The sequence below is a fragment of the Cydia strobilella genome, chromosome 1 (assembly GCF_947568885.1).
Source record: "Cydia strobilella chromosome 1, ilCydStro3.1, whole genome shotgun sequence".
NCBI classification, from domain to species: domain Eukaryota; kingdom Metazoa; phylum Arthropoda; class Insecta; order Lepidoptera; family Tortricidae; genus Cydia; species Cydia strobilella.
Window position 1 is genome coordinate 36,696,999 of NC_086041.1, and position 61,517 is coordinate 36,758,515.

General features: G+C 42.4%; 1 protein-coding gene across 1 annotated transcript; it reads left to right on the plus strand.

The window, feature by feature from the left end:
• The first annotated feature begins 230 nt into the window (after window positions 1-230).
• On the plus strand, window positions 231-17,585 carry LOC134743077 (protein borderless). The gene is made up of 11 exons (XM_063676415.1): window positions 231-288; window positions 820-1,008; window positions 9,564-9,789; window positions 10,581-10,859; window positions 11,172-11,362; window positions 11,794-12,012; window positions 14,420-14,652; window positions 15,005-15,207; window positions 15,523-15,660; window positions 16,454-16,615; window positions 17,317-17,585. Exons 2-11 carry the CDS (start codon window positions 829-831, stop codon window positions 17,583-17,585), a joined length of 2,100 nt encoding a protein of 699 aa, XP_063532485.1. The 5' UTR covers window positions 231-288; window positions 820-828.
• The last annotated feature ends 43,932 nt before the right edge of the window (window positions 17,586-61,517 follow it).

The window sequence follows — 61,517 nt, forward strand, 5'->3', positions numbered from 1 at the left end:
CAGCAGTCGCTCCGCGGGTCCACGCGGGTCGCGCCCGCACCCGGCGCGCCGTGGACAATGCTTGCACAACCACAACGCGGCGTGGGCGCGGGGCTTCCGCCGCCAGGGGCACATTTATTACACATTCCTAGACCTTATCTCGTTGCAATAAGATCTGCTCAGAGTCAGCTAAGTAGTCAACGTAATAGTTACATTACTCACTGCTTCAATCCGCAGGTTGATCTCGCGAGCCTAGCGGTCAGTCTGAACGAGCTCGTAGGCCTAGTCGGGCCCGCGGTCAGTGAGTCGGTAAGAAGTCTTAACAGCCTACATTTGAACAACTCGACTCAGTTCCAAGTAGTCTTTTTGAGTAGGTAATAGTGGAAGATTAACCTTTTGTTGGTGTACATGGTGGTCAATAATTGTGAGTTCAAACCTCGGTCGTCGCATCGCAACCAAAGCAGAAAAAATCTTTGTCGACAAAAATGCATAAAGATTGCATGACAAAAAATTTGGTCAGGATCTTTATCATAGACAGCTAGAGACAAGAGGTTAAATCAAAAGGACTTCCTAGACTAAAGATGTTATACCTACATTTATAAGAATCTAGTTTTTTTTTTAATTTCACAATATCTAATTTTTTATCAATACTTTTGTGTGACTTAAAGATAAACACACCTTGAAATATTTTACAATAACTTCGCATCTTCTCTAGAATGATTTTAGTTTTTACAGAAGATCGAATTTTTTAAAGCTCAAGTTTCGTGTGACTAGATTCCAAAAGAAATTGAGTCGAGTCTTAAAAATGTGGTCAAAAGCCTAAAGTGTTTACAACGCTAGGTCAGAGTGATGGTCCTGGTAGTGTTGTTGGCGGCGGTGGCGGTGGCGGTGACAGGCGCGCGCGCCGCGCTGCTGCCGCAGCAGCCGGAGCGCCTGCGCGCCACGGTCGGCGGGTTCGCCGTTATGAACTGCCACCTCGACTTCCCCTTCGGCAACGAGATCCCCTACCATCTGCAGTGGGACAAGGATGTAAGGATTTCATATTTTCTTTACATGAGGATTATTGCTCCCGAAAGTTTAGGTATATATACTTATAATGTGGATTTTTGGTTTGAGTAAGTAGGTCGCACCGTCGCACAGCTAAACTGTGGAATGAACGGTCGCCCGCGGTATTCCGGCACAGAATAGACCAGGAGCGGTATTTGACATGCGTTAAGTGACGTTTCGTGTTGAACTTCAGTTGAATGGAAGAAATCGTGTGTTGTCGAATAGGTAAATTTGACATTAGCAATACACAGTTAGGTGACAACGAAACCAAACCGAACCACGCCGAGTTCAGAGCCATTTTAAACCGTATAGTAGTAAGAAAACAAAGTTGATTTTTGTTGCATAATTTTTTCAATGAATGAGTTTTGGTTGTACCAAATGATACTTTCCACAGTTGATGAACAAATGATTCATTCCACTGTTGAAGCCGAAACTGACAGTTGTGCATCTCGAATAGGGCCCCTGCAAACCTTTAAGGAAAGAGCGTACTCCCATTTTAAAGGCCGGTAACACATTTGCAACCTCTCTGGTGTTGCAGGTGTCCATCGCCAATGGTAATTGCTTTCCATCGGGCGATTTCTCCTTTCGTTTGTCTCCTATATCACTCCTATGTGTACTCCTACTATATCATAAAAGAGTTGAATCGAAGCGTATTACTTATTATATTTGTTTCAGCAATCTCTCAAAAAAATGGGATATTTAAATATAAGAGTCCCGGCAAGCTCGGCCGAATTTCACCTTCTCATACAAACGGAGTCGTTCTCATTTTAAAACTACGTGTTGGATTGATTTGAAACTGGACATACAATGACATGAGGTATATCTGTAATTAGTTTATATACTTAGCTCCAGTTTATAAAACAAACGAAATAGAGCAAAAACAAGTTTTGTATGAAAAACTTAAATTCCCTGTATTTTTTTAACTATGACATCTGAAGCTAATTAAATAAACTAATTACAGACATAGATATATACCTACTTTATTCTATTGTAAGTACAAAAGTTTATTCTATGTTTGTATGGAGAACCGAGCTTGCCGGGGACCCTCGTAATCTTACCTACAATGTAAAAACCTAAAGTCCGTGACTGAAGATTGAAATTTTGACTATTAAGATATATGAGTAGTTGATGAGTAGGTACCATAATTTCGTCTGTAACTGTGAAGGTTAGTAAACAACACTCTCAAGCGGAAGGGCAAATTTGAGTCTCCGCTATGACCCTAATATTTTAGGCAACTGATGTTAGTAGAGGACACGTCTGCGGTCCTGCATGTTTAGTCATTCATATTAGGAGTGTTTTCCTTGTAAACACATTTAGATGAATCCTGGTATGGTAGGTAAGCACTAGGGTTGCCACCCATACTATGATATATAGTATCGTACACGTATCGTACTATATTTTAGTCACTTGTACCACAGATTATATAATACTATACTAGTACTTGTACTTGTACTTGTACTATACTAGTACTTGTACTTGTACTAGTGCTTGTACTATACTAGTACTTGTACTAGTGCTTGTACTATATTTAATTCGCCTCAAATCGGCCCTATTTTTTTTTCAAATTTCCCAGTAAATACTATTTTTTCAATATTTTGACAAAAATACTATATGTGTATAGAAAGCAGGTGGCAACCCTAGTAAGTACTTCATTTTCATAACATGTCCGGGTACGTGACTACGTACAGTCAGCAGGAGACAGCAGAAGTTGCTAAGCGGGCGAGGTCTTCAAAATGATCTTTACGCGAGTTTATTGTGACGAAAATAAGAGCGTGTCAAGGTAATTTTGAACACCTCGCCCGCCTAGCAACTTCTGCTGCTGTCTGTACGAGATTATAAAATGCTTCTTACTAAAGTTGTTACTGCTATTGCGATATTTATGTAGTTGTAGGTATAAAATGAAATGAATTCGGATTATTTATATATTATGTCTTCTTGACGAAGTAGATCGTAAAAGGTTTATCGTAACCTAGAAGTAAAAGCATTGTATTTGTATGTATTTTTCCACAAGCGGCGTAGTGAAAATTGTCATTCACATTCCCACGTCAAGGATCACATGCGCAGGACATTGCTATTCGAGACATCCCTAATATCTTCGCTTTAATCGTGTAAAACTCTGACCAATTACTATACGACATTACGACATTTCACGCCTTAATTAATTATTCAAGTAGCTTGGACAACTTGGTCTACACGTCCTGTTGTCCTGTTATCGTAATTGAAGCTATTAGGGGTCATTGACATTGCACTATAATGGTGAGTTATTATAGGATACAGTTGCTTTTTGGGGCCATATTACTTATTGTTAAAATTTGGAAGTCTCCATCTTTGGACAGTTAACAGCTATAGACAGCCATTAAGATTTTCGCAGATTTATGGGATAGTTTTCGAAATAGTCGCCAAAATAGATATTAATAATAACTAGTAGTTCGCCCCGAACTGAGAACTGCCGGTTAACCAAAAAGATATATCAATTGAATGCACCTACTTAGTCGGCAAAGGATCGAAAACCGCGTGTGATTTATAGATTTAAGTTGGATTTAAGTCACCGTAGAGATTAAAAGTGACCGACATACTCACTAAAATAGATCAGCAGAAGTGGAGATGGACTGTCCACATGTTGAGAGACAGGCGGGAAAAATGGAGCAAAATAGTAACAGATAGGTATCCAAGAGGTTGTACACGGGGCCAGAGGAGACCTCGAACAAGATGGGAGGATGAACTCAAACTCACAGCGGGCCCGAACTGGAGAAGAGTGGCCCACGACAGACCTCAATGGAAAGAGCTAGAGGAGGCCTTTGCCAAGCGGCACACTGAGCCACGGGACATACTCTAGCTCAGAATAAAAGGGCTAGATAGATAGATAGATAGAGATTAAAATAAACTGTAGGTAAGTATCTGCGGTAAGCCGTTATCTTTCAATGCAAATGTCGAATTAATTTATTACAAAATTATGTTTTTTTTATTTCGTTTTTATCTTGCTAATATAAAGAAACAATAAATGTCCTTAAAATAAAAATTACAAACTAATTTCTCGGGATATGATGTCAATAGTGGACTTATTAAGCATAAAAAAAATTATAATATAGTTTCTGTTATGTAGAAGGTTATATAGAATAGTTCTCAACCCCAAAATCATCCCGTAAGGGTGAAAAGGGGGTGGGAAAGGGCGTTAGGGGGGCAAAGGAGGTTGAAGTTTGTATGGAAAATCAGTAAAAAGCAGATTGTATAAAAGATGCCCCCAGATACGTACATATTTCAGACTTTTTTATAAATCACGCCCAACCCTTTAAATAAGGGATGGAAGATTGTCATAAGGCTTACAATAAGAAGTGAAATCTCACCAAAAACATTTTCATGTACCTAAAATGTTGCCAAGACGAAACCATAAGGCTCGCACTGTCAAAAAGTTATCAGATCTCTTGTAGAGCCAATAAACTTCTAACTCTACAAGTCCTAACTTTACAAACTCTACACCTTAGTCAAAATATGTGGCTTGGCCGTTTCCTTACTACTAGAAATATTGTATGATTAAATAATGAATAGTAAATAAATTTCATAATTCTTTATTGCAACCATAGTACAGTATAGATGTAAATTATAATAAGTATACAATGTCTCACATGGACCCACAATTTTTCACCTTACGCCCATGTGACGGTAGCGAAACGGCCTCTTAGCAACTTCTGCTGCTGATCTGTACCTAGGTATTTCCTCACGATGTTTTCTTTAACCTTTTCAACGCCGTGTCAAACACAAAAGCTGACATCCAGACGCACGTCACCGAAGAGTCAAAACTGAACTCCAGTTTAGAAGCTGTTTTTGAGACATTGAGCAACCCAGGATGTAAAAGAGCTAGCAGGATCAAACATGTGACGAATGCCAATTGAAGATACGGACGGAGCCGCGAGGCCCACGAGAGTCGAGACTCGTTAAGCAATCAAGCGGAGAGATGAGAGGTGCCGCACTTGCGGGCGCTCTCGTATTGTTTGTCCACAATGAGGACTCGCCCAGCGCCGCCATTGTGCCCCAAGGCCGCCACGCATGGCGCAGCCGACGACCTCTTCCTTTTTTAGGGCTCCGTTCAATGGTGCCAGTCAATCGTGTCCTTCATGTATGGTACTGTCGGTATGCTACTTTAAGTGAACTATAGTTTTGTATTTGTCCCGTTTTTTACCCTTTGGGTACGGAACCCTAAAAAACGCGTTCGGTCGGGATTTTAATAATCGGATTTGAAATTTTCGGAGATGAGATATAGAGGTAACCAAAATCACGGGACGATTCCTATTCTCACACGAGCACATGACACGAGCGGTTTAATGTAATCTAGGTTATAAATCCAATTGTACTGATTCATTTGATGAGACTAGCGCATTAGTCACGTACACAGCTCATTTGACCGCAAACGCGAGTCGAGTGTCAACCGCGTGAACCGCGGCACCTGCAGCCGCCCGGTGCGGTGCCGCCGGCCGCGGCCGCCGCAAGACGCCGCGGTACCTAGCTCTATTCTATTAGGTAAGGGGTACCTATACCTAGGCACAGGCAGAACAACCAGCGAATGCTGGTAAATGGAACTAGAGGGTAATGTAGAGCGACATTATGATAAAACTTATCACACATTCAAAATATTATCATCTTTGTGTTACCTACCTTACATAACTAAATCCTAAGAATTTTTGTCCGATGTTTCATTTGTCCGAAAGGCACAAATTTTCAAAAACACGCGTCATTTAATTTCATGTCACAATTAAATCTGACCTTCTAAAGACCACACCACAGTGACCTTTTCTAAAGTTTATAAAACGAACTGTATATTTAGGTAGTAGATAGTGTAGTACATGGTATAATACAAAATACATAGTTGAATGAATATAAGATTGGGATCTTATAATTATTCATTCAACCATCTTTGGTGGGCCAAAACCATTTCCATGTAAAATGTTGCCAAGACGAAACCATAAAAGGCTCGCACTGCCAAAAAGTTATCAGATCTCTTGTAGAGCCAAGCTTCTAACTCTACAAGCCCTAACTTCACAAACTCTACACCTTAGTCAAACTATGTGGCTTGGCCTTATTAAATTGAAGTCGCTAAATAATTAAAAAAAATTCTCTTACGTGGTTAAAGTTATATTAATTTATGCAACGATGCATTTAATAATAAAAGTTTTATCTAAAAATATTGAATACGTCTAATTTTATCGTTTCGACTCGTTTTCATAAATGTGGGCATTCTCATAGTAGGATGACAAAATCAAGTCAATTACGTGGATTTCTACTAAATATAATTAGTCTTTGCATTAAGTGAAAATAGTTATTGTATAAAACGATAACAAACCGATTTCTCAACTCAAAGTTTTTAAAATATTCGAATATCTCGTCAGAAAAAATCGAATATTCGAATCCCTGAAATTTTCGAATATTTGCAACCCCTACTGCTCCTACACTATACACTAGCTACTTTAGATTAGAAATTATTTTATTAAGATAGGGCTCTCAAGGTCTATTAACACAATGCTTATTAAAACATTATTTTGTTGCCTAAATAAAAAAAACCGGCCAAGTGCGAGTCGGACTCGCGCACCAAGGGTTCCGTACTTTTTAGTATTTGTTGTTATAGCGGCAACAGAAATACATCGTCTGTGAAAATTTCAACTGTCTAGCTATCACGGTTCATGAGATACAGCCTGGTGACAGACAGACATACGGACAGCGGAGTCTTAGTAATAGGGTCCCGTACGGAACCCTAAAAAATGGCTGGAAAGAACAGCATTAGGTCAAATTACATTTTGGCAAGGTAAGTTAACTTCAGACTAAAGTTCTTTGGAGCATCGAGAGGTTACGAAACAAATATGAAATGCACAAAAATAGAGTGGCATCTCAAGTGCGATTGACGGTTAGGTTAGCGACGGAATTATCTGCCGAAGATGTACGTAAGTGAATAATGAGCCCGCAGCGCTAACAGCCGTTCACAGCTCGTCATCCAATCGAGAGCAATTTGACGGCTGAAATCCAAAACCCGTGACACGCGTGACCTAGGCACTGGCACTGGGGCACTGGGCAGTGGGCACAGGCCTCCTGCGAGCTGCGTGCACGGGCACGCGGGCACTTAGCGCACGAGCACGAGGGCGGTGACGGTGAGCGGCACTTCCCTCACTTCCCTGTGCTATATATAGCGAGCAGCAGCAATCACAAGACAATGCGATCGTGTCTACCTTCTACCATCGTCAGCATCATATACCTATTACCTTATGGCAAAAGGACTTGTCCTTGTCAAATGATCAGCTAATTCTGTCAAAGGTCACTCTCGTCATCAGGCTTGTAATCTGTTGAGTTTACAACTTGCGTCGTTAAATTGAGTTAAGTTTATTTAAAACCGAATACTTCCTTTTTGCTCCAGCTAGAGGGCTCCCATTTGTATTCTTTGGGCTCCCATTTATGATCTACGAAGAATTCAGATGCAGTCTAGTCTAGGAACAATTTAAGTCAATTGAATCTTAGAGCATTTAATAACCGGAATCGCCTTTAAGTGCTTATATATCAGTTTTTTATTATTATTAAATTTTCTGCAGGAGTGATAAAAAGCTTTTTCCTAGCGCATTCAATTGCAGCTCTTTACGGAGCTGTTTTTCATATTTGCCTGCACCATCCCAACACAACACCTGCTGGAGTTGTTAAGATTTTTTGGCTGTTTTATTCTTCTCTTTTAATACACCTTTTTTTATCCTTCTCTTTTAATACACATTTGAGCCCATGAATAGCCGAGAGAACGGCACTGCAGGACGTATGGTGGTCTTACTTTGCTCATCGTCTATTACAAAATGCGACTTTTTGTACGAAGGAAATTGTATGATTTTCGACTTGGCCCAGAAATTATTAGCGCAAATTTTCGGTTACTTTAGCTATCCTTATTTTTGTACAAATCTATATACTATGTTTCTTTTTAGTTAATTTCACTTAAGCCACATATGTTCCCCAATTTTTTCACGATAAATATGACGGGCATGCGGGGCGGGCGCAAATTCTATTACCTAACAATCTTTCTGATGGTCCTAGGGTCACTTGTTCTGTTCCTAGAGGTCTGCCGCTTCGAGACCTCTGTTCAAGAGACAACGTACAAAATTATTTATTTATATTATAAAATGCACGAAACTTCGAGGTAATTTTAGGTGTATCAAAAGCGAGCATGGAGGATGTTGAAAATTTTCTTGCCATTTGGAAAAGATTAAATTTCAATTAGCTCTTCTGTTCACCGGTGTAACGTCGCATTTCGTAAAACCAGAATTACTTATATTGGAATACTTATTTAATTTAATAATAGGACTTTTAACTGCGGTAAGAAAGCTGTCGTCATCTTTGCTTGGAAATAAAATTAAAGCCGTTTGAAATTCACAGTTTTTTTCGGTACACCCCTTAATAACGTCTGTCTTATCAAACTGCTCTCACAATTCCGTTCTACATTCTAAATATAAGTACACTAAACGAAGTTGATATACACTCAAGAGCAATGATCAAACGGGAAACGTAGAGTGTAAATTCTCACAACGTGACCCGTTTTCGCTGCTATTGTTTAGTTTTGTTGTGTATTTGGTATGCAGTGCAGTAGGGCGGTGCGCGTGGGATGCGCGGCAATCGTCCACTTTACGCACTCCTGTGGCCGCGCGCCCTCATTAGCCCATTAACACCTAACGAGACTATTGTCTCGAGTGCCGGCCTCTAGGACTGGGACTGGGAGCCGCCAATGCCAAGCTCTCTCAACTTAACCCCTTTACTTACGTACTGTATGTGTGGATATGGATCGCGGTCTCAAAGCATTCGTGACTTGTGTCGGTCGACTTGGGATTATTGGGATGTACGTATAGTTGCGGTCACGGCTCGGGATCGTTGGTGATTGCACTAGTAACTCATCAGCTTTTTTCATTCGCCCCTCTCGCAACGCAATCTAGCTTAGCTCTCTAAAATAATGTTCGATAATGAGATCTTAGTTATCTTGCGGAGAATCAGCTACTAGAGGATATGGCGCCCGGGGCAGTCACCAAATTTGCACCCCCTGACGACTGACAAAAATTTCCCTGCTGCTGCCTTTTGCCCATTGTGGCGTCCCCCATTGGATGGCGCCCGAGGCACTTGCCCCCTCTGCCCCCCCCCTAGTTACGCCACTGGCGTCAGTTCAGACTTTGTCACCACTTTTCCCCTTTTAGGGGTTGAATTTGTTCTTGTTTGTACTAATCTTGTTTCCCCCTATACAAACTTTGGACCCCCATTTCACGCCCTTGGGGGGTGAATTTTGTAAAATCCTTTCTTAGTGCACCCCTCCTATATCCTAGACCTTATAAGAAACCTACGTGCCAAATTTGGAATCTCTAGAACCAGCGGTTTGGGCTGTGTGTTGATATGTCAGTCAGTCAATCAGTTTCATCTTTTATATATTTAGGTATAATTCGGGCGCATACCCATCACATCAGCTCCGATTTGGAAGCAGTAGTTAGCTTACAGATTGACTAGGTACCAATTTAAAATATCGTGTTGTTTAATTGCAGGGTGAGATGGTGCTATCCTGGCTGAGCGGCTGGGAGTCGGCGGCGGTGGGCGAGCGCTGGAGCGGGCGCGCGCGGCGCGTGGCGGGCGGCGCGCTGGGCGGCGGCAGCCTCAACGTGTCCTCCGTGCGCGAGTCCGACGCCGGGCTCTTCCGCTGCCGCGTGTCCTTCCCCAACCGCAGCCCGCCCGCGCGCAACAACGGCACCTTCTACTACCTCGACGTGGACGGTCAGTTACTACTTCATCACTATTAGTCACTAGCTAGGCGATCTAGCACCGTATCACACTCAATATTACTCGATAGATCGTACGGTTCTTGCAAATAGGTAGAAATCTATTATTATAATGTAATATATCAGGAAATGTTTTTCAAGGCGACTGTTATACTCGTTGTAACAGGAATTATTCCGGCTTGCTACTTTTATTCCATGTTTCCGTTACGAAGGGTTACATGCTTGACAATTGACGGCAAACATACCGGAGACACAATTAAATAATCAATAGAAAAGGAATGTATCTGGCTTGCCGTATTAGCTTAGCTCATCAAGTGTTTAAACCCTAAGATATTTTAACCAAGTAACTATGACAATGATAATACAAGACAAAGACAAACACGACAAGGCCTCTTCTCCAAAAAAATTGAAAAGACATCGAAAACACACAGCTAGCAATAATTCTGACGTCGTACAGTGCGAGCACTCCTTTTGTGCGGCGAGTTTCGTCGTGAGATGAAACGCCGCCACCAGAGCACGAGCATGACTGTCTAAATTAATGGTTCATCCAACTGAAGCCGAAACCGAACTAACCAACCAAATATTTAGGTTCAAAATATGCCTCTTTTGGAATTGTTTGTTGTGTGTGCACTTGGCGAGGCTGTGTGAACCTCTGGTTATTTCAATCGCTTGTGATGGCGCGTTTATATCCTCATCGATTGCATTCGACAGCGCTGTTTTTAAATTGCGCTGTCGACGATATACGGCAAGTAGACCGTCTACTAAATGCGCTGGTATACTTTGCAGGTGGCACAGTGATAGCAGCGCCGCCAGTAAACGTGACGGTGGTGGAGGGCGAGCGCGCGGAGCTGGAGTGCGGCGCCAAGGAGCCGGATGCGCTGGTTGTGTGGAGCCGCGACGGGCGCCCGCTGTCCGAGCTGAGTGACCTAGCTGCGCGCATCGAGCTGCCCGGCAACGGCTCGCTGGTGCTGCCGAACGCGCTCGCCGCCGACGCCGGCCTCTACGAGTGCAGCGTGCAGCACGAGGACCGCCAGCAGACCGCCGAGGCCTACCTCGACGTGCAGTGTAAGTGCCGGTACCCGCCAATGTTTGTGGTATACAAAATCGTAGGAATGTTGCAACTGATTTCATTAATCATTCTTCCAAAGGCCGGAGAAGAAGGGCTACGCCGCCGTCCTTAAATTAAAAGGCGGCTGACTGAAGTCTACTACTCTGGAAGACTTTAGCCGCTTTTTGGTTCGAGACAGAGTGGCGGCGGTACGTAGGGGAGGATGACGTTGACATTTCTCCGTTTCATCACTTACAATTCTTATAAATAGGTATCTATACATGTCTAGAAAATGTATTTCACTAAAATTAACATTTTTTTTCTTTCAGACAAAGCAAAGGTGGTGTACGCACCCGACGAGCGTTACCTGCCGCTGGGCAAGCCAGCGAGCCTGGACTGCCACTTCAGCGCCAACCCGCCGCTCACCAACCTGCGCTGGGAGAAGGACGGCTTCCTCTTCGACCCCTACAACGTGCCCGGCGTCTTCTACAGCCGCAACGGCAGTCTGCTGTTCAATAGAGTGAGTGTCAAGTTCCCAACGGCCTCCATCACTAACAACCTCCTTTTTTAACCTGCGATGGGAGGTGGAAGGATTCCCCTACAATGTGACCGGCGTTTGCTACAGTCGCAGCGGCCGTCTACTGTTCAATAGAGGGAGTATTATGTACGCAATGACTCAAGTCCCAACAGCAACAACCCGTATCAAACTCCACTGAATGAGGACGACGACTTCCTGCTCGTCCCTGTTCCCTGTTAGACCCCCTGTAACTGCTCAGGCTTTATATATGTTTATACGTAGGTATAAGTCCCTACTTTGAAGACTCCAAACCAAAATTACTCGCCATTATTTCTTGTTCATGTGGAGTGTGGAGGAAGGGTCGTATATTGCTTATACAAGCGGCAGTATACAAGTTACAAGCTTAACCATGATGATGATGATAATGTTTGTAGGTGGACGAGTCACACGAGGGCCAGTACTCGTGCACGGCGTACAATGCGCTGGGCTCGTCAGGCCCGTCGCCGCGCGTGCGCGTGCGCGTGCAGCGGCCGCCCGTGCTGCTGACGCGGCCGCAGCCGCTGTACCTCGCGCGCCTCGGCCAGCCGCTCGCGCTCCCCTGCGCCGCCGCGCTCCAGCCGCACCACGACCCGCCCCGAGTCATCTGGAGCCGAGTGAGTCCACACCTACTCTACTCCACCTTCCTGAATACCACGATTACCACGGTCACCTGGCGCGCCTCGGCCAGCCGCTCGCGCTCCCCTGCGCCGCCGCGCTCCAGCCGCACCACGACCCGCCCCGAGTCATCTGGAGCCGAGTGAGTCCACACCTACTCTACTCCACCTTCCTGAATACCACGATTACCACGGTCACCTGGCGCGCCTCGGCCAGCCGCTCGCGCTCCCCTGCGCCGCCGCGCTCCAGCCGCACCACGACCCGCCCCGAGTCATCTGGAGCCGAGTGAGTCCACACCTACTCTACTCCACCTTCCTGAATACCACGATTACCACGGTCACCTGGCGCGCCTCGGCCAGCCGCTCGCGCTCCCCTGCGCCGCCGCGCTCCAGCCGCACCACGACCCGCCCCGAGTCATCTGGAGCCGAGTGAGTCCACACCTACTCTACTCCACCTTCCTGAATACCACGATTACCACGGTCACCTGGCGCGCCTCGGCCAGCCGCTCGCGCTCCCCTGCGCCGCCGCGCTCCAGCCGCACCACGACCCGCCCCGAGTCATCTGGAGCCGAGTGAGTCCACACCTACTCTACTCCACCTTCCTGAATACCACGATTACCACGGTCACCTGGCGCGCCTCGGCCAGCCGCTCGCGCTCCCCTGCGCCGCCGCGCTCCAGCCGCACCACGACCCGCCCCGAGTCATCTGGAGCCGAGTGAGTCCACACCTACTCTACTCCACCTTCCTGAATACCACGATTACCACGGTCACCTGGCGCGCCTCGGCCAGCCGCTCGCGCTCCCCTGCGCCGCCGCGCTCCAGCCGCACCACGACCCGCCCCGAGTCATCTGGAGCCGAGTGAGTCCACACCTACTCTACTCCACCTTCCTGAATACCACGATTACCACGGTCACCTGGCGCGCCTCGGCCAGCCGCTCGCGCTCCCCTGCGCCGCCGCGCTCCAGCCGCACCACGACCCGCCCCGAGTCATCTGGAGCCGAGTGAGTCCACACCTACTCTACTCCACCTTCCTGAATACCACGATTACCACGGTCACCTGGCGCGCCTCGGCCAGCCGCTCGCGCTCCCCTGCGCCGCCGCGCTCCAGCCGCACCACGACCCGCCCCGAGTCATCTGGAGCCGAGTGAGTCCACACCTACTCTACTCCACCTTCCTGAATACCACGATTACCACGGTCACCTGGCGCGCCTCGGCCAGCCGCTCGCGCTCCCCTGCGCCGCCGCGCTCCAGCCGCACCACGACCCGCCCCGAGTCATCTGGAGCCGAGTGAGTCCACACCTACTCTACTCCACCTTCCTGAATACCACGATTACCACGGTCACCTGGCGCGCCTCGGCCAGCCGCTCGCGCTCCCCTGCGCCGCCGCGCTCCAGCCGCACCACGACCCGCCCCGAGTCATCTGGAGCCGAGTGAGTCCACACCTACTCTACTCCACCTTCCTGAATACCACGATTACCACGGTCACCTGGCGCGCCTCGGCCAGCCGCTCGCGCTCCCCTGCGCCGCCGCGCTCCAGCCGCACCACGACCCGCCCCGAGTCATCTGGAGCCGAGTGAGTCCACACCTACTCTACTCCACCTTCCTGAATACCACGATTACCACGGTCACCTGGCGCGCCTCGGCCAGCCGCTCGCGCTCCCCTGCGCCGCCGCGCTCCAGCCGCACCACGACCCGCCCCGAGTCATCTGGAGCCGAGTGAGTCCACACCTACTCTACTCCACCTTCCTGAATACCACGATTACCACGGTCACCTGGCGCGCCTCGGCCAGCCGCTCGCGCTCCCCTGCGCCGCCGCGCTCCAGCCGCACCACGACCCGCCCCGAGTCATCTGGAGCCGAGTGAGTCCACACCTACTCTACTCCACCTTCCTGAATACCACGATTACCACGGTCACCTGGCGCGCCTCGGCCAGCCGCACCACGACCCGCCCCGAGTCATCTGGAGCCGAGTGAGTCCACACCTACTCTACTCCACCTTCCTGAATCAATCAATCAATCAATATACCACCACGATTATCACACAACTTTTCTTTGATAATTTGTCGCCATATCTTTCTATCCGTCGTCGAGTGGAGATCATCTTAGACCATGACTGACTGTGAGTGAACTCGGATCTGGGCATTAGGCTCCTCTGTGTTATCACTTTCAGTTACGACCCGGCATCTGTAGCTTATCAGCTGTTTTTTCTAGCAACGCGGCCAAAATATTCAATACCTTTGCGTAGGCAAGTGGTAGAAAAATGTGGTTGTAATCTTGAGTCCAGCTAAAAGATCTAGGTTAGGGCTGTCAGCGCCCCTGCTTTTTGGGCATTGCGTAAAGGGACCCCGACACGAAAGAAGAATAACAGCATGTGAATATTGTACGAGGCAAGCCTGCGCTTCTTGCAGAAAGACGGAGCACCCCTGCCGGAGGAGCGCTTCAAGCTAGAAGAGGGCAAGCTGAGCATCAGCGCCGTGGCGGAGGAGGACCGCGGCGTGCTGATCTGCACCGTCAGCAACGAGGCGGCCGACGTCAGCGCCGAGACCGAGCTGCTCATTGAGAACCTGCCACCGCGGGCGCCCTACAATCTGACCGCGCGCGCTACCGCCCACGCTATACAGCTCCTCTGGGTGCCTGGCAGGTCTAATTTGTCTTGAATTTGGTCACCCCTAAAGATGATATTTATTAAACTAGTGTTGCTGTGCTCTTATAAATTTTAAGGCTCGAGTTCTCTTCAGAAATTGGCGAAATATGAAATAATAAATAGTTTTATAATTGAAACCATTTTACCAATTTACTTAGACAGAAACCGGAATCAATGGGAATGGTTGAAATGTTTTGGAAATTAGTTAATCATTATAAACATCAACAATTGGGGTGTTGGCTAAGGGCAGTGCATGAGCGGCCGTCGAGGAGATCTTTGAGCATGTGCCGATGCCGTTGGGCTGTTGAGTAGAGATGTTATAGTTCAGTACAAACTCAAATTGCCACAGACGCGGCGTGGACGCGGAGTACACGGTGTGGTACCGCGAGCGCGCGGCGCACGAGTGGCGCACGCTGCGGCTGCTGTCGCGCGGCGTCACCGAGGCCTCGCTCACCAACCTCCGGGCTTCCACCTCACACGAGCTGCGCGTGCTGGCCACCGACAGCCTGGGCGATGGACTGTTCAGCAAGCCCCTTTTCGTCACCACCCTAGGTAAGCGACTACACCTCGTGGATCGTTACCAATGCGTACCGGCGGAGGCTGCGTTCTATGGGAGACCTCACCGCCGACAAAAAGGCTCTATAGAAATTGCAACGAGGGCTCCATTGTGTTTAATCTAATTTCCGCATGACGCAACATTACAACACCACACATATCGGCTAGATTTCAGTTCATTAAGTGTATGGTTTGTGTAGTTAGAGAAAAATAATGCTTTCGGAAAACTATACTTCGGAATCTTCATATCTTTTTTTGGCGGAACTTACGATAACATTCATAAAAATTTGATGATGATGATGTTGTTTTCAGATCCCGACGTTGACGAAAGCGAAGCGGCGTTCGTGGCAGCCGTGACGGAGACGAGCGACGGAGCGGCCACCGCGGGCGAGGACGAGCTGGAGGAGGACATCGCCGAGACAGGCGACGTGGCACAGGAGGCAGTTGCAGGTAGGTTGCTGACAATGCTGACCGTGGAGGCCGTTGCAGGTAGGTTACCGCCTGGACAAGGAAGGGGCCCCACCGCGGTCGAGGACGAGCTCGAGGAGGACATCGCCGAGACAGGCGACGTGGCACTGGAGGCCGTTGCAGGTAACTAGGTTGCTGACAAATGACAATAGGGTATTAGACTTCCAGGGATATCATGGGATGGGATGGGATGTACAAATACGTACTGGAAAGAATGTCAAAGCATTGGCAACCTATCGGTCTTTACCACACGCCTTTGCGTGCGACTTTTAATCCGGGGGTCGCGGGTTCAAACCCTGGCTAGTATCATTGAGTTTTCGGAACTTATTTACGATATACCAGTCGCTTTACGCTAAAGGAAAACATCGGTAGGAAACCGGACTAACTAAAGGATGACTCACGATAGACCGGCCCGAGCCCGGGCCGAGGCGTCCGACACATCATTTTCTATGACGGCTAATCGGTGATTACATTGTGCTTTCCATAGAAGGCCCCGTCTAGCGTGAGTCATCCTTAATCCCAATAAGGCGTTGGGAGGTCTGATGGCTCCTACGTGATGGACCATCATGCTGGCCCATCTTAGTGGCCACTATGATGGTCAATCGTAAAGGAAAGCCATGATAGCAATCGCTTTCGTAAAAACTAGTGACTATGCCAATTCTTGGGATGAGTTGCCAAGCGAACCACAGGCATCTATGAGCTGTGGCAACAATCCGGGACAATGCCAGGAAGACGATGACTGGGAAATTTAAGACCATGATTACTATGATTGTAGGTGCAGGTCAACTGGAGGTGACTGTGCGGCTGCTGGACGAGGCCGCGCTGGTGCGCTGGGCGGGCGCGGGCCCCGGCCGCTGCGACCTGCGCTGGTACCGACATGAACAAGCTGGTCGTCGGTTACTGGCCACCGCGCACACCCACCACGACCACCTGCTGGGTAAGAGGCGTTCTGCTGGACTAGCTACGACCTGCTCTGCGAGATGGTACCACCATGCATGCCGGCCGGCGTCTACTGGCCGCCGCGCGCACCCACCACCACCAGTCCACCACTGACTGCACAGGGTGTGGTCGGGTAAGGTGCCGAGTCATCGGTGGACGGTCACGCAGGCCTGCAGGGCTGGGCGCTGTGTCATACGCTGATGGTATCCTGACGACTATAACGGCCACTGTGTTAATATTAGCTACTAATGTTACACACTTATCACAAGTATCACACATCATCGCTAGTAGCTAGGTACATAAATTGCTGGAACGCAGCCGATAGGTAATTTTTTTGGGTAATAAATATGCGGATAATGTGGGGATTGATGTAAGATTGATGCTTGTTTGCCACCGACGTAGTATAAAAAAAAAGTAAGTTGTCTTCTTTAACCCCTTGAACGCCACGCCTGCGCGCGCGTGCACGTGCGTGTGCGCGTGCGCGGCGCGTCGGAACGCTCGACGGTTGATGTTGATATGGGCTGTAGAGTCAATTATGCGCGCGTCAATTAAGGTCTTTTGCGGTCAAGGGGTTAACATATTTTTTACATCACAACTACTGTCTCTGTCCAGCAATGGACTTTTAAAGATTTTTTGTCGATTATATGTACTATATTGTTTAGCTTGTATAGTGTCCGTTTCCGTTTCCGTTTCCGACAGTGAGCTCGGTGGAGGAGGGCGCGCGGTACTGGGCCGCGGTGTCGTGCGGCGCCGGCAAGGCGCGCGGCGGCGCCGGCGTGGCGGTGCCGGCGTACTCGCGGCTGCGCGCGGTGGCGGGGGGCTGCGCGGCGGCGGCGCTGCTGCTGGCGGCGGCGGCGGCGGCGCTCGTGCTGCTGCGGCGCCGCCTGCCGCCGTGCCGGCGCCGCCCGCCGGGAGCGTCGAGACCCGCGCCGCAGCTGCCGCCGCCGCCGCCCAAGCGACGATATTGATATCGACCAGTGACTACTGAACTCTAATCGATTACTTTAAATATGACTCGTACGAAACGTAGAGGTAGTTACAAAAAATTAAAAATATTTCCTCTAACTTCCTTTATTAGTAAACCACTTTATTGATCGTTGCAGTGTTTAGAGATTCCAAAATTGAAACTGTAAAGAATTTACAAGTATTCATTTGTACCTCTTACTAGTACCTATTATCAGGGGTCGAGGTGCATGAAAACAGTAATAAAATCTGTGCAATGTTCTTTATTCATAAGCGTTAGTGTGACCGAGTGTTAGTAAATTGTTTCCAAAGCATTCCCTAGTCAGCTCCCTAGTTCTGTGGATTGAACCGATTGAGATCTACATATGCACACGTTATGTACCTACGATTATGCATTGTAGAAATGAGTAAGTTATTTGATTTCTCGGTAATAAGTATATTTTTTTATTTATGTAAATATAAATGATAACAATAAATAGACTAGAACTGATCGCTCGGAATGTTTCATTTATTTCTCAAAAGTGACTCAATAAGTCTCCTCTCCAATGGACACTATCCACAAACGCATGTCTTCTTCTTCAGCGTGTAATGCGCCCAGTGTTGGGCCTCTCCTCTCCTCTCCTCTCCAATTTTCCTCCACGCAGCCCGGTTTGCTGCTTCTCCCCTCCAGAGTGGGCCTGCTGTCATTTTAATATATAACTTTAGTTTTAAATTATCTCATTTACCCCCCTAGCGCCACCTACCGAGAAGTAAAACGAATGACGTCCAAATGCCGTCGGGCAAATCTAGATATTATAACTCCGTAATAGATGGATACAGTCTAAGGAAAAAACGTGCCTCGAAAATCAAGAAAATTTGATTCTCGATCAGAGGGCGCTATTAGCTTTGACCTACGGTCGTATAGATGGCGTTGACGGTTTCGTTTGTTATTAAACAATTTTAACGCATATCAGTGAAAGAACATGGGTCAAAATCATAAAAATAATTAATGCAAATAAAAAAAAACATTTATTCATATTTAAATACATCGTATTTTTATAAATCTTCATTTTTAGTTTTAAAGTGTGTCGACAGATGGCAGTGAATTTACTGGGGTTACAAAATTTACTATGACAGTACCGCTCTAGTATAAGTTACTCTATGGTCTGTTGGTTTCTGGCCGTGCAAAAATTACTATGGCCTCAGTGTCTTATCATATTCCAGGATTTATAAAATTTTACGTAATAAATTAATGGCGCCTAAATTTTGTATTTTAGCGGAGGCACGTGCGAGGTGAGGTGGGAAACGAGGAACTCAACGTGATATATAAGTTGGGGTTTTTCACCTTTTAGAATTTACACATGGGAAGTGAAGGAACGTACGAAATACGAATCAAAACAGACTAATAATAGATTTATTGAGCACTTGGGTATAAACATCCCTTGTACTTAACACCATTACAGCTTTTAATTAGCAGGTTTTAATATTCAAATATCTATACTTTCCCGTTTCAGAATCTGGTTTTAAAAATACTAGTGCCCAACGGCATCTATTGCCCGACGGTGATACTACTTAAGTTCTGCCTCATGCCCCTGGAGGTCGCTAGTTACTCGTAAAAGCACACATTTCACAGATGTATATAGGTTCCTAAGCCTAAATTGTCTTATCCCGTTCCAGGATTTAGCCAATTGCTTCTAGTTTTCTCAGATCTTCTGGCTTTTATCGGCATTTGAATGTTCTTAGTTCTAATGCTCGGTAGATGGCGCTAGTAATAGTGTGTTCGCGATATTAAACATATTAAACATCGTAACAAGTGTTAAAAACGCGACTTTGCTACGCCACCAGCACTGCCGCCTTACCACGAGCTCTTAACGCGATTCATTTTAGGACCTAAACTGAACTGCGACGCTATTTCCTACCACGACATTGTTATTGCGATCAAATTTCGACCGAGCCAGCGATAAGCGACCCAGTCATTTCATTCACTCATCTCAAGTGTATTTCGTACCATGACCTGACACTTGAACCGAAACTGAGTCGCGGGAATGTCAAATTTAGCGATTGATAAAAAGTTACTCATTCGATGCATTATTCTGAATCGCTTGGTACACACATTAAACACATTAGTGATACTAAAAAGTTTCGTGTTTTTACAAGGAGTAGGAGCTGGAAAATGTAAGTACCTAAAGCTAATTTTATCACCTAATTAATTAATTTAGTAAAACTAATAAAATTTTAATAACTAGTAAAAGTTTTAAGATTTTGTTACCTAATGTTTTTAGATGTCGGACGAGCTACTTGATCTTGAATTTTTGGAATGCGATCTTGCAGAGAACGCATTCCAAAAGCAACGGAGACTTTATACTCGTCAACAGTGTGATCCCTTTGATTTGAGCGACATGGAGTTCATACGACGGTATCGACTCTCAAAGGAACTAACACTAGAAATTTGCGACGAGCTTAGACCGATGGTTAGGGAAACAACTAGGTCTAGCGATATAGATTTAGAGACAAAGGTAACCTACCTACGTTATACGTTACTTATTACATTCACAAATAAGCAATTTAGTGTTTGAATAATGATGACTGACCTATTGTTAACTATCATCCATGTATTCTATCCAGATGGTGACTTCCTTGTCTTTTTATGCTGTTGGGTCTTACCAGAGGCCCGTAGGGCACATAGCTGCGCATTCTATGGCGCAGCAGACAGTTTCAAATGCTTTTTTTTTTTTTTTTATACCACGTCGGTGGCAATCAAGCATACGGCCCGCCTGATGGTAAGCAGTTACCGTAGCCTATGAACGCCTGCAACACCAGAGATATTACACGCGCGTTGCCGACCCTTTAAAAACCTGTACATTTGATGCTATTACTCAAATAACATCTTTATTAAATACACATGGTGTACGAAGAAAGTACATAGTATTTCCCAATACTCTGGAAGAAAGGAATGCCACAAGAACTTCGTAAGTACTTAGGTATAGGTATTATTCAGAATGTTGAAAAAATCCCATTTAAAACGAAGTCAATTTAAAACATTTATTTTTGCCTTTCCATCTGATCATACTCGGGGACATAGGTATTGGTCTTATCACCTGATGATTTTATTATCTGTAGGTACAATAAGTACATATTTTACTGTAATTTTTCAGATTTTTTAATACTTTTGGGATGCTTGGACTTCTAGGGTGTATAGACTGTACACAAATTCCGATTCTACGACCATCACAGTATGAGGAGCGATATTACTGTAGAAAACAATACCATTCCTTAAATGTACAGCTGGTAATTTAATTCAATAAAAATTAAAATGATATTTTTTCACGTATACTAAGTATTAATCTATTGACCACTTCAATTACAGATTTGTGATGCAGATATGCAGATCACCAGCATAGACGCTAGTTACGGTGGGGCAACCCACGATTCATTTATTTGGAACTGTCATCCAATAAAAACTTTCATGGAATGTCTGAATGAAAATACTTGGCTTCTGGGTAATTATTTGATTTATGTATGTACAGTCAGCAGCAGAAGTTGCTAAGCGGGCGAGGTGTTCAAAATGCCCTTGACACGCTGTTATTCTCTTAAAAATAAAGTCGCGTCATGATCATTTTACTTCCCACCAGATTTTCCATTGAATCTTCTTGCTCTGGCATCTGTAATCAAATATATTTTACATATCAATTGTTGGACATTTTTATTATTTATTTAAATAAGTACTGAGTTGTTAAAACCTTTATTTTCATGTTCTTATCTGATGACTTATGAGTAATAGTATAGAAATTGTACCTACCTATCTTTCGCTTCTGATAACCGCAATGAAATTTATTTAAATTGATTGGATGAGAAGTTTTTAATTTTCTTATTTTGTTTTCTTTTTTTTTGTGTGGGTACTGATCCTAACACTAACACTTAAATAAAAAAGATTATCACTAATATCAAGTACGGACAAAGTCTGCAATACAATATAAAAGATATGTAAGTATAGACTATTTCTTCGGGAATAAAATCACAGGAAGAACACTACAATATTTTACTGTTACTTACTTGATTGAAAGGCTCCACTCTGACACCGGGGAGCCCAGATCCAAACGAGTTGCCCAGTATTTGGAGGAACCTCTTCTCTATATCAGAGAGAGATGTAGCCTCTGATGATCCTCCTCCAGTGCGTTGGATTGATGCGCGATTGAAAGCCACAGTTTTTTTCAGTTTAGATTTATAATCGTTCCAATACTATAAAAAATAAAACAAAAATGTTTAAAATGTTTTCTGTACCTATGTTTATTTTGATTGTATTTGCCGGCAAATTACTTTGCTCTATGCTTTCCAGTCTTTTATGGCTCCGTAACCGTGCGCGTTCAAAGTTTCTGTCACTCTTGACCACATTCTTTTAGAATGATCTCGTGCCCTTGCACTTTTATTATAACCATTCGCGATATCTTTATGACCATTTAAAAATTCCCACAGTCTCTAGCTGGGCATAAGTCACACGACGCCGTGGTCCTTCGCTAAAACAAAACAAGCCGAACACTTCAAGGAATTTTAAGTGATCCTACTTTGAACACGCAAAATCACTGAAACATTTGAGTAACTAATACAAAAACACTGGTAATACGATTAAAATCAAATACTATATTTAAAGAATATAAGGTTAAATACTCACGACATTGTATTTGTCTATAAATTTAATATTATTAAGCTTCTGTACCGTTATTTGAAGCCTATATTATAATATTTGAGAGAGCGATGCAGTTTGTCAGTGACGAGCGGTTCCGGTTCATGATTGTGCTGACATCTACCGGCATGTTTCCACTTTACCAATTTCAGTTTTAACCCCCTCCAACTCCACCAGCGACCGTGGCGTGCGGCCTCGGATTTAGTTCATTGGCGTTCTGTTTGTCGGAACGTTCGGTTCACTACAAAAAATTCTTAGAAATTATTAAATTCTTAGAATTTTTTGTAAGTACTAATTAAAAGTATTTTTTTTAAAACGGTGTTACCGTTCGATTATTAATATAATTTAAATTTAAAACATTTGACGGACAGCTCGGGTTCGTTAACGTGTTTAGAGAAGCTGACACGTGATCGATTCACATCGCGAGCGCAGCGCAGCGGTCGCCGTAAGTATGCGACTTTTATATTATTTTGTTTACCGTGAATCGATTCGTCTTAAGGCACGGAACAGGCCCATGAAAAAGTGAAAATGGCAATTTATAGGCCTCCGTTTTAGTGTCCTCCGAAAGGGAGGTTATAACGGTTTCTATTTCAAAATAGAACTGCCTAATTTCAAAGGTCTTAAACAGACGCGCTCTATGACGTCGTAATTTATGCCAAGTAATCACTGTGTGTTTGCATTTAGTATTTTTAGGCTAAAGTAATTACAGTGTTAATGATAGTGAGATATACCTATGACCCGATATTTTCCGTGCATTTCCACATTTTCTGGTACTGTGCTGCTGTAATAAAAATTATTTTCCTTTGCATTGAAATCGAAATATCACAAAAATAAAGAAATGCCATATTTGGTATTGGCACCATTAAACAGTTACTCTAGTCGCTTCCAAACTAGGGTCCTATCTGCCTTAAAGTCGACGAAGCCCAGCTATCGCTGGGCTTCTATTTCCGCTCTGAAGAGCGAAAGGTAACTAACAAACCTACATCGAAAACCTCCCTTTTCGATCTTTGTGTCTATAGTCTTTGGAAAGTTTTCTCTTAAGTATTGCCAACTTTGGTTGCACGGTAGTGACGGTACCGTCAGCACCTTTGAATTTTATTTTCAATTAAAGGTTTTGTACCTAACAATAAATACTTAGCTGTTAAAAGCTGCCTGCTAGTTCAAGCAAGGGATTGGAAAGTGAAACTCTTGTATGTAAAACTGAGGTATCTCTATCCAGTTTGTGTTGTTATGAATTTTGGTTAATAAGTATTTTTATACATACAAAATTTGGATTTCGTATATATATGTATATGTATAACAGCATACAGGAGGGGCACTATTTTACCCTTTGCTATGAAAATAACTCTTGTGAAAAAACTGAGTAACGTAATTGAGGCTGGGAGGTCTGGTGGTTACGGAGCCGCTGCCTGCACTAGGCATACATTCCTGCTGCATAAGCAGAGTAGTACAATGGTGCATTATGTTGGCTTAGCATACTCTAAGATTTCCCACCTGCGAAAGGTGTGAAGAAATTTACCACCATAACGTAACATATAATGGATATCCGCCAAGCCCTAAATACTACAGCAATTACCCACTGCGCAAGCGGGTATTGCCGGAAAGTTTATTAAAATATGTGCTGTTAAGCTATGCTGTGCTATGCTTTAGAATTCAAATAACATACTTAAAATTTCCCGCCTGCGTAAGGCGTGTGAATATTATTATTTAGCCAGCTGAAGACCCGTCGCCTGCGCAAGGCGTGCGAGTTTCATTATCATGAAAAGCTAGTAGATGAAGCAAAATACTATAACACTGGTATAATACAATCAACAGGGCTCCAAACGCCAAGACCTTTTATTACCGCCTGCGTAAGGCGTGTAAAAATGATTAGTCATTGGGCGAAAAGCTAATAGTTGGACATTGTTCTGGAACTGTTGTTACTGGGTTTTTAGTAGTTACAGTTACACTAAAACTGTTTAAGCTAAGTATATTAATATCATACAACATGCCTGCGCAAGGCGTGCAATATACATTAGCCTGCTGTGCAAGCGCGCAGCAATTAGTTCAGGAGTTTATTAACCAAATATTGCTACTACAAAGCAATTATGATACAAGTATCTATTTAACATGTTTTTCAATGTGTAAAAATTATTCACCTCCATGTAAATCTCTGCCTACGCAAGGCATTTGAGAAATTATTTACACTGTCGTTTTGCTGCAAAAACACACTTCACTAATAAACATTAAATTCTCCCGGGGAGACCCTAAGTCTTAATATTATAAGACCCTAAAAAGATAAAATAAGTAACACACTCACTGCCAGCGACCCGCTAGGCGGGTTCCCTTTCGTAGACGCTTTTCGCTACATACTGTTTTTCTCGTGTTATTAGCTACGCTAGCAACGCGTAGTTCGCTCTGGCATTGAGTGGGTTAACTGGCTTTTAGGGCAGTAAGATTAGAAATCACCATAAGCACCAAGAACCCCGTTTTTAACAAACCAATCTATTAGGTTAGAAGTGGGTTCAGACGCGGTTCATTCAATCAAGCAAATAATTGTGTAATTCCTATGCCAGGGCCAAGGTCACGATTTTATAAAGTTCATGATACTAATCGTTGAACTAAAATTTTAAAATTTAATTTTGTTTGCCATAACCAGCGGGCCGCCCCGGCGCCACATATGATGCAAGTCATTGCGATTGCAAGTTAATGGGCCACTAGTGCCTGAAGTTGTTAATTTTTTCATTCATTTTCAGTTTATTCATTCATTAAAAGGTAGAAATACATTTCTCTTGACTGGCTCAGGCCAAAAATTCATCATTTAAATGATGGGATTAATCCCATGTGGGTCAAAACATTAAGAGGAAGGTTCCTTCTCTGCATATAATTATAAATGTTTGATACAATGTATCCCACCTGCAAGGGTGCATTGTAAGAAGTTAACTTTAGATTCCCTTAACTTTGCATTGTCTTCAGGAAAGACGTGAACGAGGTAATCAAATTACTATATGTATAAAATGTGTATGACTCTCACATTGCAACTCATCTACTCCGAGTATCAGTCCAAATGAAACAAAGCCATTTTGTTTATCAATCCAGATGAATAACACACGTTAATGATATAAATGTCCTAGATTCCCTAGACAACTTCAGGTTAACAACAGAGCCCTCGCAGACTCGCACGTTTTTAAGGAATGGGGACAAAGGTCATTTTCTGGAAAACTGATCCAATCCCTTAAGTTAATAAGCTGAAAGAATTTACATACATGTATCAATGGGTTACAATCCAACAATATAAAAAACGGTCAGTTTGTTTCTAAATATCAAAAGCTAAAAATTACTCAGGAAGCAGTAATAAGGTAATCTCGATGGTTATTACTGTACTAATGCTCATTAATGGTGTCCGGTGAAATTCCTCCCATATTTATTGTTTTTGGTAACAATATTTTAAAAACAGTATTAGCTTTGTGAGAATGGTACAAATACATGCGCGAATCAGTAAGCTCACTCAGATAACTATTATTTAAATCATCCTAATATAGAGGGTTGATAAGATTTAAAGCTAGGTGCCTGCGCCATAGCCCAGGCGGCAGGTTGAATTGGTGCTCAAATCACGTTTGACACTTTAAGGCACTTCATTTGAAAGCTACATCACTATTTTTCTTTCGTTTCTCTTCAAAAACATAAAAAGAAGAAGGGTGCTTAATGCCAAATGATTGAAGGCTGATCATTTTACACGCGAAGGTCATTGACCTTACCTACCTAACCCGCCAGATAATAACATCAGTTAAATCTATAATCTATATATAAATATATCTTGCTCTTTCTTGAGCTTGCACTACGGGTAGTACAAGTAATCCCGAAATAAGGTGCTGTTGTAGACAAAACGCCCTAGCTTTGTAGCCGTCTTCCGGGTAGCATGGCTGTTATAGGTTGAAATTATGCGAATGCAAATATTTGTTTTGAAACACTACGCAGATCTGTCGTCTATGCACGGGCCAAACCTTGGCTAAACAGAAACGCAAACAGAGTACCTAATGTGTAAAATATCAAACGGCACAAAGAACCAAGCGGAAGAGCAATTCTCTGGACAGAGCTTAGATTCAGTTGTTGTAGCTGGTTAACCGGAATTTACGGGGTTTTTATTACCAATAATACAGCACTTGCTTATGACTTTGATCAGATACGGTCACTACGTGTTTAATCCAAAACCAAAGGCCAAGTTATGTTATATATGTCGTACGCCCTAATATACTAATATTATATACATCTTGCAGGATGTTACATATTTTCACAAATAGTAATGAGAGGAACATCTTACTGTTATTCTTGCGGTAATACAGCTCTCGGATTAATATTATACTTACCATACCGGCTCTAATTATTGCTCGTGTAATAAAATAAAACCACATAATAGGTTGGTTAGTATGGGCTTAGGCCCTAGAATATTTTGGAATACTCTGTGGAGTTAGGCTTTACCAACATAGCGACTATCATAGAAAAGTTTAGTTTTATACAAAATGTATATACCTATAACAAGGGCATTCACATTATGAATAGCTGAGGCTCAGCTGCTGAGCACTGTACCTACACAACGACAGAGAGTTCATGTTGGGTACCTGGCTGAGGTAACTCCTTCAGATGGGCAACAGAAAGTTGTTATAGCCCTACCGAAATTAACTTGTCAACATAATATCATTCACGATCTAATTGTTATTCAAGATTGTACCATAGCTAGAAAATAATGGTAGCTAATTATTTTAGTATGTGGGTATTTTTGCATTTTGTAATTTTTCCTCAGTCACCCGTTGACCACGAACGCTGTAAAGAGTTCGAAACGTCGGGATGTATTATAAATTCAATATACGCGATATAATCCGTTTTCATAGTTTTATTTCATGGGTAGCTAATGAGTTAATCCTTTAATTGATTGACCGAAAGCCCTGATCACGTTTACACTGTGGTGACAAGTGCACTTTACATGTTAATTACCTGCCTCAAATACTAAGACTTTTAAAAAGAAACAAGTGAGGCTCGGAGGAATGTATTGAAAACTCGTTTTTGGGTGCCTGTAAAATAAATTGTATCCTGCCTTATCATTACTAATGTCGGGTATTATTACATGGGTAAATGACACTTAAAATTTTCAACAATCAAGGTTTATTTTCCTCGTTGCAAGGTAAATACGTTGAATACAATAATAAATATTGAAAAAGAATACAAACACAAATTATGGCCTGAATACATTTGTGGGATGGATGAAATAAAATATAATAAGGTTGTCAGAAATAATTTTTAATAAACATACTGATATCTATATACATTCAGTTTTTGACGACCCTAATTACCCACCTATAAATAATTAGGTGTAGTAAAATATGTCACTTCACACTTAGCCCATTAGTCTATTTCACATTCATCCATGTACCCGGATTGTTAAGTGCACTTGTACTAGTTGTTTCCACCAGTTTCACTTATGAGTATAAATGAGTCACATAAGTCACATTGGCGTTTTCTGACCACCAGGCGATCACAGACACGTCTCAAATATTATAATATAGGCTTCAAATAACGGTACAGAAGCTTAATAGCAGCGTTTTACCTTACAATAAAACGCTTATTAAGCGAAATACCTTATTTGAAGCCTATATTTTTAACTTCGCCTGTGGCTACAACACTCAGTTGCAATAAACCACATCACTTTTATTTTATTATGCCCGTTGAGGGTACTTTTGGCACGCTGCATTTTAACCTATACCATGCAATATGCAAATAGCAACATCTACTGTCTTTACAGTTCAATGCCAGTGCATACCAGTGATACCAGTGATATGCAAATAGCAACATCTACTGTCTTTACAGTTCAATGCCAGTGCATACCAGTGATACCAGTGTATGTCTTTGTTTTATTACACATCGGAATAATAAATGAACTCAACCCTTTGGTAAGTGGTATATTGCAACTTTGTTTTATTATGGTATATTTTGAGACCCAATGAACTAAATCCGAGGCCGCACGCCACGGTCGCTGGTGGAGTTGGAGGGGGTTAAAACTGAAATTGGTAAAGTGGAAACATGCCGGTAGATGTCAGCACAATCATGAACCGGAACCGCTCGTCACTGACAAACTGCATCGCTCTCTCAAATATTATAATATAGGCTTCAAATAAGGTATTTCGCTTAATAAGCGTTTTATTGTAAGGTAAAACGCTGCTATTAAAACTTCCAACTTCCAAAACTTTATCACGACCGAAAAGCAAAGCACTTCAAATAAACAAAAAAAATATTATTACCTGTCAAGGGCGAGACGTTCTGAACAGCATTAACGAACTGACATGAAACATTATTTAAGTTTCTTTTTTTTTTGCTCAAAAAGACATTAAATTTTATACAAAATTGCAACCACCATTATTAATTATACGTTAAGATGTTTCCTTATCTAACCCTAAGTAAAATAAACGGATAAGTTAGTAAGTTAACTACAGAAAGGTTCTGGTTTTCGAACGATCAAACATCACAAGGATAAAACGAGATAGATTAATACGATTCCTATAGCGCCATCCCTTTTGTGTCGAAGCGATTCAGTTGCGGACCAGAGACAAATATCGGTCTTTCATTCACTTGTAAGCGATTGAGATTCGGCTCTGAATAGTCGACGTCGTGGTAGCAAATTGAGACGATCACTTTAGGTTCCTAAACTGAACTGCTCTGCGTTTGGATCGGTTTTAAAAAGATCGTGGTAAGGCCCCTGAGAGCAATATAAAAATCATTCCCATCCCCAATGTTAGAATCTGGTTTTAAATATCGGGTACGTGACTTGATTACTCGTCTATTGCTCGACGGCGGTACTACTTCATTTCTGCGTGTCGCGCCTGGAGGTCGCTAGTTACTCGTAAATGCATAAATTTCACAGAATATCTGTAGGCCATGGAAAAATTACAGCCTAATTGTCTCATCCTGTTCCAGGATTTAGCAAATTTCGTCTAGTTTTCTTATCTCTTAGGGCTTTTATTGGCATTTACATGTCAATAGTTCTTCTCCTCGGTAGGTGGCGCTAGTAATAATGTGTAGTAATTGTCTTAACAAGGGCCTCCTACTGCCACCTATTGATGAGTATTGATGAGTATCGGAGTGGAATACTATGGAACCGTCAGAAAATCCAACTTAAGCTTAAAACAAGATATACTCTGAGTAAATATTTTGAAATATTTAAACTTACACCGATAGCACAATAAAACGATCAACGCGGTACGGATTGCGCGTAAACGAAGCAGAAAAATAAAAAGTGTTGATAAAATAAACAGTTCATAGATGGCATTTATCCTCTTAAATTTTTTTATGGTATTCGAATTGTCTATTCAAAATGTACCTTTTCATGACTGAAATTTTAATTTTACATTTAATATTTTAATAATCCTATTATTTTATTTATTTTAGTAATCCTATTTATTTTTATTATCATTCTGTTTCTGCTTCTTAAAAAATAATTATAATTGTGTTCGTAATTTTAATGTAATATCGAGATATCATTTTAAAAAAATTGAAGAATTTTAGATAAAGAATTTCAGAATTGAACAATTCCACAAAACACAAATTTATAAATGAAAATTATTTATATACTGAGTCCGATATATATATTAATAAATACGCCTTTTATAAATGACGCTGTTAAAATTTTTCTCCGAGTCATGGGCTGATTTTAGAAATACATGGGCTAGGTACGGTTCGGAGTTAGGTTAGGTTTTGAGTTAGGTTAGGTTTTGAGTTAGGTTAGGTTTTGAGTTAGGTTAGGTTTTGAGTTAGGTTAGGTTTTGAGTTAGGTTAGGTTTTGAGTTAGGTTAGGTTTTGAGTTAGGTTAGGTTTTGAGTTAGGTTAGGTTTTGAGTTAGGTTAGGTTTTGAGTTAGGTTAGGTTTTGAGTTAGGTTAGGTTTTGAGTTAGGTTAGGTTTTGAGTTAGGTTAGGTTTTGAGTTAGGTTAGGTTTTGAGTTAGGTTAGGTTTTGAGTTAGGTTAGGTTTTGAGTTAGGTTAGGTTTTGAGTTAGGTTAGGTTTTGAGTTAGGTTAGGTTTTGAGTTAGGTTAGGTTTTGAGTTAGGTTAGGTTAGGTTAGGTTAGGTTAGGTTAGGTTAGGTTAGGTTAGGTTAGGTTAGGTTAGGTTAGGTTAGGTTAGGTTAGGTTAGGTTAGGTTAGGTTAGGTTAGGTTAGGTTAGGTTAGGTTAGGTTAGGTTAGGTTAGGTTAGGTTAGGTTAGGTTAGGTTAGGTTAGGTTAGGTTAGGTTAGGTTAGGTTAGGTTAGGTTAGGTTAGGTTAGGTTAGGTTAGGTTAGGTTAGGTTAGGTTAGGTTAGGTTAGGTTAGGTTAGGTTAGGTTAGGTTAGGTTAGGTTAGGTTAGGTTAGGTTAGGTTAGGTTAGGTTAGGTTAGGTTAGGTTAGGTTAGGTTAGGTTAGGTTAGGTTAGGTTAGGTTAGGTTAGGTTAGGTTAGGTTAGGTTAGGTTAGGTTAGGTTAGGTTAGGTTAGGTTAGGTTAGGTTAGGTTAGGTTAGGTTAGGTTAGGTTAGGTTAGGTTAGGTTAGGTTAGGTTAGGTTAGGTTAGGTTAGGTTAGGTTAGGTTAGGTTAGGTTAGGTTAGGTTAGGTTAGGTTAGGTTAGGTTAGGTTAGGTTAGGTTAGGTTAGGTTAGGTTAGGTTAGGTTAGGTTAGGTTAGGTTAGGTTAGGTTAGGTTAGGTTAGGTTAGGTTAGGTTAGGTTAGGTTAGGTTAGGTTAGGTTAGGTTAGGTTAGGTTAGGTTAGGTTAGGTTAGGTTAGGTTAGGTTAGGTTAGGTTAGGTTAGGTTAGGTTAGGTTAGGTTAGGTTAGGTTAGGTTAGGTTAGGTTAGGTTAGGTTAGGTTAGGTTAGGTTAGGTTAGGTTAGGTTAGGTTAGGTTAGGTTAGGTTAGGTTAGGTTAGGTTAGGTTAGGTTAGGTTAGGTTAGGTTAGGTTAGGTTAGGTTAGGTTAGGTTAGGTTAGGTTAGGTTAGGTTAGGTTAGGTTAGGTTAGGTTAGGTTAGGTTAGGTTAGGTTAGGTTAGGTTAGGTTAGGTTAGGTTAGGTTAGGTTAGGTTAGGTTAGGTTAGGTTAGGTTAGGTTAGGTTAGGTTAGGTTAGGTTAGGTTAGGTTAGGTTAGGTTAGGTTAGGTTAGGTTAGGTTAGGTTAGGTTAGGTTAGGTTAGGTTAGGTTAGGTTAGGTTAGGTTAGGTTAGGTTAGGTTAGGTTAGGTTAGGTTAGGTTAGGTTAGGTTAGGTTAGGTTAGGTTAGGTTAGGTTAGGTTAGGTTAGGTTAGGTTAGGTTAGGTTAGGTTAGGTTAGGTTAGGTTAGGTTAGGTTAGGTTAGGTTAGGTTAGGTTAGGTTAGGTTAGGTTAGGTTAGGTTAGGTTAGGTTAGGTTAGGTTAGGTTAGGTTAGGTTAGGTTAGGTTAGGTTAGGTTAGGTTAGGTTAGGTTAGGTTAGGTTAGGTTAGGTTAGGTTAGGTTAGGTTAGGTTAGGTTAGGTTAGGTTAGGTTAGGTTAGGTTAGGTTAGGTTAGGTTAGGTTAGGTTAGGTTAGGTTAGGTTAGGTTAGGTTAGGTTAGGTTAGGTTAGGTTAGGTTAGGTTAGGTTAGGTTAGGTTAGGTTAGGTTAGGTTAGGTTAGGTTAGGTTAGGTTAGGTTAGGTTAGGTTAGGTTAGGTTAGGTTAGGTTAGGTTAGGTTAGGTTAGGTTAGGTTAGGTTAGGTTAGGTTAGGTTAGGTTAGGTTAGGTTAGGTTAGGTTAGGTTAGGTTAGGTTAGGTTAGGTTAGGTTAGGTTAGGTTAGGTTAGGTTAGGTTAGGTTAGGTTAGGTTAGGTTAGGTTAGGTTAGGTTAGGTTAGGTTAGGTTAGGTTAGGTTAGGTTAGGTTAGGTTAGGTTAGGTTAGGTTAGGTTAGGTTAGGTTAGGTTAGGTTAGGTTAGGTTAGGTTAGGTTAGGTTAGGTTAGGTTAGGTTAGGTTAGGTTAGGTTAGGTTAGGTTAGGTTAGGTTAGGTTAGGTTAGGTTAGGTTAGGTTAGGTTAGGTTAGGTTAGGTTAGGTTAGGTTAGGTTAGGTTAGGTTAGGTTAGGTTAGGTTAGGTTAGGTTAGGTTAGGTTAGGTTAGGTTAGGTTAGGTTAGGTTAGGTTAGGTTAGGTTAGGTTAGGTTAGGTTAGGTTAGGTTAGGTTAGGTTAGGTTAGGTTAGGTTAGGTTAGGTTAGGTTAGGTTAGGTTAGGTTAGGTTAGGTTAGGTTAGGTTAGGTTAGGTTAGGTTAGGTTAGGTTAGGTTAGGTTAGGTTAGGTTAGGTTAGGTTAGGTTAGGTTAGGTTAGGTTAGGTTAGGTTAGGTTAGGTTAGGTTAGGTTAGGTTAGGTTAGGTTAGGTTAGGTTAGGTTAGGTTAGGTTAGGTTAGGTTAGGTTAGGTTAGGTTAGGTTAGGTTAGGTTAGGTTAGGTTAGGTTAGGTTAGGTTAGGTTAGGTTAGGTTAGGTTAGGTTAGGTTAGGTTAGGTTAGGTTAGGTTAGGTTAGGTTAGGTTAGGTTAGGTTAGGTTAGGTTAGGTTAGGTTAGGTTAGGTTAGGTTAGGTTAGGTTAGGTTAGGTTAGGTTAGGTTAGGTTAGGTTAGGTTAGGTTAGGTTAGGTTAGGTTAGGTTAGGTTAGGTTAGGTTAGGTTAGGTTAGGTTAGGTTAGGTTAGGTTAGGTTAGGTTAGGTTAGGTTAGGTTAGGTTAGGTTAGGTTAGGTTAGGTTAGGTTAGGTTAGGTTAGGTTAGGTTAGGTTAGGTTAGGTTAGGTTAGGTTAGGTTAGGTTAGGTTAGGTTAGGTTAGGTTAGGTTAGGTTAGGTTAGGTTAGGTTAGGTTAGGTTAGGTTAGGTTAGGTTAGGTTAGGTTAGGTTAGGTTAGGTTAGGTTAGGTTAGGTTAGGTTAGGTTAGGTTAGGTTAGGTTAGGTTAGGTTAGGTTAGGTTAGGTTAGGTTAGGTTAGGTTAGGTTAGGTTAGGTTAGGTTAGGTTAGGTTAGGTTAGGTTAGGTTAGGTTAGGTTAGGTTAGGTTAGGTTAGGTTAGGTTAGGTTAGGTTAGGTTAGGTTAGGTTAGGTTAGGTTAGGTTAGGTTAGGTTAGGTTAGGTTAGGTTAGGTTAGGTTAGGTTAGGTTAGGTTAGGTTAGGTTAGGTTAGGTTAGGTTAGGTTAGGTTAGGTTAGGTTAGGTTAGGTTAGGTTAGGTTAGGTTAGGTTAGGTTAGGTTAGGTTAGGTTAGGTTAGGTTAGGTTAGGTTAGGTTAGGTTAGGTTAGGTTAGGTTAGGTTAGGTTAGGTTAGGTTAGGTTAGGTTAGGTTAGGTTAGGTTAGGTTAGGTTAGGTTAGGTTAGGTTAGGTTAGGTTAGGTTAGGTTAGGTTAGGTTAGGTTAGGTTAGGTTAGGTTAGGTTAGGTTAGGTTAGGTTAGGTTAGGTTAGGTTAGGTTAGGTTAGGTTAGGTTAGGTTAGGTTAGGTTAGGTTAGGTTAGGTTAGGTTAGGTTAGGTTAGGTTAGGTTAGGTTAGGTTAGGTTAGGTTAGGTTAGGTTAGGTTAGGTTAGGTTAGGTTAGGTTAGGTTAGGTTAGGTTAGGTTAGGTTAGGTTAGGTTAGGTTAGGTTAGGTTAGGTTAGGTTAGGTTAGGTTAGGTTAGGTTAGGTTAGGTTAGGTTAGGTTAGGTTAGGTTAGGTTAGGTTAGGTTAGGTTAGGTTAGGTTAGGTTAGGTTAGGTTAGGTTAGGTTAGGTTAGGTTAGGTTAGGTTAGGTTATAGGGTCTATTCTCGGTCGATTTTGTTCAAATTTGGCATAGGGGCTTTTTTTTACCTGATCTATCTATGGTCTTTCGCTTTTGGTATTGAATCGCCCTGCGTCTGGTACCTCCCATACATTTTTTTTGAAAATTTTCGGTTTTTAATTTTTTACTAAAAACTTATAATAATTAGGTGTTTGGTTTCTACCCTACCCCAAAATTTCAGTAATTGCGCATCGAATGACGTTTTTTACATAAAAATCGGATAACAAATAAAGATTTTAGACCCGGGTTAGATTATTTTTGCATTTTTTTAAATTTTTTTTTAGCGTCCAAAAATTTTGAAAAAAATATATAAGGTAGGCATGCCGTACCTCGTGCACCTACTACGTGGTGCCGATAGCTCGAATTTCAAGTCCATTTTTTTTTATCTCTTACCGTTTTTGAGATATTAATTTTTTAGAGGTAAAAATATAGAGAAACATTGCTATTACCTTCATCAGGCGCCTCGAACGATTTTGTATGGAAAAAGCTAATTCCGACTCGAACTTGACCAAAATTCAGTTTGAGGTAAAATTCTGTATCTTCTAAACGGCTGGTCCGATTTTGATAGGACTTTCAACATTGGTCATGGAATGGAAAATGTAGTTTGACGCATCTGTCAAAACTGTCAAAATTGACAGTTTAACAGTTTTTGTCATTTTTACTGAAAATTAACATGTTTTGTTATTGTTTGGTACTAAGTGACATAGTTTAATGTACTAAGTGTTGTTTGACATATCTGTCAAATTTGACAGTTTGACAGTTTTTGCCATTTTCAGTGAAAATTCTCATTTTGGGATATAATTTAGCACCAAGTGACATTGTTAAGTGTAGATTTATACTATCTGTCAAATCTGTCAAAATTGACATTTTGTGAAATTTTGACAGTTTTGGGTCCAAAATCGAAACGGCTGGTCCGATTTTGATAGGAACTTCAACAGTAGTCATGGGAGGAAAATGTAGTTTGACACATTTGTCAAAAATGTCAAAATTGACAGTTTGACAGTTTTTGTCATTTTTAGTGAAAATTAACATGTTTTGTTAAAGTTTGGTACTAAGTGACATAGTATAGAGTTGTTTGACATATCAGTCAAATTTGACAGATTGACAGTTTTGGTCATTTTCAGTGAAAATGACAGTTTGTGACATTTTGTCTGTTTTGGTTCCCAAATCGAAACGGCTTGTACGATTTTGATAGGACCTTCAACATTAGTCATGGTATGGAAAATGGAAAATGGAAAACTTATTAGGTTAGGTTAGGTTAGGTTAGGTTAGGTTAGGTTAGGTTTTTTTTTTTTTTTTTTTTTTTTTTTTTTTTTTTTTTTTTTTTTTTTTTTTTTTTTTTTTTATCTGTATCCTCCAACATGATCGGAGCCTATGTTAGCAGTGTATCTTTCATTCCAGTTCTCACTTTTATTCTTCTCGCACTTTCATGCTTCATACTATCTTTCTTTCATTCATCGTCTTGCATTGCTTTTTCTGGGTGGGACTCCCAGCTACGTTTGCCTATTCTATACTTTATATTTATTTCTTCCTTTAATTGTTTCAGGGATTGTACTTGGTGGTCCTTTCATTGGGGGTTGTAAATAATCAAGAATACAGTTGTGTCCATTCAAGGTGGTTCGGGTTTTACATTTCTCTCTGTAATTTTTACTCTACGCTATTTACATTTTTTGTTTCCTTATTCTATTATTTTATGTTTATTTTAATATACTTATTATATTAATCAAACATAACTTTCTTATCTAGTTTTGTTTCTATTGATTACTATTTTTACAATTTTTATACAGTATTTTACAAACTCCTCTTTATTTTCTCCTGAAATTAGTTCCCTTATTACCTCGGATGTTAGGTTGGTCGCTGTTCTTTGTTCGAAATCAAATCGTTCTTTTGCATGTATCGGACATTCCAGTAGTATGTGTTCAACTGATTCGTGTTTTGCCGGGTCGCAGATGCACGAGGGACTCTCCTTGCACCTAAAGCGGTTTAGGTATTCAGAGAATCCTCCGTGCCCTGTCATAAGCTGCGTCGTAACATTTGTTGGTTCCATTTTGCGAATTACATTGTATGCCGCCACTATGTCCGGGAAAAACAGCTTAGTTGTAGATGCGGTTTCGCCTGACTTATATCTGTGGTTCCATTCGTCAAGCGTTGCCATACGCAGGCGTCGCTTTACGTATGCGATCGGACATTGATCGTAGTCTGGTTTTCGTTTTGAGTCTGCAGCTGCTCCTTTTGCAAGCTCATCCGCTCTCTCGTTCCCTTCCAACCCCGCGTGTGCTTTAATCCAATGCAAAATCAATATTTTTCCTTGGAGAGATATTGTTTTCATATTTTCTCTTGCTTCCACTGCTAGGGGATGGAGGCATCCGTGATTCTGGATGGTCTGGAGTGCCGCCATAGAGTCGCTGTAGACCCCAAACGTTTTTTCCCTGTGCTTCACCACTTCTCTGGTTGCTATACACAGTGCTAGGAGCTCCGCTTGGTAGACGGTGCAGAACTTTGGTAATGTTAGTTTGCGCGTCCTTATTTCGACTTCTCCCTTCCAGATTGATAACGACGCCCCAACCCCACCTCCGATCTTGCTACCGTCCGTAAATATTCTGACCTCATGTTCACTATGTCTGTCAACGTCTTCTTGGTTTAAGAGGCGTATTACTTTTACATCGTCACGTTCAGCAGGGTGCGGTATTTTTGTTGCTGGTACCATTCTTTCTACTTCCCAATCGCCCAGACCAGGCACTGGCACCCCCTTCTTTGCTTCGTATAGGGCTGCTGCCTCTCGCACTCTGAGATCAAGTGGGAGTATACCTGCCAGCACAAGGGCTGAGTTAAGGGATACTGTGCGATATGCCTTACATATTTTTTGTGCTATTCCGCGCTGAACTGTCCCAAGCTGCTTTATTATTCCTATTTTGTTGGCTGCAGGGGCCCATACACTGGCAGCATACAGTATAATGGGCTCGACTGTAGCGACATATATTGTTTTGATTATTTCGGGGTTTAGTCCCCAACTGGTTTTGGCTGCTCTGGCTAGCCTCTTGTGTATACCTATCGCCTTCCTACAGACATTCGCTACGTGGGTGTTGAACGTCAGTTTGTTGTCAACGGTTACTCCTAGCATCTTGATTTCTTTGGACATGGTGATATCCGTTCCTCCCATGTTCAGACGTGGTGTGTCATATTTCAATTTCCTTGTGATGACCATTCCTACGGTTTTATGGGGAGCGAATTTAAGTTTGTTGTTCACACCCCACCTCTGAACATGTTCAAGTGCGGCATTTGCCTGCCCCTCGATGTCGTGAGCTGTTTTCCCGTCGAAGACCAGGACGACGTCGTCCGCGAATGCTTGGCACCATACGTGTTTTCCCTCTAGAGATTTTAGGAGCGGGTCCAACAGGAGGTTCCATAACATTGGGCCGCCAATCGAACCCTGCACACACCCTTTGCTTGTCTTCATGCTATATTCTTCTCTCAGGTACCTCACTCTAACCTTCCTGTCTTTAAGGTAGCTGTCGAAGACCTTTCTTAGGTCGGGTGGGCAATTTTCTTCAGCTAAGCGGACTCTGATGGCCGGCCACCAGGCGTTGTCGAAGGCTCCCTCTATATCCAGTGACACAACGGTGACAATTTTCTTCTCCTGTAATTTCTCTTTGATGTGTTGTATCATGGTATAGAGGGAGTCCTCGGTACTTCTTTGTGGCATGAAGCCAAACTGGCGGGCGCTTATTCTTGGGACAAGATAATGCTTGAGTCGAGCAACCAGGAGTTTTTCGTAAATTTTTCCGAGAATGGGGAGCAGTCCGATCGGTCTGTATGACTTTGGATTTGTATAGTCCTCTTTTCCTGGTTTTCTTAATGCTACGACTGTCGCTTCCTTCCAGGACAGAGGGAAGTGGTGGAGGCTCAGGCATTTGTTAAGAAGAGCCAGGAACATTTCTGGTTCACTCCGGATGACATGATTACATATATCAGCAGTGAAGCCATCTGCTCCCGGCGCCTTCTTGAGATTGAAGGATTCCGTGGCCCACTTGAGTTCTGCCATTGTGAACAGAGGTTTGCAAACTTCATGTTGCTCTCCTTCGTTCACGTTTTCAGCTTTAGCTCTGATGTTACAATGGTGTTCGTTGTCGCTGTCGCTTGGGTCCTTCGGATAGAAAGTCTCTGCCAACAGCTTCGCCGAGTCCACCGCGCTCTGTGTTTCTCCTCCTTTCTCAAGTGGCGTGTCTTCCTCTCTCTTTGTGACCCTACCGATGACTCTGTAGATACCCTCCCACATCCCTTCTCTATCCTGTTTCCTGCAGAATTCCTTCCAGCTTTCTACTTGGGCTTTGGCTGCTCGTAGTTCATATTCTTCTTTCTTTACCAGATATTCTTCTACTACCTTCGATCTCCGTGCCGGGGCTGCATTGCGTATCCTGCGTTTTCTAGTGGCAACCTCGTGTTTCATCGAACTGAGCTCCTCGGACCACCATGGTAAGGTTAGTTTCTCGTTGTTTTTCTTTTTTGGAATTGTTATGTTGCATGTTTCTGTTATTATTTCCGTGAGGTTATTGACTGCTAGTTCAACTTCGCCCACCGTGTTAATCTCGTCTATTTTTGATTTTGTCAGGTTTCTGTCAGGTAGCAATTGTCTTAATTTCTCATGAAATGTTGTCCAATTGGCCTTTTTTGTATGGTAAATTCTTGTAGTTCTGTTTATTTTAATTCCCGGTGATTTTCGTAGATAGATTTTAAAGAGTATTCCGTTATGGTCCGAGCTTGTGAGTCCTTCGTTTATGTTCCAGTCGTCCACCAGGTCCATTATGTCTGTAGAGCAGGCTGTTACGTCTACATGACTGCTGTAGCGCACTGTGCCCCTGATGGTGTCGAAGGTCGGTATAGTTCCTTTGTTCATGATATGTAGGTCGAGTTCATTGAGCGTTGCCAGTGTGCTTGTGCCTCTGTGGTCTATTTCCAGGCTGCCCCACCAAGTGCTTTTTGCATTGGCGTCACCGCCTATGATTAGGTTGCTGGAGCCGGTTTCTTGTTTTATTTTTGCAAGGTGTTCTAGGTACGGTTCTATTGGCTCGTCGGGTTCGAAGTAGAAGGAGACAATCGTTATTTTCCATACGCTGGTACTTATCCCCACCACTGTGATGTTGTTGGTGGTGAGTTTTGGGTACTGTGTGACGTTTAATTCATTGTTGAATACGGCTATGACCGATTTTACGGTCCCCTCTTTAGTTCCTGCATTTTGGAAAATACGAACGCCCGCACAACTTCTCATTTCTCTTGCTCCCCCAACGTAAGGTTCCTGTATTAGGGCCAATGCTATTTTACGCTTTGATGCCTCCAGCAAGAGCTCATTTGTTGCGAGTCTTTTTCTCTGAAGGTTTGCTTGGACTACTTGGTATGGGGTGTATTCGCCGTGGGTGCCCTTAGCAGTAGGCAACGGTCGACCGTGCCAGTGCATCCCATTTCCGCCGTACTGGGCATGCCTGGTTGAAGGCATCGTGTTCCGTGTCTTCCAGGTTGGCTTTGGTACAATTCTTGCATTTGGGTGGAACTCTGGCGAGCCATTCCTCGCACGTCGCTCTCAGGTGAGGCCCGCCACAGTGACTGCATAAGTCCTCAGGTTCGTGGCAGAATCTTTTCCCGTGACCAAAGCCGAGGCATCGTGTGCATTGGACTAGCGGGGATTGATCCTCAACCTTGATCCGTTGCAGATCAATGTGCACACTCCCTATATCTAAGGTTTTTTGCCATATGGTTGGTGAGACACTGATGACGACATGACCTGTGTGTGGGTTCCTTGCCCGCCTTCTAAATTTGACCATCATTCTGTTGTCTTCCTCACTGAGGTTGGTGAAGATCACTTTGTTCTGGTTTCTGAAGGCCACTAGGATGTCTTCATCGGTGTTAACCGAGAGGACGTCCCTCAAGAGCAGCAGCGGGTCTTTGTTCTGGACTTCTTCTACAGTTAGTTCGGCGCCTTCCCTGCCGAGCTTGTCTTTGAGTTTGTCCCTCTCGGTTTTGGTCCCAAATCCCATGATAATTTTCCTGTCTTTTGCCTTGCGTACCTTCTCGACTTTGATCCATCCTTCTTTGGCGTCTATCGTCTTCCTTATTTTGTCCAGCACTTCCTCGCCGGTCTCGTGTTCGTTCTTTGATGTGACGACAACAGAGTGTAGTGTTTTCCGCTCGACAGTTGGTTTCCTGTTGGATGCAGAGATTGGAGCTGCTGCTACACTGGCGTAGGTTGTTCCCATCACTGTCATCTTTTCCATTATTTCTCTCTGCTTTTTCATCTCTTCCTTTAGGTCTTCCATCATTTTGTTGTTTTTGATCAATAATTTTGTATTTTCCTTTATTTTCTCCGTACACATCTGTTGGTCTGATTCTTGGTCAGGTTCTGGTCCTGGGGTCGCTGGTGTTTTTTGTTTGGAGGCCTGTTCTGAGAAGCATGGTTGCGCCTTCTCCAGGCGCTTCTTCTCCTGCTCCACGTCCCTCACCAGCCTGTATAGTTTTTCTATTATTTCTTTTACTGAGGCTTTTATGTCTCTCTTTATGTTCCCGGACTTGTCCATGTCGCTCTTTGCTTTTTCCATCAGTCGTCTGGCCTCCGCCGTTTTTGGGAACATAGCTTGTTTTGTTTTCAAGGGGCCAGCCTGCGACTGTTTTTGTGCACTGTCGGTTTCTGCGACTGGCGCCGGGAGGGCCGCGGAAGCTAGCTTTGATGCCGCGTCGGCACCCTTGGGCTCCTCCGACGATGGGCTTGGTGACAGGTGGAATGTCCTGCCCAGCTCCTTCTCCCACTCCCCAATGCTTGTCCTCACTGAGGGTCGCGGGTCGGTTTTATCCGGCTTTGTGGGCGTCATGTTTGAAGCCACGTCCTTGTTGGGTGTCCTGTACATTTGTTCTTTGTTGCCTGGCCTTGACGTCTTGGGTGACGTTTTTGCCTGTGCTATAGGCGTCCGATACATGCAGGAGGATTTCCCCGTGTCGGCAATTTTTATAGGGAATGAGGTTTTGTCAAGTAACTAAATAAATCGGAGTTTGTAAAGAACACCGATTACGGTCAACAATTCGCTCTATGTAGAGTAGATAATAACTAAGGTTACCTCTGTACAGGGGAGGCAGTAATCTCTTAAATCTATTAACACAACGTAGATAACTACAAAAATTTTCTTTTATGTAGAGTCGCAGACTCTATCGTACTCTTATCTCCCCAAATTGGGTTAGAGGGGGGTCTCTGTCTCCTTCTGTATACTTATTTGTAATTTCCAACTCAGAAGAAATTTCGACTCTACTGTAGAGTCGATTTGTGGGGCTCACGAGATAGCCCTCCTTCAGCCCTTTTTAACGATACCAAACACGGCTCTACTATTACCACTGGTTTCGGAGCTACAGCAGTACAAAGTTTCTGGTTTCGGTACTAAAACCGGTTTCCAGATTCGGTATCTGTTTGTATCTCCGTTTCCGCCGGTCCTAGAGATCCGTGCCTGGGCTCGTTTTTCTCGGCTCGAGGAGCTCTATCCAGTGGAATCACTTTCAGGGAGGGAAAAATTTTCAGTTTTCAGTTTCCTGAAAATAGCTGGAGGGTCCTGAAAACCTCTCCCTAACCTGCTGTCGACCCCACTAATATCCGCACTGAAAACCACGATCCTCTGCGACCCTTCGTTCGGGAGATATCGCTGTTTGAAATTTTCCAAAATGGCGGGGGGAGCTGTCAAAGTTGAACTTTGGTCGCTGATATCTCCGGTTCCCGGCGTCGCAGAAAGCCCGGGTTTTCGACGGCTTACCTAAACTTAACCTACGCAATCGATTGGGACCACTTTCAACTCTCGAAAATTTTCAGGAATTTTCAGTTGTAAATTTTCCTGAAAATTCCCGAAAAGTGCCGGATGTGCTAGTCAATCCTATGCCTTCCTGCAGGGAAAAAACCGCGAGTCTCCAGGCCACTCAGTCGTCGAGATATTATAGTTTGAAAAAAGGCAAGATGGCCGCCGAACTGTCAAACTCAATGTTTGAGGGTCGATATCTCGGGAGTGGGTTGCCGGAGAAACTTCGGGTTTCCTTTCCTGCAATTGGCTTTTCCTCCTCTATCGTTTGAGAGTGGTCTCAAGCCTTAAAGTTACTTGTCGAGATTTTCGCCTGAAACCGGTAAAGTTCGGTTCCTGCTCAAAATACACTGTCTAAGGCGAAAATCCGACTTTTCTATGTCAAGCGGTTACCGAGTAATTTACAATTTAATTTTGATACCGTAAAAAACAAAATGGCGGTTTTTCGGTTTCTGCTCAATTTAAGTGGGACAAGGTTCGCGTTTTCGGTATCCCTGGGTAATATGACTGTTCTAAAGCTGATTTTAATGTGAAATTTAGTTATTTATTATTAATTTTGAATATATGACCAAAAATAGGTTAAAATTCTATAACTTTGGAACCACTTGACATAAAAATACACAAAAAACGTCAAAATTAAGGGCACACCAATGCCTACAATACACAATAATATAATAATACAGTTCTATAGAAATTTATTTTGAAATTTACAATTTTAGAAAATTTTGAAAAAGTTCGTTTTTCCGGGTGGAAAACTGTCGGAAATTTGTCCAGATGCTGTGGTCCTCTTCTTTATACTAGCGCGCAACAGATTTCACCAAGAAAAGTATATGGTCTGACTGAAAGTTTTTTGTTTTTTCACTTTGAATTTTGGATTTTGAAAAGTCTATATCTCAGAAACTAAGTGTCCAAAAATTATGATCTAAATACCGTATTTGTCGGCGAAGTGTACTCCTTCTGATGGCGTCCTCCAAATTAGCCGCACGACGCTGGATCTTCGACCACGCCGCCACGTGGTTTTTGTTTTTTTGGCTTTTGTGCTCCAACGGTGCGTCGCCCGGAGGCGTGCGGGGTGTCAAATTGTGGGGCTCGTTGAGACGCTTCCGGCGATGTATCGCAAGTAGCGATACCGATGTCCTGTGAGGCTGTAGACGGCTGTTTGAAGGTGTTTAACCTCTAAAAACGTGGTTTATTGCACTTTGCGGTTTTCACTGAGCACTGCCGTACACTCACTGTAATCCAATAGATCGGCCGCACTATTCCGCACACACTGACGTTTATTTTGTCCCGATCGGGTAAGAATTGCCACGTCCACGAATTTTTAACTGCGGAGCTCGGCGGAAAAGATGTTGCTACGACGCAGGGTGGCACGTGACTGGTAGGTTAGGTTAGGTTAGGTTAGGTTAGGTTAGGTTAGGTTAGGTTAGGTTAGGTTAGGTTAGGTTAGGTTAGGTTAGGTTAGGTTAGGTTAGGTTAGGTTAGGTTAGGTTAGGTTAGGTTAGGTTAGGTTAGGTTAGGTTAGGTTAGGTTAGGTTAGGTTAGGTTAGGTTAGGTTAGGTTAGGTTAGGTTAGGTTAGGTTAGGTTAGGTTAGGTTAGGTTAGGTTAGGTTAGGTTAGGTTAGGTTAGGTTAGGTTAGGTTAGGTTAGGTTAGGTTAGGTTAGGTTAGGTTAGGTTAGGTTAGGTTAGGTTAGGTTAGGTTAGGTTAGGTTAGGTTAGGTTAGGTTAGGTTAGGTTAGGTTAGGTTAGGTTAGGTTAGGTTAGGTTAGGTTATAGGGTCTATTCTCGGTCGATTTTGTTCAAATTTGGCATAGGGGCTTTTTTTTACCTGATCTATCTATGGTCTTTCGCTTTTGGTATTGAATCGCCCTGCGTCTGGTACCTCCCATACATTTTTTTTGAAAATTTTCGGTTTTTAATTTTTTACTAAAAACTTATAATAATTAGGTGTTTGGTTTCTACCCTACCCCAAAATTTCAGTAATTGCGCATCGAATGACGTTTTTTACATAAAAATCGGATAACAAATAAAGATTTTAGACCCGGGTTAGATTATTTTTGCATTTTTTTAAATTTTTTTTTAGCGTCCAAAAATTTTGAAAAAAATATATAAGGTAGGCATGCCGTACCTCGTGCACCTACTACGTGGTGCCGATAGCTCGAATTTCAAGTCCATTTTTTTTTATCTCTTACCGTTTTTGAGATATTAATTTTTTAGAGGTAAAAATATAGAGAAACATTGCTATTACCTTCATCAGGCGCCTCGAACGATTTTGTATGGAAAAAGCTAATTCCGACTCGAACTTGACCAAAATTCAGTTTGAGGTAAAATTCTGTATCTTCTAAACGGCTGGTCCGATTTTGATAGGACTTTCAACATTGGTCATGGAATGGAAAATGTAGTTTGACGCATCTGTCAAAACTGTCAAAATTGACAGTTTAACAGTTTTTGTCATTTTTACTGAAAATTAACATGTTTTGTTATTGTTTGGTACTAAGTGACATAGTTTAATGTACTAAGTGTTGTTTGACATATCTGTCAAATTTGACAGTTTGACAGTTTTTGCCATTTTCAGTGAAAATTCTCATTTTGGGATATAATTTAGCACCAAGTGACATTGTTAAGTGTAGATTTATACTATCTGTCAAATCTGTCAAAATTGACATTTTGTGAAATTTTGACAGTTTTGGGTCCAAAATCGAAACGGCTGGTCCGATTTTGATAGGAACTTCAACAGTAGTCATGGGATGGAAAATGTAGTTTGACACATTTGTCAAAAATGTCAAAATTGACAGTTTGACAGTTTTTGTCATTTTTAGTGAAAATTAACATGTTTTGTTAAAGTTTGGTACTAAGTGACATAGTATAGAGTTGTTTGACATATCAGTCAAATTTGACAGATTGACAGTTTTGGTCATTTTCAGTGAAAATGACAGTTTGTGACATTTTGTCTGTTTTGGTTCCCAAATCGAAACGGCTTGTACGATTTTGATAGGACCTTCAACATTAGTCATGGTATGGAAAATGGAAAATGGAAAACTTATTAGGTTAGGTTAGGTTAGGTTAGGTTAGGTTAGGTTAGGTTAGGTTTTTTTTTTTTTTTTTTTTTTTTTTTTTTTTTTTTTTTTTTTTTTTTTTTTTTTTTTTTTATCTGTATCCTCCAACATGATCGGAGCCTATGTTAGCAGTGTATCTTTCATTCCAGTTCTCACTTTTATTCTTCTCGCACTTTCATGCTTCATACTATCTTTCTTTCATTCATCGTCTTGCATTGCTTTTTCTGGGTGGGACTCCCAGCTACGTTTGCCTATTCTATACTTTATATTTATTTCTTCCTTTAATTGTTTCAGGGATTGTACTTGGTGGTCCTTTCATTGGGGGTTGTAAATAATCAAGAATACAGTTGTGTCCATTCAAGGTGGTTCGGGTTTTACATTTCTCTCTGTAATTTTTACTCTACGCTATTTACATTTTTTGTTTCCTTATTCTATTATTTTATGTTTATTTTAATATACTTATTATATTAATCAAACATAACTTTCTTATCTAGTTTTGTTTCTATTGATTACTATTTTTACAATTTTTATACAGTATTTTACAAACTCCTCTTTATTTTCTCCTGAAATTAGTTCCCTTATTACCTCGGATGTTAGGTTGGTCGCTGTTCTTTGTTCGAAATCAAATCGTTCTTTTGCATGTATCGGACATTCCAGTAGTATGTGTTCAACTGATTCGTGTTTTGCCGGGTCGCAGATGCACGAGGGACTCTCCTTGCACCTAAAGCGGTTTAGGTATTCAGAGAATCCTCCGTGCCCTGTCATAAGCTGCGTCGTAACATTTGTTGGTTCCATTTTGCGAATTACATTGTATGCCGCCACTATGTCCGGGAAAAACAGCTTAGTTGTAGATGCGGTTTCGCCTGACTTATATCTGTGGTTCCATTCGTCAAGCGTTGCCATACGCAGGCGTCGCTTTACGTATGCGATCGGACATTGATCGTAGTCTGGTTTTCGTTTTGAGTCTGCAGCTGCTCCTTTTGCAAGCTCATCCGCTCTCTCGTTCCCTTCCAACCCCGCGTGTGCTTTAATCCAATGCAAAATCAATATTTTTCCTTGGAGAGATATTGTTTTCATATTTTCTCTTGCTTCCACTGCTAGGGGATGGAGGCATCCGTGATTCTGGATGGTCTGGAGTGCCGCCATAGAGTCGCTGTAGACCCCAAACGTTTTTTCCCTGTGCTTCACCACTTCTCTGGTTGCTATACACAGTGCTAGGAGCTCCGCTTGGTAGACGGTGCAGAACTTTGGTAATGTTAGTTTGCGCGTCCTTATTTCGACTTCTCCCTTCCAGATTGATAACGACGCCCCAACCCCACCTCCGATCTTGCTACCGTCCGTAAATATTCTGACCTCATGTTCACTATGTCTGTCAACGTCTTCTTGGTTTAAGAGGCGTATTACTTTTACATCGTCACGTTCAGCAGGGTGCGGTATTTTTGTTGCTGGTACCATTCTTTCTACTTCCCAATCGCCCAGACCAGGCACTGGCACCCCCTTCTTTGCTTCGTATAGGGCTGCTGCCTCTCGCACTCTGAGATCAAGTGGGAGTATACCTGCCAGCACAAGGGCTGAGTTAAGGGATACTGTGCGATATGCCTTACATATTTTTTGTGCTATTCCGCGCTGAACTGTCCCAAGCTGCTTTATTATTCCTATTTTGTTGGCTGCAGGGGCCCATACACTGGCAGCATACAGTATAATGGGCTCGACTGTAGCGACATATATTGTTTTGATTATTTCGGGGTTTAGTCCCCAACTGGTTTTGGCTGCTCTGGCTAGCCTCTTGTGTATACCTATCGCCTTCCTACAGACATTCGCTACGTGGGTGTTGAACGTCAGTTTGTTGTCAACGGTTACTCCTAGCATCTTGATTTCTTTGGACATGGTGATATCCGTTCCTCCCATGTTCAGACGTGGTGTGTCATATTTCAATTTCCTTGTGATGACCATTCCTACGGTTTTATGGGGAGCGAATTTAAGTTTGTTGTTCACACCCCACCTCTGAACATGTTCAAGTGCGGCATTTGCCTGCCCCTCGATGTCGTGAGCTGTTTTCCCGTCGAAGACCAGGACGACGTCGTCCGCGAATGCTTGGCACCATACGTGTTTTCCCTCTAGAGATTTTAGGAGCGGGTCCAACAGGAGGTTCCATAACATTGGGCCGCCAATCGAACCCTGCACACACCCTTTGCTTGTCTTCATGCTATATTCTTCTCTCAGGTACCTCACTCTAACCTTCCTGTCTTTAAGGTAGCTGTCGAAGACCTTTCTTAGGTCGGGTGGGCAATTTTCTTCAGCTAAGCGGACTCTGATGGCCGGCCACCAGGCGTTGTCGAAGGCTCCCTCTATATCCAGTGACACAACGGTGACAATTTTCTTCTCCTGTAATTTCTCTTTGATGTGTTGTATCATGGTATAGAGGGAGTCCTCGGTACTTCTTTGTGGCATGAAGCCAAACTGGCGGGCGCTTATTCTTGGGACAAGATAATGCTTGAGTCGAGCAACCAGGAGTTTTTCGTAAATTTTTCCGAGAATGGGGAGCAGTCCGATCGGTCTGTATGACTTTGGATTTGTATAGTCCTCTTTTCCTGGTTTTCTTAATGCTACGACTGTCGCTTCCTTCCAGGACAGAGGGAAGTGGTGGAGGCTCAGGCATTTGTTAAGAAGAGCCAGGAACATTTCTGGTTCACTCCGGATGACATGATTACATATATCAGCAGTGAAGCCATCTGCTCCCGGCGCCTTCTTGAGATTGAAGGATTCCGTGGCCCACTTGAGTTCTGCCATTGTGAACAGAGGTTTGCAAACTTCATGTTGCTCTCCTTCGTTCACGTTTTCAGCTTTAGCTCTGATGTTACAATGGTGTTCGTTGTCGCTGTCGCTTGGGTCCTTCGGATAGAAAGTCTCTGCCAACAGCTTCGCCGAGTCCACCGCGCTCTGTGTTTCTCCTCCTTTCTCAAGTGGCGTGTCTTCCTCTCTCTTTGTGACCCTACCGATGACTCTGTAGATACCCTCCCACATCCCTTCTCTATCCTGTTTCCTGCAGAATTCCTTCCAGCTTTCTACTTGGGCTTTGGCTGCTCGTAGTTCATATTCTTCTTTCTTTACCAGATATTCTTCTACTACCTTCGATCTCCGTGCCGGGGCTGCATTGCGTATCCTGCGTTTTCTAGTGGCAACCTCGTGTTTCATCGAACTGAGCTCCTCGGACCACCATGGTAAGGTTAGTTTCTCGTTGTTTTTCTTTTTTGGAATTGTTATGTTGCATGTTTCTGTTATTATTTCCGTGAGGTTATTGACTGCTAGTTCAACTTCGCCCACCGTGTTAATCTCGTCTATTTTTGATTTTGTCAGGTTTCTGTCAGGTAGCAATTGTCTTAATTTCTCATGAAATGTTGTCCAATTGGCCTTTTTTGTATGGTAAATTCTTGTAGTTCTGTTTATTTTAATTCCCGGTGATTTTCGTAGATAGATTTTAAAGAGTATTCCGTTATGGTCCGAGCTTGTGAGTCCTTCGTTTATGTTCCAGTCGTCCACCAGGTCCATTATGTCTGTAGAGCAGGCTGTTACGTCTACATGACTGCTGTAGCGCACTGTGCCCCTGATGGTGTCGAAGGTCGGTATAGTTCCTTTGTTCATGATATGTAGGTCGAGTTCATTGAGCGTTGCCAGTGTGCTTGTGCCTCTGTGGTCTATTTCCAGGCTGCCCCACCAAGTGCTTTTTGCATTGGCGTCACCGCCTATGATTAGGTTGCTGGAGCCGGTTTCTTGTTTTATTTTTGCAAGGTGTTCTAGGTACGGTTCTATTGGCTCGTCGGGTTCGAAGTAGAAGGAGACAATCGTTATTTTCCATACGCTGGTACTTATCCCCACCACTGTGATGTTGTTGGTGGTGAGTTTTGGGTACTGTGTGACGTTTAATTCATTGTTGAATACGGCTATGACCGATTTTACGGTCCCCTCTTTAGTTCCTGCATTTTGGAAAATACGAACGCCCGCACAACTTCTCATTTCTCTTGCTCCCCCAACGTAAGGTTCCTGTATTAGGGCCAATGCTATTTTACGCTTTGATGCCTCCAGCAAGAGCTCATTTGTTGCGAGTCTTTTTCTCTGAAGGTTTGCTTGGACTACTTGGTATGGGGTGTATTCGCCGTGGGTGCCCTTAGCAGTAGGCAACGGTCGACCGTGCCAGTGCATCCCATTTCCGCCGTACTGGGCATGCCTGGTTGAAGGCATCGTGTTCCGTGTCTTCCAGGTTGGCTTTGGTACAATTCTTGCATTTGGGTGGAACTCTGGCGAGCCATTCCTCGCACGTCGCTCTCAGGTGAGGCCCGCCACAGTGACTGCATAAGTCCTCAGGTTCGTGGCAGAATCTTTTCCCGTGACCAAAGCCGAGGCATCGTGTGCATTGGACTAGCGGGGATTGATCCTCAACCTTGATCCGTTGCAGATCAATGTGCACACTCCCTATATCTAAGGTTTTTTGCCATATGGTTGGTGAGACACTGATGACGACATGACCTGTGTGTGGGTTCCTTGCCCGCCTTCTAAATTTGACCATCATTCTGTTGTCTTCCTCACTGAGGTTGGTGAAGATCACTTTGTTCTGGTTTCTGAAGGCCACTAGGATGTCTTCATCGGTGTTAACCGAGAGGACGTCCCTCAAGAGCAGCAGCGGGTCTTTGTTCTGGACTTCTTCTACAGTTAGTTCGGCGCCTTCCCTGCCGAGCTTGTCTTTGAGTTTGTCCCTCTCGGTTTTGGTCCCAAATCCCATGATAATTTTCCTGTCTTTTGCCTTGCGTACCTTCTCGACTTTGATCCATCCTTCTTTGGCGTCTATCGTCTTCCTTATTTTGTCCAGCACTTCCTCGCCGGTCTCGTGTTCGTTCTTTGATGTGACGACAACAGAGTGTAGTGTTTTCCGCTCGACAGTTGGTTTCCTGTTGGATGCAGAGATTGGAGCTGCTGCTACACTGGCGTAGGTTGTTCCCATCACTGTCATCTTTTCCATTATTTCTCTCTGCTTTTTCATCTCTTCCTTTAGGTCTTCCATCATTTTGTTGTTTTTGATCAATAATTTTGTATTTTCCTTTATTTTCTCCGTACACATCTGTTGGTCTGATTCTTGGTCAGGTTCTGGTCCTGGGGTCGCTGGTGTTTTTTGTTTGGAGGCCTGTTCTGAGAAGCATGGTTGCGCCTTCTCCAGGCGCTTCTTCTCCTGCTCCACGTCCCTCACCAGCCTGTATAGTTTTTCTATTATTTCTTTTACTGAGGCTTTTATGTCTCTCTTTATGTTCCCGGACTTGTCCATGTCGCTCTTTGCTTTTTCCATCAGTCGTCTGGCCTCCGCCGTTTTTGGGAACATAGCTTGTTTTGTTTTCAAGGGGCCAGCCTGCGACTGTTTTTGTGCACTGTCGGTTTCTGCGACTGGCGCCGGGAGGGCCGCGGAAGCTAGCTTTGATGCCGCGTCGGCACCCTTGGGCTCCTCCGACGATGGGCTTGGTGACAGGTGGAATGTCCTGCCCAGCTCCTTCTCCCACTCCCCAATGCTTGTCCTCACTGAGGGTCGCGGGTCGGTTTTATCCGGCTTTGTGGGCGTCATGTTTGAAGCCACGTCCTTGTTGGGTGTCCTGTACATTTGTTCTTTGTTGCCTGGCCTTGACGTCTTGGGTGACGTTTTTGCCTGTGCTATAGGCGTCCGATACATGCAGGAGGATTTCCCCGTGTCGGCAATTTTTATAGGGAATGAGGTTTTGTCAAGTAACTAAATAAATCGGAGTTTGTAAAGAACACCGATTACGGTCAACAATTCGCTCTATGTAGAGTAGATAATAACTAAGGTTACCTCTGTACAGGGGAGGCAGTAATCTCTTAAATCTATTAACACAACGTAGATAACTACAAAAATTTTCTTTTATGTAGAGTCGCAGACTCTATCGTACTCTTATCTCCCCAAATTGGGTTAGAGGGGGGTCTCTGTCTCCTTCTGTATACTTATTTGTAATTTCCAACTCAGAAGAAATTTCGACTCTACTGTAGAGTCGATTTGTGGGGCTCACGAGATAGCCCTCCTTCAGCCCTTTTTAACGATACCAAACACGGCTCTACTATTACCACTGGTTTCGGAGCTACAGCAGTACAAAGTTTCTGGTTTCGGTACTAAAACCGGTTTCCAGATTCGGTATCTGTTTGTATCTCCGTTTCCGCCGGTCCTAGAGATCCGTGCCTGGGCTCGTTTTTCTCGGCTCGAGGAGCTCTATCCAGTGGAATCACTTTCAGGGAGGGAAAAATTTTCAGTTTTCAGTTTCCTGAAAATAGCTGGAGGGTCCTGAAAACCTCTCCCTAACCTGCTGTCGACCCCACTAATATCCGCACTGAAAACCACGATCCTCTGCGACCCTTCGTTCGGGAGATATCGCTGTTTGAAATTTTCCAAAATGGCGGGGGGAGCTGTCAAAGTTGAACTTTGGTCGCTGATATCTCCGGTTCCCGGCGTCGCAGAAAGCCCGGGTTTTCGACGGCTTACCTAAACTTAACCTACGCAATCGATTGGGACCACTTTCAACTCTCGAAAATTTTCAGGAATTTTCAGTTGTAAATTTTCCTGAAAATTCCCGAAAAGTGCCGGATGTGCTAGTCAATCCTATGCCTTCCTGCAGGGAAAAAACCGCGAGTCTCCAGGCCACTCAGTCGTCGAGATATTATAGTTTGAAAAAAGGCAAGATGGCCGCCGAACTGTCAAACTCAATGTTTGAGGGTCGATATCTCGGGAGTGGGTTGCCGGAGAAACTTCGGGTTTCCTTTCCTGCAATTGGCTTTTCCTCCTCTATCGTTTGAGAGTGGTCTCAAGCCTTAAAGTTACTTGTCGAGATTTTCGCCTGAAACCGGTAAAGTTCGGTTCCTGCTCAAAATACACTGTCTAAGGCGAAAATCCGACTTTTCTATGTCAAGCGGTTACCGAGTAATTTACAATTTAATTTTGATACCGTAAAAAACAAAATGGCGGTTTTTCGGTTTCTGCTCAATTTAAGTGGGACAAGGTTCGCGTTTTCGGTATCCCTGGGTAATATGACTGTTCTAAAGCTGATTTTAATGTGAAATTTAGTTATTTATTATTAATTTTGAATATATGACCAAAAATAGGTTAAAATTCTATAACTTTGGAACCACTTGACATAAAAATACACAAAAAACGTCAAAATTAAGGGCACACCAATGCCTACAATACACAATAATATAATAATACAGTTCTATAGAAATTTATTTTGAAATTTACAATTTTAGAAAATTTTGAAAAAGTTCGTTTTTCCGGGTGGAAAACTGTCGGAAATTTGTCCAGATGCTGTGGTCCTCTTCTTTATACTAGCGCGCAACAGATTTCACCAAGAAAAGTATATGGTCTGACTGAAAGTTTTTTGTTTTTTCACTTTGAATTTTGGATTTTGAAAAGTCTATATCTCAGAAACTAAGTGTCCAAAAATTATGATCTAAATACCGTATTTGTCGGCGAAGTGTACTCCTTCTGATGGCGTCCTCCAAATTAGCCGCACGACGCTGGATCTTCGACCACGCCGCCACGTGGTTTTTGTTTTTTTGGCTTTTGTGCTCCAACGGTGCGTCGCCCGGAGGCGTGCGGGGTGTCAAATTGTGGGGCTCGTTGAGACGCTTCCGGCGATGTATCGCAAGTAGCGATACCGATGTCCTGTGAGGCTGTAGACGGCTGTTTGAAGGTGTTTAACCTCTAAAAACGTGGTTTATTGCACTTTGCGGTTTTCACTGAGCACTGCCGTACACTCACTGTAATCCAATAGATCGGCCGCACTATTCCGCACACACTGACGTTTATTTTGTCCCGATCGGGTAAGAATTGCCACGTCCACGAATTTTTAACTGCGGAGCTCGGCGGAAAAGATGTTGCTACGACGCAGGGTGGCACGTGACTGGTAGGTTAGGTTAGGTTAGGTTAGGTTAGGTTAGGTTAGGTTAGGTTAGGTTAGGTTAGGTTAGGTTAGGTTAGGTTAGGTTAGGTTAGGTTAGGTTAGGTTAGGTTAGGTTAGGTTAGGTTAGGTTAGGTTAGGTTAGGTTAGGTTAGGTTAGGTTAGGTTAGGTTAGGTTAGGTTAGGTTAGGTTAGGTTAGGTTAGGTTAGGTTAGGTTAGGTTAGGTTAGGTTAGGTTAGGTTAGGTTAGGTTAGGTTAGGTTAGGTTAGGTTAGGTTAGGTTAGGTTAGGTTAGGTTAGGTTAGGTTAGGTTAGGTTAGGTTAGGTTAGGTTAGGTTAGGTTAGGTTAGGTTAGGTTAGGTTAGGTTAGGTTAGGTTAGGTTAGGTTAGGTTAGGTTAGGTTAGGTTAGGTTAGGTTAGGTTAGGTTAGGTTAGGTTAGGTTAGGTTAGGTTAGGTTAGGTTAGGTTAGGTTAGGTTAGGTTAGGTTAGGTTAGGTTAGGTTAGGTTAGGTTAGGTTAGGTTAGGTTAGGTTAGGTTAGGTTAGGTTAGGTTAGGTTAGGTTAGGTTAGGTTAGGTTAGGTTAGGTTAGGTTAGGTTAGGTTAGGTTAGGTTAGGTTAGGTTAGGTTAGGTTAGGTTAGGTTAGGTTAGGTTAGGTTAGGTTAGGTTAGGTTAGGTTAGGTTAGGTTAGGTTAGGTTAGGTTAGGTTAGGTTAGGTTAGGTTAGGTTAGGTTAGGTTAGGTTAGGTTAGGTTAGGTTAGGTTAGGTTAGGTTAGGTTAGGTTAGGTTAGGTTAGGTTAGGTTAGGTTAGGTTAGGTTAGGTTAGGTTAGGTTAGGTTAGGTTAGGTTAGGTTAGGTTAGGTTAGGTTAGGTTAGGTTAGGTTAGGTTAGGTTAGGTTAGGTTAGGTTAGGTTAGGTTAGGTTAGGTTAGGTTAGGTTAGGTTAGGTTAGGTTAGGTTAGGTTAGGTTAGGTTAGGTTAGGTTAGGTTAGGTTAGGTTAGGTTAGGTTAGGTTAGGTTAGGTTAGGTTAGGTTAGGTTAGGTTAGGTTAGGTTAGGTTAGGTTAGGTTAGGTTAGGTTAGGTTAGGTTAGGTTAGGTTAGGTTAGGTTAGGTTAGGTTAGGTTAGGTTAGGTTAGGTTAGGTTAGGTTAGGTTAGGTTAGGTTAGGTTAGGTTAGGTTAGGTTAGGTTAGGTTAGGTTAGGTTAGGTTAGGTTAGGTTAGGTTAGGTTAGGTTAGGTTAGGTTAGGTTAGGTTAGGTTAGGTTAGGTTAGGTTAGGTTAGGTTAGGTTAGGTTAGGTTAGGTTAGGTTAGGTTAGGTTAGGTTAGGTTAGGTTAGGTTAGGTTAGGTTAGGTTAGGTTAGGTTAGGTTAGGTTAGGTTAGGTTAGGTTAGGTTAGGTTAGGTTAGGTTAGGTTAGGTTAGGTTAGGTTAGGTTAGGTTAGGTTAGGTTAGGTTAGGTTAGGTTAGGTTAGGTTAGGTTAGGTTAGGTTAGGTTAGGTTAGGTTAGGTTAGGTTAGGTTAGGTTAGGTTAGGTTAGGTTAGGTTAGGTTAGGTTAGGTTAGGTTAGGTTAGGTTAGGTTAGGTTAGGTTAGGTTAGGTTAGGTTAGGTTAGGTTAGGTTAGGTTAGGTTAGGTTAGGTTAGGTTAGGTTAGGTTAGGTTAGGTTAGGTTAGGTTAGGTTAGGTTAGGTTAGGTTAGGTTATAGGGTCTATTCTCGGTCGATTTCGTTCAAATTTGGCATAGGGGCTTTTTTTTACCTGATCTATCTATGGTCTTTCGCTTTTGGTATTGAATCGCCCTGCGTCTGGTACCTCCCATACATTTTTTTTGAAAATTTACGGTTTTTAATTTTTTATTAAAAACTTATAATAATTAGGTGTTTGGTTTCTACCCTACCCCAAAATTTCAATAATTGCGCATCGAATGACGTTTTTTACATTAAAATCGGATAATAAATAAAGATTTTAGACCCGGGTTAGATTATTTTTGCATTTTTTTTAATTTTTTTTTAGCGTCCAAAAATTTTGAAAAAAATATATAAGGTAGGCATGCCGTACCTCGTGCACCTACTTCGTGGTGCCGATAGCTCGAATTTCAAGTCCATTTTTTTTTATCTCTTACCGTTTTTGAGATATTAATTTTTTAGAGGTAAAAATATAGAGAAACATTGCTATTACCTTCATCAGGCGCCTCGACCGAATTTGTATGGAAAAAGTTAATTCCGACTCGAACTTGACCGAAATTCAGTTTGAGGAAAAATTCTGTATCTTCTAAACGGCTGGTCCGATTTTGATAGGACTTTCAACATTGGTCATGGGATGGAAAATGTAGATTGACGCATCTGTCAAAACTGTCAAAATTGACAGTTTGACAGTTTTTGTCATTTTTACTGAAAATTAACATGTTTTGTTATTGTTTGGTACTGTGACATAGTTTAATGTACATAGTGTTGTTTGACATATCTGTCAAATTTGACAGTTTGACGGTTTTTGCCATTTTCAGTGAAAATTCTCATTTTGGGATATAATTTAGCACCAAGTGACATTGTTAAGTGTAGATTTATACTATCTGTCAAATCTGTCAAAATTGACATTTTGTGAAATTTTGACATTTTTGGGTCCAAAATCGAAACGGCTGGTCCGATTTTGATAAGAACTTCAACAGTAGTCATGGGATGGAAAATGTAGTTTGACACATCTGTCAAAAATGTCAAAATTGACAGTTTGACAGTTTTGGTCATTTTTAGTGAAAATTAACATGTTTTGTTAAAGTTTGGTACTAAGTGACATAGTTTAATGTACTTAGTGTTGTTTCACATATCTGTCAAATTTGACAGTTTGACAGTTTTTGCCATTTTCAGTGAAAATTCTCATTTTGGGATATAATTTAGCACCAAGTGACATTGTTAAGTGTAGATTTATACTATCTGTCAAATCTGTCAAAATTGACATTTTGTGAAATTTTGACAGTTTTGGGTCCAAAATCGAAACGGCTTGTCCGATTTTGATAGGACCTTCAACATTAGTCATGGGATGGAAAAAGAAAAATGGAAAACCTATTAGGTTAGGTTAGGTTAGGTTAGGTTAGGTTAGGTTAGGTTAGGTTAGGTTAGGTTAGGTTAGGTTAGGTTAGGTTAGGTTACGTTAGGTTAGGTTAGGTTAGGTTAGGTTAGGTTAGGTTAGGTTAGGTTAGGTTAGGTTAGGTTAGGTTAGGTTAGGTTAGGTTAGGTTAGGTTAGGTTAGGTTAGGTTAGGTTAGGTTAGGTTAGGTTAGGTTAGGTTAGGTTAGGTTAGGTTAGGTTAGGTTAGGTTAGGTTAGGTTAGGTTAGGTTAGGTTAGGTTAGGTTAGGTTAGGTTAGGTTAGGTTAGGTTAGGTTAGGTTAGGTTAGGTTAGGTTAGGTTAGGTTAGGTTAGGTTAGGTTAGGTTAGGTTAGGTTAGGTTAGGTTAGGTTAGGTTAGGTTAGGTTAGGTTAGGTTAGGTTAGGTTAGGTTAGGTTAGGTTAGGTTAGGTTAGGTTAGGTTAGGTTAGGTTAGGTTAGGTTAGGTTAGGTTAGGTTAGGTTAGGTTAGGTTAGGTTAGGTTAGGTTAGGTTAGGTTAGGTTAGGTTAGGTTAGGTTAGGTTAGGTTAGGTTAGGTTAGGTTAGGTTAGGTTAGGTTAGGTTAGGTTAGGTTAGGTTAGGTTAGGTTAGGTTAGGTTAGGTTAGGTTAGGTTAGGTTAGGTTAGGTTAGGTTAGGTTAGGTTAGGTTAGGTTAGGTTAGGTTAGGTTAGGTTAGGTTAGGTTAGGTTAGGTTAGGTTAGGTTAGGTTAGGTTAGGTTAGGTTAGGTTAGGTTAGGTTAGGTTAGGTTAGGTTAGGTTAGGTTAGGTTAGGTTAGGTTAGGTTAGGTTAGGTTAGGTTAGGTTAGGTTAGGTTAGGTTAGGTTAGGTTAGGTTAGGTTAGGTTAGGTTAGGTTAGGTTAGGTTAGGTTAGGTTAGGTTAGGTTAGGTTAGGTTAGGTTAGGTTAGGTTAGGTTAGGTTAGGTTAGGTTAGGTTAGGTTAGGTTAGGTTAGGTTAGGTTAGGTTAGGTTAGGTTAGGTTAGGTTAGGTTAGGTTAGGTTAGGTTAGGTTAGGTTAGGTTAGGTTAGGTTAGGTTAGGTTAGGTTAGGTTAGGTTAGGTTAGGTTAGGTTAGGTTAGGTTAGGTTAGGTTAGGTTAGGTTAGGTTAGGTTAGGTTAGGTTAGGTTAGGTTAGGTTAGGTTAGGTTAGGTTAGGTTAGGTTAGGTTAGGTTAGGTTAGGTTAGGTTAGGTTAGGTTAGGTTAGGTTAGGTTAGGTTAGGTTAGGTTAGGTTAGGTTAGGTTAGGTTAGGTTAGGTTAGGTTAGGTTAGGTTAGGTTAGGTTAGGTTAGGTTAGGTTAGGTTAGGTTAGGTTAGGTTAGGTTAGGTTAGGTTAGGTTAGGTTAGGTTAGGTTAGGTTAGGTTAGGTTAGGTTAGGTTAGGTTAGGTTAGGTTAGGTTAGGTTAGGTTAGGTTAGGTTAGGTTAGGTTAGGTTAGGTTAGGTTAGGTTAGGTTAGGTTAGGTTAGGTTAGGTTAGGTTAGGTTAGGTTAGGTTAGGTTAGGTTAGGTTAGGTTAGGTTAGGTTAGGTTAGGTTAGGTTAGGTTAGGTTAGGTTAGGTTAGGTTAGGTTAGGTTAGGTTAGGTTAGGTTAGGTTAGGTTAGGTTAGGTTAGGTTAGGTTAGGTTAGGTTAGGTTAGGTTAGGTTAGGTTAGGTTAGGTTAGGTTAGGTTAGGTTAGGTTAGGTTAGGTTAGGTTAGGTTAGGTTAGGTTAGGTTAGGTTAGGTTAGGTTAGGTTAGGTTAGGTTAGGTTAGGTTAGGTTAGGTTAGGTTAGGTTAGGTTAGGTTAGGTTAGGTTAGGTTAGGTTAGGTTAGGTTAGGTTAGGTTAGGTTAGGTTAGGTTAGGTTAGGTTAGGTTAGGTTAGGTTAGGTTAGGTTAGGTTAGGTTAGGTTAGGTTAGGTTAGGTTAGGTTAGGTTAGGTTAGGTTAGGTTAGGTTAGGTTAGGTTAGGTTAGGTTAGGTTAGGTTAGGTTAGGTTAGGTTAGGTTAGGTTAGGTTAGGTTAGGTTAGGTTAGGTTAGGTTAGGTTAGGTTAGGTTAGGTTAGGTTAGGTTAGGTTAGGTTAGGTTAGGTTAGGTTAGGTTAGGTTAGGTTAGGTTAGGTTAGGTTAGGTTAGGTTAGGTTAGGTTAGGTTAGGTTAGGTTAGGTTAGGTTAGGTTAGGTTAGGTTAGGTTAGGTTAGGTTAGGTTAGGTTAGGTTAGGTTAGGTTAGGTTAGGTTAGGTTAGGTTAGGTTAGGTTAGGTTAGGTTAGGTTAGGTTAGGTTAGGTTAGGTTAGGTTAGGTTAGGTTAGGTTAGGTTAGGTTAGGTTAGGTTAGGTTAGGTTAGGTTAGGTTAGGTTAGGTTAGGTTAGGTTAGGTTAGGTTAGGTTAGGTTAGGTTAGGTTAGGTTAGGTTAGGTTAGGTTAGGTTAGGTTAGGTTAGGTTAGGTTAGGTTAGGTTAGGTTAGGTTAGGTTAGGTTAGGTTAGGTTAGGTTAGGTTAGGTTAGGTTAGGTTAGGTTAGGTTAGGTTAGGTTAGGTTAGGTTAGGTTAGGTTAGGTTAGGTTAGGTTAGGTTAGGTTAGGTTAGGTTAGGTTAGGTTAGGTTAGGTTAGGTTAGGTTAGGTTAGGTTAGGTTAGGTTAGGTTAGGTTAGGTTAGGTTAGGTTAGGTTAGGTTAGGTTAGGTTAGGTTAGGTTAGGTTAGGTTAGGTTAGGTTAGGTTAGGTTAGGTTAGGTTAGGTTAGGTTAGGTTAGGTTAGGTTAGGTTAGGTTAGGTTAGGTTAGGTTAGGTTAGGTTAGGTTAGGTTAGGTTAGGTTAGGTTAGGTTAGGTTAGGTTAGGTTAGGTTAGGTTAGGTTAGGTTAGGTTAGGTTAGGTTAGGTTAGGTTAGGTTAGGTTAGGTTAGGTTAGGTTAGGTTAGGTTAGGTTAGGTTAGGTTAGGTTAGGTTAGGTTAGGTTAGGTTAGGTTAGGTTAGGTTAGGTTAGGTTAGGTTAGGTTAGGTTAGGTTAGGTTAGGTTAGGTTAGGTTAGGTTAGGTTAGGTTAGGTTAGGTTAGGTTAGGTTAGGTTAGGTTAGGTTAGGTTAGGTTAGGTTAGGTTAGGTTAGGTTAGGTTAGGTTAGGTTAGGTTAGGTTAGGTTAGGTTAGGTTAGGTTAGGTTAGGTTAGGTTAGGTTAGGTTAGGTTAGGTTAGGTTAGGTTAGGTTAGGTTAGGTTAGGTTAGGTTAGGTTAGGTTAGGTTAGGTTAGGTTAGGTTAGGTTAGGTTAGGTTAGGTTAGGTTAGGTTAGGTTAGGTTAGGTTAGGTTAGGTTAGGTTAGGTTAGGTTAGGTTAGGTTAGGTTAGGTTAGGTTAGGTTAGGTTAGGTTAGGTTAGGTTAGGTTAGGTTAGGTTAGGTTAGGTTAGGTTAGGTTAGGTTAGGTTAGGTTAGGTTAGGTTAGGTTAGGTTAGGTTAGGTTAGGTTAGGTTAGGTTAGGTTAGGTTAGGTTAGGTTAGGTTAGGTTAGGTTAGGTTAGGTTAGGTTAGGTTAGGTTAGGTTAGGTTAGGTTAGGTTAGGTTAGGTTAGGTTAGGTTAGGTTAGGTTAGGTTAGGTTAGGTTAGGTTAGGTTAGGTTAGGTTAGGTTAGGTTAGGTTAGGTTAGGTTAGGTTAGGTTAGGTTAGGTTAGGTTAGGTTAGGTTAGGTTAGGTTAGGTTAGGTTAGGTTAGGTTAGGTTAGGTTAGGTTAGGTTAGGTTAGGTTAGGTTAGGTTAGGTTAGGTTAGGTTAGGTTAGGTTAGGTTAGGTTAGGTTAGGTTAGGTTAGGTTAGGTTAGGTTAGGTTAGGTTAGGTTAGGTTAGGTTAGGTTAGGTTAGGTTAGGTTAGGTTAGGTTAGGTTAGGTTAGGTTAGGTTAGGTTAGGTTAGGTTAGGTTAGGTTAGGTTAGGTTAGGTTAGGTTAGGTTAGGTTAGGTTAGGTTAGGTTAGGTTAGGTTAGGTTAGGTTAGGTTAGGTTAGGTTAGGTTAGGTTAGGTTAGGTTAGGTTAGGTTAGGTTAGGTTAGGTTAGGTTAGGTTAGGTTAGGTTAGGTTAGGTTAGGTTAGGTTAGGTTAGGTTAGGTTAGGTTAGGTTAGGTTAGGTTAGGTTAGGTTAGGTTAGGTTAGGTTAGGTTAGGTTAGGTTAGGTTAGGTTAGGTTAGGTTAGGTTAGGTTAGGTTAGGTTAGGTTAGGTTAGGTTAGGTTAGGTTAGGTTAGGTTAGGTTAGGTTAGGTTAGGTTAGGTTAGGTTAGGTTAGGTTAGGTTAGGTTAGGTTAGGTTAGGTTAGGTTAGGTTAGGTTAGGTTAGGTTAGGTTAGGTTAGGTTAGGTTAGGTTAGGTTAGGTTAGGTTAGGTTAGGTTAGGTTAGGTTAGGTTAGGTTAGGTTAGGTTAGGTTAGGTTAGGTTAGGTTAGGTTAGGTTAGGTTAGGTTAGGTTAGGTTAGGTTAGGTTAGGTTAGGTTAGGTTAGGTTAGGTTAGGTTAGGTTAGGTTAGGTTAGGTTAGGTTAGGTTAGGTTAGGTTAGGTTAGGTTAGGTTAGGTTAGGTTAGGTTAGGTTAGGTTAGGTTAGGTTAGGTTAGGTTAGGTTAGGTTAGGTTAGGTTAGGTTAGGTTAGGTTAGGTTAGGTTAGGTTAGGTTAGGTTAGGTTAGGTTAGGTTAGGTTAGGTTAGGTTAGGTTAGGTTAGGTTAGGTTAGGTTAGGTTAGGTTAGGTTAGGTTAGGTTAGGTTAGGTTAGGTTAGGTTAGGTTAGGTTAGGTTAGGTTAGGTTAGGTTAGGTTAGGTTAGGTTAGGTTAGGTTAGGTTAGGTTAGGTTAGGTTAGGTTAGGTTAGGTTAGGTTAGGTTAGGTTAGGTTAGGTTAGGTTAGGTTAGGTTAGGTTAGGTTAGGTTAGGTTAGGTTAGGTTAGGTTAGGTTAGGTTAGGTTAGGTTAGGTTAGGTTAGGTTAGGTTAGGTTAGGTTAGGTTAGGTTAGGTTAGGTTAGGTTAGGTTAGGTTAGGTTAGGTTAGGTTAGGTTAGGTTAGGTTAGGTTAGGTTAGGTTAGGTTAGGTTAGGTTAGGTTAGGTTAGGTTAGGTTAGGTTAGGTTAGGTTAGGTTAGGTTAGGTTAGGTTAGGTTAGGTTAGGTTAGGTTAGGTTAGGTTAGGTTAGGTTAGGTTAGGTTAGGTTAGGTTAGGTTAGGTTAGGTTAGGTTAGGTTAGGTTAGGTTAGGTTAGGTTAGGTTAGGTTAGGTTAGGTTAGGTTAGGTTAGGTTAGGTTAGGTTAGGTTAGGTTAGGTTAGGTTAGGTTAGGTTAGGTTAGGTTAGGTTAGGTTAGGTTAGGTTAGGTTAGGTTAGGTTAGGTTAGGTTAGGTTAGGTTAGGTTAGGTTAGGTTAGGTTAGGTTAGGTTAGGTTAGGTTAGGTTAGGTTAGGTTAGGTTAGGTTAGGTTAGGTTAGGTTAGGTTAGGTTAGGTTAGGTTAGGTTAGGTTAGGTTAGGTTAGGTTAGGTTAGTAGGTTAGGTTAGGTTAGGTTAGGTTAGGTTAGGTTAGGTTAGGTTAGGTTAGGTTAGGTTAGGTTAGGTTAGGTTAGGTTAGGTTAGGTTAGGTTAGGTTAGGTTAGGTTAGGTTAGGTTAGGTTAGGTTAGGTTAGGTTAGGTTAG

Bases quoted from the DNA above. Each gene is read 5' to 3' on its own strand.
- LOC134743077 (XM_063676415.1), top strand. From the start codon at position 829: ATGGTCCTGGTAGTGTTGTTGGCGGCGGTGGCGGTGGCGGTGACAGGC. The intron at 12,013-14,419 runs GTGAGTCCACAC...CGCTTCTTGCAG, and splicing joins CCCGAGTCATCTGGAGCCGA to AAAGACGGAGCACCCCTGCC. The intron at 15,208-15,522 runs GTAAGCGACTAC...TGTTGTTTTCAG, and splicing joins CCTTTTCGTCACCACCCTAG to ATCCCGACGTTGACGAAAGC.